Raw genomic sequence first — 56,630 nt, forward strand, 5'->3', positions numbered from 1 at the left:
GTTTGTTTTTGTCACATGCCACCACTTCCCATTGTCTGCACCCGAATTTCGTTATCGTCTTGGAAATCTGACAGTGTCATCTCGCTCCAGGCGTTAGAAGTTGTAGACACTTTAAACTGCTTGTTATTTTGGGCCGCAGTATGACTCATACCCCAGAACCCTATAGCAGACCTTTTCGCCGACCAATACACTGCTGTCTTGTTGTTCTTTTTGGATAACAGCAATGAACCGCGCCGTACCATTGATGGACCTTGGAATATCATCGATCCATGCTGGTCGCAAGTGGTCACGACTCATTGGCCATTTTACCTACCATGACAACCCCAGTTGACTCACTCAAGGCGTCCATGTGCGTGACTGTCCACGGTCCCACGTACGAAGTCGCGATGACGGTAACACGACTGCTGTGTCCAGTCTGACTGCTAGCTTGTAGTTCAATACTATTTCCGGTCAAGCTATTAACATGCGACAAAAGACAGTTTTATTCAGGTAGATTAATGTCAAAGCCCCAAAGTACTGGCCGACCTATTGTATTATCTGCTAGTGTAGCCCACGAACCCTGTACTTCATCCAAAGACACTTTCATAAAGTCATTATACCGGTGAAAATAAAGCCTTTTCCTGCTCCCGATACAGCATGTGCCATCATAAAAAAAATCGAAAAATGTTAATATTTGTGACGGGCTCCTTGGTTTTGCTTGGCTGGACGCCTGCTGCAACGATCGAAGACTGCATAGGTCGCGAACACCTGCTCCACTTTAAATTCGTACCAACAAGGGCGAGGGAATTCATACAATATTTTAAAGTATGACCAAATCTAGTACACTGAAAAACACGTGGAGAAAGCAATTTTTAGAAAACCTCTCACCATTTTCACGGAGACATCATGCGCCGCCATCGCACATATTAGAATTATGGATTCCATTTTCAAAGTTGACTTTGAGTAGGTTTAAACCATTTACAACAAAACTGCGATTATCTGTGGGAGATTTTGAGGTTTCTAGTCATTGCCGCCAAATGCTGACCTTAGGTTAAAGTTCCCTTCGTTCACACAATTGTTAGAGCGAACTTTGGGTAGTACGTCTAACGATCGGGCTCTCAGTTATGGCTTTCATGGTAGAGCCTACAGAATCCAAGTTGAGTTTGACTAGGTAAGTTCTAGAGGTACAATATTCTCCTTTATCCACACAGCTGGTTTATTGTCCGTCCGATTTTATAGCAGCTCTTTTTACCCAGGACCACAGTGACCTACATTGGGGTTTGCCACACCCGGCTTGACTGCTCGCGTAAACCAATCTATGCTGAAGAGCCGAGAAGCACTGTACGGCTGTTTCATCCTTATTGGGAATCATCAGCAATGCGCATCTCGAGACTCTCCGGAGTTTCCTGAGATGCGCACTGGTGATGATTCCCAATAAGGATGATACAGTTGTACAGAGCTTCTCGGCTTTTCAGCGTAGATTAGTTTCACTCACAGGACAAAATACTGATATTGTTTACAAACAAGGGGTCCAGCTGAACCAACAACTGCGTCGCCAAGCCCAGGCAAAACACTTAGACCTGTTTAACTGGTCGACGAGTACAGAAACAACTGATTCAAGTGACTTATAATAAGAGGGGAGAAAAGTCAGCAAATACGGCTCCCAAACTAAAGTAGCGGGTGTGATATATACGAGAGTAGGGACGGTCGGTTGATAACCACTACAAGAATGAAGCCCGCATTGTAGACCAAAGCAAATAATACGTTCCATGAAATATTTCTGTTAAACATGTGGAGGAGATACCAAAGTGTTTTCACATACGTGGCGACACTTCCTCCTCTTATGCGTGAATTGACGGTACGGTTGATGCAAGACAAACACAACATTTTAGTTGAAATGTTCATTCGTACAAACCTGAGTGTAGCCAGCATTCTTAGGGAACTACATTTATGGTATTCTTCCCGGAGCGAAAGCCTCAATAAGTGTATGATGTGTCCTAGCGACCGGCGGACATTACTAAAGGCCAGTAGAGGGATTTGACTCTCTGTATACGTTTGCGCTATTTCCAAAGCTTCAGCCAACAGGTTTTGGAAGCAGCCGGTTACAAACTGTTCTTGCACGCTGACTGAATTTGTTTTCCGAACATCAAATTTTAGAATAAATAATACCATCATTGAATAACGAGCTTTGAAATCAGTGTGATAAAATATGGCTAGGTTACAATGGATTATGAAATTATCTTTTGTAAATTTGGGAAGAACAAAATACAAAGTTGGAGTTGCCATATCAGCACTTATACAACATTAGCCAAAGGATGACGGAAGCTCTAGACAGCCTTCCACTGGTTCTAACTTATTTAAGGTCCATTAATCGGACCCAACCGTCAAAATTACATCAGTTTTCCGAACTTGCGCACCAGACTGAACGTATGAAAAGAGAAACGTAGAAACCGTTTCGCTGCCGCGTAGTTAATGATGGCGTTGGCAGGCTCAAAGTATAAGCTAAGTACTTTAGCATAAAATCTACACATGATATAGGGTTTGTTTAAATCTGAAGTGGTTGTAAACTGTATGAATAAAGCGTGGACCAAGTGTGTATGAACCATGTGTGAAGCATGTATGAACCAAATATCCCGTTAAAAGTTGAAAATAGTCACCAAAATGCTACACTATCATTTATTGAAACGCAACATCTTTTAGACCGATACACAGGGGAAAAATACAACAATGCAAAGTGTAAGAAAGAATGACTTTACTTACTTGGATGCAACCTCAAGTATGCAGAAGTACCTGCACTTTACATTTCAAAAGCATCAGTCTATTTTTTATAGAAGTTTTGGGGTATCAGATGCATTTTTTGCTTTTGAGTGCTTCTGTGAGCACAACTTCTTTGTCGTTTTATCTGCTAGAAAACAGCGTTGAACACAACTCATGTGCCACCATTTCTACGCAACATTTGCTTGTTTTGTTAAGCCGCAGCGAAGACAACATTGGCAGGGACCACTGACAGCACTGGGCAATCCCAGAAAGTTCCTGCTCTAAAAGGAGGAACTCCTTCCAAAGACAAGCGCCTCCGTAAATAATCAATTTCGTCGGTGCTAAGAAAAGTTTGCTAAAAGTTTCCAACGAGAAACCATCGCAAAACGGTTGATATCTTCGCATTCTGATTATTTTCCTGTATTCAACAGTTGTCATTAAGACGACTGTTTGGCTGTTCTGTGAAAATAACTTGGTAAATTGTCAAATTTTGTCAAAATATTTGGATCCTAAATAATTTCACCTGAGATTGCCAACTTGTTCACTAAGTTAGGAGACAATAAGTGAGTTGTCTCTCATCTGTCTTACAACAAGTAGATCCATTTGAGGTTATAGCCTACGAATTCGATTACTGCACGCAATATGAGATGCTTCACTTAGACTGCTTCAGTTGGGAGTAATATGTCGTTTGTTTTTAATAGATTTGATAATGGAAGGCATAAAAACATGTCTGAGTCCCAACCACTTCGTTTTTGACTCAGTGGTCTACACTCAAGAACAAGGTCTAGCAATCGGATCTCCAATATCCTCGATTTTGGCAAATATATTTATGGGAGAAGTTGAACAGAGAGCTTTAGCCGGATTTCCACACCAGTCTAAGATATTCTGGCGTTATGTAGATGACACTTTCGTCGTGATGAAACGGGGCAAAGTTAGTGAGTTTTACAGCTATCTGAATGAACTGAGTTCACACATATAAATTTAGTATGGAGGTACAGTCAGCCTCGGGTAGACTGGTATTGTTAGATTCCATGACACATAAAGTCGGGGAAACTAAAGACCACAGTGTACGAGAAACCAACTGACACTGGGACAGTTCTGGACCACTCGTCTGCCCTTCCGAAGTCGGTATTCCCCAGTATTGCTTCATCAATGTTTAGGCGTGTAACGGCCCTGCGCACAGAAGTAGCTGATCGGAGAGTGGCTCAAACTGAGACAAAGAACAAACTTCGGGATATTGGATATCCAGCTAGCTTGATTAGGCGTCAGTTGCGAAGGGTGTTGGTACCGGTAACAAAACCCAACAGGGAATCGATTGAGACCGCTGTTATTCCATATAAACCAGGGTCATCGGCCAAAAGAGAAGTAGCTTTCCAGAGGGGGAACACTCTGTGCTGTGCACTGGTGCAATCGAAGGATCGCCCCCCCCCGGCAAACAGAACTAGGGACTGTGTCGACAAAATATTGTGATGGCTGCGCTAAGGTCTATATAGGACAGACGGCCAGGGAACTTCCCGTCAGAACAGGAGTATAGTGGAAAAATAAACAGGCGGCCGAAAAACGCAGATGAATATCAAGCGTAACTGAAAGACTCGGCGATTGCGAAACACACACTGGACACGGGACAAAAAATGGATTTGGAAAATGTTGAGGTTTGAAGGCCAGGACTACGGTTCACGACACACAGCTCGATAGCCGAGGCGGCAGAAATCGCCGAGCATCCCACTGCTAACAGAATAGAAGGCGTGGAACTGGCAAGCGTGTGGAGAACGATCTTGGGTCAATCGAACTAACACGTGTTGGCGTGCGATTATCAGAACGAGGAGTATTCATCATCTGGATTCCAGTTAACCTTACCCATCTTCTCTCCCCTCAACTAAATTGTCGCAAGCCCACGAAGACCAAGGGGAACATACCAGTAGGACCTGCGGTAAATCATCAGTTGAAGCACTCTGGAGTGGAAAATCAAGGAACACGAGCCGACCGGACCTAATTTGAAACTCCTCTAACCCATCAATTCGGTATTTTGACAACCACACCAACCGATAGCAATTGTGACTAGACTAGGTTTCGCTGATAGCTTGTTGCATCTTCGCCAGCAGGTGTTAGTTGAATTCACTGTTTTTGATAACTCAGCATGCATGTCGAGATTCATCCGGGTTGGGTTTACGTTGCTATTCACTATCTCTGATCTGACCGAATCCTGCAGCACATGGTTACCAAGCCAAACAGAAAATTGCAATTAACCTGAGCAGCACGGTACACTTAGAGATGGAGGGAGACAATGCAGCACCTCCGTACGGCGTTGCGGCCTCTCTAATCTTCCTTGTGTGTTTTTTAATTGCTTTCTAAATCTTACGATTCCTTATCAGCTGAACGGTGGACTCTAAAACTAACCAAAGTAACGGAATAGCTGGTGCAATTCAGATTCAAACTTCGTCATACACAACTGGTTCCGTACATTCATAAATTGGTTATTGCTGACTGACAATTTATAAAGAATTGACATTGGAAGAATGCCTATTTATATACATATATTAGCATAATTGACGGTTGACAAAGGCAATGTTAGATACATTTATAGATGATGTGGTCCAAACAGAATGTTATCTAGAAACATGCATAAAAATACGGAAAACACCTAGAATGGAAGGCGTAAAAGGTGTTACTTGTACAGAAACATTGGCGATAACTTATGGTGGCGATATCGTAATTCTCTTGTATGGTCTGCATTGAGGCTATCAAAGCAACGAAGCGGTGGAGGTTTTTGGTATCAGATAACTATCGGTCATTTCTAAATAATGCTGTGAGTAGAGGGAAGAGGGGAAGAGAGAGAGAGAAGGAATTTGAACTAATGGGAACAAACCTATCCAGAATCAGAGAAATTAGCAATTGTTGTGTAAATCAAACTTAGGGAGAACCGACTCACTTCGAATCTTGAATGCGAGTACGTCAATTTCGGGGTTTTGCGGGTTTCTCAAGGTGCATCGTAAAGTGGGGTTCAATCATCATTCCCATGATTTCACTGACTGGTCTCGATGTAGGTTATGTGGTTCAAGCTACACGACCATTTACCAGTAGCAAGGGTGAGTAAAAAAAATCCATGAAAAGGCAGGAAATTGTTTTACATAGCAAGATCGAGTTGGTAGCTCTATTGCAGCAGGTCAGTCGCTACATTAGGCAGGTGTGGGGCAAGTTCAGGTCGTTTCACGAAAGTCTTGCTGGGTGAGTTTTGCGCCGTGCAAAGCATCGAATCGTCGTACGAAAAGGACCCTTGCTTGACTTTGTGACACCTGACGGTTCCTCATCCATCCGTTGACTCTTTTAGAGCCGCTGAATTTTTAAGAACTTTTTGTTCCTCAATATTAGGTATACATTTTGTATTGTCTGTGAGTTTACTACGAGAATTTCCCGTTACACATAAGGGCATCAGTCCAACGCGAAAAGCTCACTTTTATCCTGCACGACAGTGTTCGTTGGAAAAGGGCACTGTCTTTTGCCGGCAGATATTTACGTGCTGGCACTTCTTAAGCGTCGTTAACAAACCAGGGGCATTGGGATAAATTGATAAAACGCAAGACTTGATGAAGATCGCATGCTATCGATGTGTGCAACGAAGCGTTTGATTTGAACCTAGTAAACCATTCGGCGTTATTTGTGTTGCGCCGTATCATATGAGCACCCATCATGACTGAACAATGCTCGGGGGTCGAAATAAACGAAAATTAGGCGAGCTACATCCTGAAAATGCCAACGTAAAATCTACCCCAGTTCCGATGTATTCAGACTAAAGAAATCTCCTGTTGGTCTCAGAAGCAAATGAAAACTACCATAAAACTGTGCAGTTTAAAATAAGAGCCTGGGGCGTTCTGAAGTTCATTCGGTAACTGATGTGATGTGAGCACTGAGCCATTTGGTATTGCTAGAACCTACTTTAAATAAGACGATGTTTTCGTAGATATGAGTTAACGAGGATGGTGATTCGGACACGATTACGTTGTTTCTCAGCAACACCCGTTTTATCAGATAATTTGGCGTGTATCGGAAGCGGAAAACTGTTGACGGGTCAGATGTGAGCTAACCAAGTAGGCGAGCAAAAGACGACACCAGTGACATTGATCGGAACTGACACGTTTACCCAGAATATCTGGTTACGCAATCGAGGCGAAGAGTTCGTAGTTCATTACCCGCAGTAGCCTGCCAAAACACATTACTATTGTTTTAGTGAAAGGAGAGTTAATGTGTTTTTCCACCAAGTCTTGTTCTTCCAGCCAAGATAGATGTGCAGGATAGGTCAGCTTAGTTGCTGTTCACATTCAAGGAATAACCTTGCCTTAAGGACAGTTTGTGCAGTCTCCAAGAGTGACATCAACTGAGTATGATCCTTATGAGTAGCCGGTTGATCGTCCGTATCTGGTTAAGAGTATCAAACAATACTTAGTTCTTCGACGATTCCTCACATCATTGTGTACAGAAAGAAGTAGCTAGGTGTAGGTAAAATCTGAATGAGCCGCTCTCTGTAATTTGATAACCATTAAGACAAAAATCAGTATCACTGAATATGTTTCCGGCGAATTATAATGGACTCACATTGAGCGGTTTGTCAGCGTAAGGACAGTCATTAGTGGATTTGTGGAATTCAGACTGGAGACTGGGCACACACTGAAGGGAAGCGTGCACAGAGCCGGTTACATGACTGCACTCCTCACTAGAGCAAACACCCACTCGCAGGTGTCTTTCCGGTGATTCGGCACTCGCCTGGCCCGAATCGGCCGAAGTTTCCTCGTTTAAGCCGTTTATAGGATAGTCAGTGAACCAACCATTGTTCATTTGTTTTATTCTTTCCAGCTGGAGTGAAATCGCAGAGAATTCTGGTCGGTCGTCTGGATTTTCGGTCCAACACCATTTCATAATCTCATAGATTTCTTTATTCGCCAGTTTCGGACAATCATTGCGGTGCCCCTGGCTCAACATGTTTGGGAGGCGTTCGGGATCTATTGATGGATACGGCACCGCACCGAGTGAGAATATTTCCCACAGAAGAACGCCAAAGGACCAGCTGTGTAATGGTTTAAAGAAAGCATGAAAAAGTGGATTAAAGTTGAATGGAGAAGAAAATTCAGCAGATGACTGAAACTTTCATGAGAAATCATCACTAGAGAACGCATTCAGCAAGCGTAAGCAAGCATGACTGAAGGACAAACGTTGCTAAGTTCTCTCCAAATGCGAGTTAAGAACACTACTGGCCACGAGCTAGAGGTCAAATGCTTAGGTGTTGATTGAAACTGCTAACCGGGAGGTCGCGGTTTCTAAGGTCCCTGGAATTTCGTGTGATTCGCACTACACATGACTCATAATAAGGATGAAAGAACTGTACGGTGCTTCTCGGCCTTTCAACACAGACTGGCCTCATTTCAATGATTAAATCTCACTCAAAAGGGAGTGCGGACGGTGAAAACGATCCTTTTATCCACTGGTATGAGAGATATGAACTAAGTTACGTAAATCAAATAAAAATGTCACATTTCGGGAATCTAAAAAAGGTTTCGTCAAAATCCCAGTTTTCTAGGTGCACAATGATTCCGGTTTCTTATAAACACTTTTCTGATGAATTTATTAATGGAACCCTATAAAGTGATTTTCGATTTAATGCAGTAATCAATTAAACTTACACGTCACTTTTTGTGGTGTATGTCCTGTCAAACAGCGATTCGGGTGACATCCATTTTATTGGCAGGCGACCCTGAAGTTGGGAAAAAGTAGCAGTCGTTTACAGGGCAGCAAATATATCGCGTGGTTTCCTGTACCTCAAATCTCACATAAATACATTTTAAAAGCTGGAAATTGCATGACTTAAAATACTCTCGTTTGCACACAAAGTTGGTTTTGACGGGAGGCTCAACTGAATCCATCTGAATTACATTTATGATGGCCCGCTTAAACTGAATGTGCTCCTGAACACAAAGTTGACGGAAACGCGGGGTCTGAGCCAACCTGATGGACCCCAAGAAGGGCAAGCAGTTTTCAGCAACCTTATGAGCAGTGTGTTACGTTGGACTTACCTACCCTTGGTACCGGTACTCGGTGACCCTGATGCTTGAAGTGAAGATCTAAGACAATTACACAAGTCACATGTGAGCCGTCTACTTGGAAAAAATTCTGATTTACTGCTCCAATATCTGTATAAATGTCGGTTGATTCCCTGAAATGCGACTGACTTCTTACAGTGAAAGTCAAGCTTATTGTTCATTTGCTTTTAAATTCGTTCACTAAGTTTCACTTCCTGATACACCATGTCGTAAAAGGGATCCCACTTTTTCCCCTTAGAGAAGTCAACTGGGTTCATTTTCAACAAGGTTTTATTCGGTCAGTGCGGAGCATTTATTTCTACTCCAACCATCTGGGTTTCGGATGGGCAATTTTTTGTCCTGTCATGTTTACAAGACCTAAGTTTTACAGCAAAAAAGATGGGTTTCCATCCCAATTGTCGGGTTACATCCCGATGACGAATCCGACTTCTCAGGCTATAAGTTGTTAGCAAACTCATTTTCATTCTGTTCACTAGTGTTTCGATTGCGTTGCATGTTTTGTGTAGAAGAAGCCATCTTCTACACGTTTAACTTTATCTCCTCAGCAAGAAGAGTTAAAATTGCGGGATGTAATGTGTGGTTTACCTCATGCGTTGTTTTGTTATAGTTTCTGATGGGTGGACAAGCTCTGCGATACCTCCCTCATTCGGCGGAACACAGGAGGAGGGTTCAGATTCTCTTTGAATGGAGTTCCATCTTCTGGATTTTGGTTAGTTTGTCGCGCATAACCTGGGACTTAAGGTATTTCACACAAACCCTCAGTTGATGTGTAGGCAATGATGGACACGGGTAATGAATGGTATTACTGGCCCTTACGGTAAGTTTACACAGTCTGTTGAGTCGACTAAATCGTCATGTCCACGTTCACCGGTCGGTGCTGACGTAAGAATCAAGCTGTATCAGTACGTTGGTCAATACCTATTCCGCTACAAATTCAAGCGTGTCCTTGTGTTTATCAAGCAATAGCGTGGAAGCATACGTTCACCTGAAGAACTGATATACACAGGTGGTTGTGCGAAACAAGGGGGAACTATTCTAGGTGTAGCGAATATACACTCGTATGAAAATTAATTTAGTTTTTCGAGAGACTCACCTGAAACCCAGGTGAAAATGTTGACGGGGCACCTGTCATGCACTTGTGTCTCCGGCTGGTTCCAAACTAGCTCACACGAATTACGGAGCAAATGCGTGCTACCTAACATGGTTGACAAAGCATCTGGCACAGTAAGCCCTATATACAAGCCAACAAGCTCTAATTTACCCCACTGTTGGCCCCGGCGGTTTCATGCACGCCAAAGAATACCGGAAATGCTTTCGAAAATAAGCTATTTTAGCTGGCTCCTGTGGAGGTACTGATAACAACTTCTGCCTTGTCCGCCGGACCTCGGTCCAGAAGATTTTCTTAATTCTCTACCTACAGAAATTTTTATCCTGATACCTACTTTTGAACAACTGTGCCTCAAAGTGCTTCCATAGGGTAACTACACGCACATCCACCAGGATGTGCGACATGGCTGTGCAACATTACAGAATCAACCATGTTTGCCGGTCACACTTCTTTCTATGTGATGAAACTCAAAGGTAATGACAAAAATTTGGTGTATTTTCTAGAAAAAACTTGGTTTTTCGTTGCATCAACTCACAATTAAGATGTCTTCAACAGCGGCATGTGTGAAATTTACACACAGGCATTTTGTGCCTAACTGTATTCAGCGAACCGGAAGCCAAGGAAAGAAGAACGACCACTTTCTAGTTTTTCCAATGTGGTAATAATATTCTCTCTAATCTCTTCAATGGGATGGGTAGATAGTTGCCGGTTTTCCTCAGTGGGAAGCATTGTTTGCGATAATGGATTTATTAAACAGCACCGCTGGGAAGTAAATTCATGCCAAGAGTAAAACTAGACAAGGCACACTATTCACAAGGTTGCTGGAAAGCTCCGAGTGCTGACCACAGGGTCGGACCCTTCAGGTAGGCACCGTCCTGGAGTTTCCTTCAAGCTAACGTTCTACTTGAATCGTATATCACAAACGAGGGTTTCAAGTGGGATTCAGTTCATCCTCCTTAGTTCGCAGATCATTTACCTCCTCACCGAACGTGTCGTTGTGTTTAAAACTTCAGTCAGAGTTTACTCCTCTCGTTCCTCTTGGCTGTCTCTGCTGTCATACAGCAAATAGAAAATGCTTGGTTTTCCAATTAGGCACACGAGTCCGTAAACCAGGCAAAGCTGAGTGAGACACCTGCTCAATATACCAAAATGCTTTTTTTTAATCAAATTTTACTGAATTTCGCTCACGCAAACGCGCTAGTACGGAACATCTGAAAGCGTACCGTTAAAATTGTCAGTCGATAAATTGGTTTAAAAACCAGCAAGTACAACAGAACTATTTGTAAACTTCAAGTGGGCACATCTTTTTGAAGACATCTCGATGGAGTCAAAACTGACAGGTATTATCAAGATTAGTGTTTCTGGTCATTTCGATAAACAATGAACTACTTAGCATAAATTTATCTGTTGAAGACATGTCTGTTTTCGTTAATTCATCCGACTAGATTCACCAAATCTATCCGACTTTCATTAAGACGGGCTGATGAACAATACGGTCAAAACGGGTAACCGATAAATGAACATACGCTGGTTGTCTTCCGATAATAATCCGAGACCGTACGCGTTAGGCCAAAATCGGCAATTTTGACCACAAATTGTTCTCCCACCAAAACATTTCTTGCAGCCAAGTCACGGTGGACTACCTGAAAATCCCAAAGGCACAAGATTAGCCCAATTTGCTGCCTAAAAATTCCCTAGATTTAATGGGCTTCCTGCGATCTGGTTAGAGTCTGGATTGAGATTACAAAAGACAGTAGTTGACAACTGTTGAGACATCAGTTAGCAGCCGTTTACATGGACTGCACACCCAGCCATAAAGGCACTTAAAGAACGCAGGACTCCCAAAGTTCGATTCCTTTTATTTATTGAAACATTTGCTTTGGGTAACTTTCTCGGAAAAGCAGCATTGGATGATAGCAGACCTTGCTTCTGCTCTAGTTAAACTGCTTGATCTCAGAAGTTTGGTGCCAAATGTCCGTGATTATATGTCAATTTTAACATGACGACATCTAAGATAGCTGGTATTCATCCTACGATGCGACCGCATAACTAATTAAACGAGTTAATGCAACTAGCAGAGCTATTGATCAACGTGGGTAAACCAGAAATCACTTGCTGATACACCCTCAAAACAGTCTACGCAAAGTATGTGTGTACACCTTGACATACCCTTATATAAAAACCTCATGACAGCAGCTTCTCAGGTCATGGTCATAAAGAACAATCAGGTGGAATGACTTTGCCTGCTCTGACATGTTCACTACGAAGCCAGCGTCAGCAGAGCGCATCTTGTTTATTGGCAGGGGAAAGGAACCTTGGCGAGACCGTTCATGATAGTCAGGAATTCCACCATGTGGCCTTTTACCCTTGGTAAATCAGTTTCGGGTTTGATGTGTTCTAAACTTCAGTCGGAAAAATGTGCAAATTGTTTTTTCCGTACACAAATGCATATGAATAAGCCGTGCTTGAAATTTGACTGACTTAAATCGGGCCAAACAGATGGAGCCGTATTAAGATCAAAAAAAGGACTAAAGCCTGCCAATTAACGGGACGTTCCACAGGCCCGATCACTCAGCAATTTACTCTAAACCATTACAATTGGCTGGAGAGCCATTCAGCTAGTGTCAAGTTGAGGGATTCAGGAGGTCTTACAGTGACAACCCGTGGTTGAAGTATTGATGGTTAACAACCGACTTGGATTGAAAAGATAGATTAGCGGTATACGATTAAACGGTCACCTGGAGGGTGAATGGAGGGACCATCCGGGGGACCAGAAGAGAAGAAAAACTCTAGGTTGATAACAATGAATAAGGTTGGATTTCCTCCGCCACGGAGCCATAATGTTACGCTGTCAGTTAGGATGAGTCTATTGGAAACAAACACCGATAAACAACGGCGAACGCATCCAAAAATATCCCATTAGATTGAGTAGTCTTCACTGCCTCTATTGAGTCATGCATTATTAGCTCTAAGTGCCTGTCTCTGAGGAGATACGAGGTGTCTTGGTTCTGCCACACCCAAAGGAATTTCATGAGAAAAAGTCCGTTTACTTATTGTCTGCCTCTCGGATTCGTGGCCCACACAGGTCTTCCTCTTTCGCCTAATTCGAATAAGACCCTTCTTGTGTACGTTAGTAGGAGTGACAATAATCCCACCCTATTTTTCCAAATATATCCAATATATTCGAAGTTATGCTAAGATTACATAGTTAAAACATACGGCTGATAAATCTGCGAAATTCTTGTTTGGTTCGAACCAAACCTCTGCATCTCGACCGCTTCTGTCTAGACTTGGGCAACCGGGAAGTATCTCAGCCCTCTCGCTTCCTTCGAGTGGCATAGCAGCTAAGCACCGAATAGGTGTTACAGCTGAACCATAACTATATTTTATCATTGTCTTGGGAAACGGTTTCCGTTTATACCTTCAACACTTTACGTCAGCTATTCTAGGCTCAGTTAAAGCTCCCGTATTTCTGAATTAAGAAATTAAGGAGCCATGAGGAAACCTTGGTGATGTCATATAAGATTATTAGGCAACCTTATTTCGGCTGTGTGAACCACAGGTTAGTCGAATGTCCTTAGCATTTTGCAACACGCCACCACTGTATTCCCGTAATCGGCTTTTTGAATAGCAGGGACATCACAATGGCTCTTAATATTTCAAGTCTGTTGGTGTAAAAATGTGTCAGGAAACTGAACTCCAATGAATTTCACGTTCTGTCATTCGCCGTGGCTACATTGCGCTGTTCAACCCATCTAATCTTGCTAAAGGTGGTATTAGTTCCTAGCTAGGATACCCTGTTCATCTTCCTGAATTGTGGGCAGCGGATGAGTGTGCAACCCTTGCAGTCCTCCTAAACGGACTAACAGTTTTAGTCTTTATGTCACTTTTATTCCGCACGTATCAGATCCCTTCCGCCAATTTTAGACAGCACATTCATGCTGTGACACTCCTCCTTTGGGGCACATTAAGAAGGTATTGCAAGACTTTAGACAGAATGTCTCTAGATGAGTTCAGTTTTGTGACTAACCTTCATTTGGGTCACCATTAGTCCCTGCTCAAACGTGCACAGTGCGAAATTGCGTACGATCTTCAAATCAAACGGATGATCCTCATTCGCGCGGATAGTTCAGAAACATACATACCTGGTATATAACCTTTATACTGTCCCGGTGCAATGATATCTACCTGGTGGCCATAAGCGTCAAATTTTAAGCTCAGAATCAAGGTCATAAAGCGACAAGGTCATGGCGACACTATTGGCATTGCACAACAACGATGTTCATTGACGAAATATACTTATTTGCAAGGTAATTTGGTGTTGATATCAGATTCACTTGAATCCCAGGTTAATCTCTTTTCCTCCCTACTTCTCAGCTGAATGTGCGAATGGGTTTGCCGTTCGTGGGACTTACCATATGGAATATCTTCCAAATGAGTGCATTTGCCCAATAGCGCACATTCTGACGCCCAGGCGGAACGTAAGGTTAACGAAAAAACTCGAGGAATATAAAGTAATCGAATGTAAACCACACGGCAACACTTATTTACGGCTAGTTAATGACACAAAGCATTACTTACAGATCTCAAGCTCAAATATTCCATTCCACGCGCAACCTGTAATCCATAATCCAAAAGGTTGCGTCTGTTTAGTGTTGGGTATGGTAACTTCATCAAGCGGTTTAATTCTGAAGTAGACTTTGGAGGACGGCGGGCACGAAGGAAGTCGCGAAGGTTTCCGTGGGGTGCATATTCGACGACAACTTGAAAAGGCCCTTGAAAACGATGAAATTCACAATGGCACATGGTCTCAGATTGGAATGAATAGAACTTACATCACTCTCAACTTGATTATACATATATACATACACTCAGTTCTAGATGAAAATGCTGTAAGAGTTGAGGTTTTAAGCCCGTTATAGAACTCGTTCACTTCTTGAGGTCATTTCTGTCCTTGAGTGCCATCAAAGGACATTTTACTTCGAGTCAAGATTAAGCCAATTATCACCAAAAAACAAAAAGCACCTCGCACCTGTTCTGACAATTATATCAAGTAAACAGCAGCACACGTTACTTTAAAACTCAAGGGGTCAGAACCCATGGCTTTTGTGGTAACATTGGAAACCCTTCTATTCATCTTGAAGTAACGGCTCACCAGTCTGAGATACTCCTGTTTTTCAGTCCAGAAACCCCCTCAATAACCATAGACTTTGGGTAACTTTCTCATATGGGAGCACCTCCTACAATGCATCTGTTTTCTGCTTTGAAATTTGTCGTTCGTCAATACCAACTTGTTTGTTTCAACTGCCTGACTGAAAATTTAATGCTATTAAATGCTTCTTGAGTTCCGAATAATCACGTTGTTAATTAGTCCAAAATGGCTTTTGTGAATGAGCCTTTTCTGAGTGGTTTCATCAGTTCGAATAACAGGGTGCTACTACAAGATTTGAGGGACTTGAGCCTGCAATCAATCTGGTAATTTACTGGCTGCAGGTATTCTGCGGCATGCGTTATTACAAAGGCTTGTTAAATGCCAGCGTGGGTAGTAAGGAAGATATCTTGATCCAAGCTACCGTGGTCGAAAGACGCTTTTCGCGAATTCAAAGAGTCTATGATGGCCAAGAGGTATTCACGGCGTTTTGTTTTAGGGGGACATCATTTATTTTCTCTGCAAAAGTGAAGTTCAGCACCCGATTTCGAAAACTGTCGCATACATAAGAGATCACGTGTCTGGTGCAGAAGGTGTGTCAACAGTGCCTCTCCCCCGTAGGCCAAAAATCTTCGCAACATTCGAGATCATTTGAAAGTATTTCACGCTTGCGCGTCTGGAGCTTTTCACACCGGCTATGGTTCGAAGGAACAAGGGAGTCTGAAAATCGCTTGGCGAACAGCAACGAAAAATGAGCAGTAAGACTAACGACTGTCATGAGATCCTGTCTCCTTGTGTGGAGTCTGATTGCCTTTGGCTAGGGAAACGGAAAAAACACTAGCGGGATTATCCAGGATACTGTCGTTATGGAAAACTTAGTCAACCAGAAGATAACCAATAACAAAAAAATATAGTATAGACGCCTGCAACGGAACTGTGGAAAAAGCATGAGGAGTGAAAAACAAAGAAGAAAACTAAGAGAAAAATTAGAAAAATTGCTGCGATCAAACACAATTGATTGTGTAAGGGAACAGCTTTCACAGGAAGTAACCCATATTAGCGGCTTTAGTGCTTTCAAGCGAAAAACTGATACGAAATTTTCTATGATTTGCATATTAGAGGAGCGGAGACTGATGAGCCAATATCTGTGCTTGAAAATCGAGATGCTTGGATTTTTCCGTGATACTGATGTTTCCAGTCGCCATCGCTGTTTTGCTCTGATTGCTACAGTTGCGTACAAGTAGCTGTCTGTTAGCCAGCGACTATCTTTCGTTAACCATCCTCGTTTCCCCAATATTAATGTTCTTGTTCAATATAGTGGTTACGCAGACTAAACATACGGTACGGGGTTAAAACAAGGAGATTAAGAGTAATCTCATTAAGTACCAAAGCTTGCTTGAGTACAGTAACCACAGCAAGACACAATTGCAAGCACACGTTTACACCTTCACTGTGTCCAACTCAATGTTGCTATACACAGAGGAACTTTGTAGTTTACTTCGGTTTTGATATTTAGCCCTTAGCGCAATCAGCTCGACCGAAATTCTCCGTCTGAAGAAACCTCATAGAACCTCAAAATGCTCTTTTACAGGGGGTCCGTTTTCGAGTCAAATTCATTCATGTTTCTTCCGATTGAAGGCAGACTGGTAACTTACCAGTCTAGTGAAGGTAGCAACAAGTGGGACTGGTTAAAAATACGGCGATTCTTTCATGCGAAAATGTTAGCATCTCTCTACGAATCTCCGTTCAGGTGTACGTGACGTTCGCGAACATTAGAGTTACTCGTATCCTCACTAATACGACCTCCCTGATACTCCAGAGGCCTTCAAGATCGCAAAGGAAAGGAAATGCTGAAATCTATTTTATTTCTGAAACGTACAGGAGCTCAGTAGTTCATCTCACTTGTCTACAGCAAACATTACTTGGAGGCAAAGACCACACGTCTAGCTTTTGAGCAGGAGCACCTACTCACACTTGCTCTCGGTAATAGAACACACAGAACTCAAATGTGGCGTGCCAGTATATGTTAATCAACAACTGCAAAAGAGTAATCAAAGGAGACTTTGGGGGTGTTTATGTGGCACTTCCGCAGTTATCCAAGAATGAGAGGGCGGTCAACGAACAGCCAAGGGTGCAGAGCGATAGAATTAGGGTGCAGAAAACAATTAAATAATTAATTATAGTTATAATAATAAATCCATGTGTTCCTCGGATGTGTGGCTTTTTCTTTCTTTCTATGTAAGTAAAAGAATTCCAACGATGAGCTTGCTTAAAATTGAAAATGAATGCTGCCCATTTTTGGCAACGATAGGAAAATTACTATGAACTAGATGGTAAAACTAAGGAGAACTCCGCAGATCCCGGTATAGGTAGGTTCTTCAACTGAAATGGTTCTTTTGTTTTAACACAGCCGCCGGTTTTCTTGGGTCATCTGGCTATGCTGAAGGGGTATACTGGATAGTCTCAACCTTTCACGCTAACCACAATGGGTCTTGAAAACCAAATGCATCCTAGGTTTGAAAACCTGACCTCTTAAGTGAACCGACCTTTGATCAGTGGACCGGAGAATCCACATTCCTACTAAGCCTCGAATATGGTGATACGGAAAACTTGGTATCTAACACTACTGAAGAATCCGTACTTAGCGAGTGCTTGAAAAACCCATCCCCTACTGAAAGATGCCATTAGCAGGTACCTCAATGCCTATACGATACACTCCATGGGTACCTTTGATAATAAAGTCATTCCGAATCGTCTAGAATCCCGTAGTGTTTTGTGAACTGTTGGATGAATCAACCGGAGACCTCTACAGTTTTTGCGGGATGATTTAGACATGTCTTGAGTGATATGTTTATCCAGATAGTTGAACAGCTGAATATGGCGTAAATGTAAATGCCAGAATAAGCGGATATCGCGTCTTCAACGCATTTAAGACCCATCTAGCCTCTATGGTTCGGACGATGGGTGGTTCTACTAGCCCGGACACGGGGACGTGTGACTGACGGGATTTATCGTTGTGTTCCCGGATGCGAAACTAGTTCATAGAGGTCAGTCTAATTAACCAGGGCATCCTAACATGTGATCAACTCATTCTTTGGAAAACATCTGTCATTATCAGCATACACAGATACGCTTGAACGTCCCATGATGAGTCAGGAGACATGATGTACTAAATTCTATCACGGAAGTTTCACTGTGTCCGCAGGCTTGAACGAAAAAACCGCGTACACAAATCCAACCGTGCAAGTTCCCGTCATGTGTCATTCTAAGACACGAGTCGGCCGGCCATATGCTGGCCGCCACTATCATGTGGGGTGAACTTGTTCTACCTGTCATGATAGTTTATCACAAATATCCAGGTGCCTGTGGTGCGTCTGTGCATGCAAGTGAATTGGGTGCCGACTGACTCTCCACTGGCAGGAAGCACACATGCTCCACAATCCTCTGACGGGCGTTCCATGGACCGGAAGCGGTACCCAAAATTCAGCCACTACAACGGTCTGTAAAGTATAACTGCCTAGTCTCATTAGCTGTGCTAGTAAATACCTCATTTTCAAATGCAGTGTATTAGTAACCTGTCGAGACGTGAAACATTTTGAAACGCTAAATTTGGAGATACAAGAATGGGCTACACTGATTTGAACTTTGTAGTAAGGTTGCAGGGCTAAGAGAAAAGAACAAAGAAAGCGTTCAGCTGTAGCACCCTGCCTGTGCCTAGCTGCCATGCCACCCGAAGGAAGCACGAGGGCTGGGATACTGTCAGGTTGCCCAAGCCTAGACAGGGTAAATCGAGTGGCGGAGGTCGGATTCGAACAACGGACCTTCCGGTCAGTAAATTCGCGCTCTAACAACTTGGGCCGTCTCGCAGGGCTAAGAAAAGGATATTAAATGATCGCTAAGGAGTAATGTATACTGGACACAAACTAATGCCATTCTTCGGTATGTTGCACTGATGTTAAACGTCCAGACAAATATTTTTTCATTATGATCCACACGCCTTGTAAAATCTGATCTTGCAGGCAATGATATAAAAGAGTGGTCACGCGCCATACAAGTCAGCTCTGTTTGACGGATCGGACAGTCTGCTTTACCTTATTGGTGGATTGATGGCAAACAGGAAAGAGAATGAAATAAATATCGTTTCTTATGAACTGACAACGGTTTATGGCTGCCTCGTAAGACAAACAGTACCAACGTTAGTGGATACAATCAAAACCATGTGCAAGACTAAGCTGACCGTACTGGACCCTGTTTTGCCCTACCAGAATAGTACAAAAGGAGACAAAAGTTCAAGGGTCTATAGTTGTTCAACCCGAGAACAACAATTAAACCGCCCTGAGTAGAGCAGTGAATGACATTATTTAGATAATGGGTTACATCTCCTCAATGCCTTTTTTTGGCCGAGAAAAAGCTAAGCTAACTAGCATCATTTGAATACTCCTCGATGTGCTAATAACGTAACAAATAATATATAATAAATATTATTTACCCCACTTATTCAGGTCCGTGTCGGAAAGGTGTCATTTAATCGATATCTGTTAAACTGAACAGAGAATGACGAACTCAAGATGAACAAGTCATTGGTTAATCTACCCACTTCAACAAAGTACGCTCATTTGCACCTAAATTTAATTTTAAATGAACTGTAGTGAGAGTCACATTGGTGAAAATTGAATTTCAGTGTATATGAGAATCCGGATTACTAGGGGTTTCAAAGAAGTGCACCAAGCGTCACAAACACGAGGGGGGTGAGTTGGGAAAATAGGCGTCCATATATTCCCTTTATGAATTGATTTGTTAATTTCATCAAAGAAATTGTCGGGAAACTTCTCAAGTGCACTGTGCTTCAGAAGAACTGTACGCGAATGCAGCATTGTTAATAATGAAGATAAGCATCTATTTTTGATCTAAGAAATGACAGGAGGACCACTGTCTCCAAATGAAACGGCCAATGTTCATTGACAGATTCAACGTAGGATTTTTTCAAATTTGGAAAGAACCAACAAATTATTGCCGTTTCTTCCGCATGCTGGACTCTTGATCACAATCAGATTTCACCCGTACCAGCTGTGCTGTAACAGTCATTGTGATCCCCTATACCTGCTCTGAATTTTACCCAGTTACGTCTTCCTTTATAATTTCACGGAAAAACACAAGGAAGAATTTATAGAAGGCTGACTTCAAACATATACTTGATGTAGCAGGTCTGGAATAAGTGCCCGCTCATTAGAAGGACTGTTACACTCGCGCTAAGCAATAAAATACACGAGAGTTGGGTGAAATGATCTTTCATTCTAAATCGCTGTCTTAATACCAAATCACCAACCACAACATAGCACGAAAATCACTCCGTAAATCGAAAGAGAGTTGATAACAACACATTTTCTGCTAAAAGTGTTTGAATGAAAAGTACAAAGGTAGGCGTGTCCTGAAAAAACAAGAAGCAGTGAGAGCTAGGCTAAAAGAAAATCGATTTTACAAACGATTTAATTTCAGCATTTCGGTATTCGGACATCTGACACCCGATTGTGCAAGGAGAGGTGAATGAGATTTCCAGAGCTTTAGTCACCACCAGTAAATCGGAATTTCTTCTCAAGAGTTGAACCATGCACAAGTGCTTAGGATATACTTTCACTGATCGGTTGACACTGAGAACTAACTACAAAATGGACTGGTCGTGTGGAGTGGAATGCAGGTTTACCAGCTAATCCTTTGAGTCTGGAAAGTGACACGAGTTGGCATTCAAGGAATATGAACCGCAAACTGGACGGAGTTGGTAGACATATTTACAAAAACAGTGATCAGTAGGGTAATTCGCGTGCCGCCGACTAACCACAGATATTTCAATATGTAAGAAATCCCCACAGTGTCATTTGGCTATGATTGGAAAATTTTTCTCCGAAGTGCCATGGAATTTGGGTAAGGATTTTAGACGCTGCTGTACCGGGTGAGGATTAACGAAATCTTAATTTTCTATAGAGGAGAATGTCGGTAGCTCAGGTAGCGTAGATGGTCGTTGGCTTGTTCGCTGAGCTGGGCAATTTGGTTGCAAACGTTTCATCATATGAAACGTTTTGCCCACAACATGTTGACATTGACCTTGACATTACAGAAGCAATCGCCCTTTGAGCATATCCATAAATGTAGCTATAATCCCTGTAAAGTTCCTTTGCCTCGAATTACCTGAAGAGCTTCAACTGTTCCAATCAGTTAGCTAAAATGGCTGAGTATTCAGCATTCAGTATCGCTTTCAAAATAACTCGCTAACGGGTAACCTCTTAGCTCACTGAGTCCAGCTAGGTAGAAACCTACGACATCAGCGTTATTTTCCACTTATCATGGCGAATTCCCATCACCGCTAATTTTAGGCCAACCGTTATGAGCTAGGACGCAATTGTTCCCATCACCGCTAATTTTAGGCCAACCGTTGTTATGAGCTAGGGACGCAATTGTCGAAGCAGTTGCCTGACAGCCTATAGGTGATGTTTGATGCACACAGTGATTGGAAAAGTTGGTTAAGTCAAACATGAACGCTGGCTGAATCCAAGTTTTCATGTCAGAGAGCCATCCATTATAGCCTCCATCGTCTGAGTGCGTGGGACTTTAAAAAACGAGTGAACCGACAATAGAATAATCCTGTACGCACAATCCGACCACCTAATTTAGAGTTTGGCATCGTCAGAAAATGGGTAGTGTGCTTTCTACGAGTAAGGGTTTCTAGTGGTGGATGGCAACTTGTATCGTTTCCAGAGGCTTGTACTTATGAGCGAATCCTACTATTGGTGCAACCATCGCCATAACAGCACTGTTTTGCAATGATTGCTTCCAAAAACCATAATACTGTTGTTAAAAAACGGAGAATCAACTGGAAACTTGATACAGCTACCTAGAAGGAGTCTGAATCAACCTTCTTTAACGTCTGATGTTATGAGCCTGGCCAATTTACTCAGAAGGAAATATGATATTGCTGACTTACAGGATTGCGTGCAGGCACCGTAGAACCGAATCAAATGTGGATGTGAGCCAAGCAGTTTCATCATTTCCATCTCTCGAACAAGATCAATCAACTCTTGTTCAACGAAATCACCTTTTACAATAACGGATAAAAAAATAAATCAATTAGTTCAAGTGTGCCAGTGTGAGGAAAAAATGGTACAACGTATGAGCGGATGAGAAATTTAGAGAAAGTTCAAACAAATGAGTGTAATTAGTCTACCGTCAGGTGATCTGCTGAAAAAGAGCTAGGCACGATTATGCTTGGGATAAAAGGATAACATAAACTCCGGCAAGGAAGTCAGCCACACTCACAACCAAGTAGTGACCTCTGATTGCTGGACCAGGAGAAGGGTGGATATAACTGGTGATAAGCTAGTTTTCATATAAATTGAGCACTATAGAAATGGGTTTCCACTTGAGGAAGTACCTAATTAAGTAAGAAACAACAAAAATAGTGGAGCACATATCTGTAGCAAGAAGGTATCTTTCAATCGTTCTTAGAGGAAATAAAATCTCAATGAATGATATTCGTGAGCATAACAAAACCAATGAGTAAAGCGACTAGGTACGATTCAATGGAGATTCCTATCCACATGACCTCGTGGTGCTGGGATGTGGTGCATTAATCACCTGGCAAACTGCAGAAGGCTAAATCTGAACCCTGTCATCCAACAACCAGAACGGCTATACTGTTAGACGAGAGTGTCCTTTGAGCAAACAAGGTTTTGTCGGGACCACATCTACATCAACTCCTCCATTTATAGGTTAAACTAATAACGTCGATAATTAGTAGCAGATAATTACAAAGGTGCAATGAAATAAAATGACAACACAAGTAATAAATTAATTATTCAGGTTTATTCTTACGAAAAGCACTCACTTCGCAGCCTCTTGACTGCCACTTCCCAAAGATTATGGTTTGCCTTCAATTTTTCCGGACGAATCAGACTTGTTGGAAAACGTTCCACGGTGGAATTCCTCAACCTGGACAGATCAAGCCGTCCGTAGTAGACCACACCAAACGCACCTTGACCCAGTTTGTGTCCAACTCGAATGCAATCTCTGGGTAACTCCCACGACTCGTCCACCGGAAGTTCATACAATATTTTCGATGTCTCACATTCTACTAAAACACCATTATTTTTAGCGTCGACTTGTACTGTCCCTGAATGTACAGGCCATGAAAAATGCCTGAAAAGATTGGAGCTGAAAGCTGTTTTGGTTTTTGGAGCAGGGGATCGGCCTACGTAGAGTGTCAGTTGGTCAGTTGCGTTACCATGTGTTGTTTGAGAAGATGTCATTCTGTTTTCTGTATCCCTCAGTTTATTGAAGTTGAGGCAGGCCAGTATTGAGCGCGCACCGTTAGAAACTCGCGGGTGCGTATGGCTTCCATGACACGGAGTTTGGTGGGTTGAAGTGCTGTCTATTTGACTATCATATCCTTCATCGATTTTTACGTCTAACAGGGACGTAATCTCCCGCTGTAGAGTGGACTCACTGGACGTCCCAGTGTACAAATGATTTGGATGTCGGTAAACATGGACCTTTTTCTTTAGTACCGGGGAACGTTTGGTTGCCAATCGCTCTTTCATTGCGGGCTCTTGTCCCGGGGGCTTATTAGATATACACGGTGCACTCCACCGACAGTCGAGTCTTTGCAGTCCTTGACTTCCACATAAGGCAAATAAGCTCACCAGCAAGCTAACGGCACATAGTACTGCAAAGATTATCAGACTTCCGGGAAAGCTGAGTACACTTGTGATTAACCTCCCCTCGGTTGACGCTGAAAAATGAATCAAATACGAAAGGTTCATTTTGCAAAAGTTTGCTCCCATAACCACACTGAGAAGTCAAGAAAGAATGAAAATAATTACGATGACAACAGCCCGGTTGAAACTGCGGAAAGACCGTCGAGTACATCAGCTTAGAATTTCTGCTTCCACTTCTGATAATTAAATGCCTGTTTCTGATGACTGAAATAGGATTCTCAAACTTACAGTACAAAACGTTGCCTTCACCAAACAGGGAGATGGTCTCACTGTTCTTAGCCTTCCGATAAGAATTCAGTTGGACGCTATAGGAAAATTCTGTATCCATTTATCTCGCTTGTCAAACGTTTACTGTTAGTAGCACACCATGACTGTTGACATCTCTAGTACACGCTTCACATAAAACATCTATATGAGGTATTTCTTCATTTACATGTTAACTAATAATGGTGGATGTCATGTTAAGTTCGGTTCTGATGCTTGGACAAACATCCGACGCAGTAGTATCTGTGTTAACATGAATGGTTCACTGCCTCGCAACCACAAAAGTTGTTTAATTCGACTTAAGGATTTGACCTGAGAAGACGAGAAATTAGTGGGTGCGGCAGGAACTAGATGTTACACTGTCACAAGCATTTTGAGGTGCACAGAAAAACCCTTCAGGCGCACAGCCAGATATCACCATACAGGCGTCTGGTTCCGAATTATAGCCCAAATGCCCTCAGTTAACTTATAGCGATGTTTTGGGCTTATGTACTCTTTACCACAGAGTTTTCCTTGGTGCCGTTTTCCTCGTGAGGTAACTGAACGTTTACTCCCACTTTATCTGAACATTTATGTAAAAACAAACGCGGTCCGTAGAGCGGCAACCAAATTATATATTCTAGCTTATTAAAAATACCAGTTACTATTTTCACACAAAAATAGACATACCGGATGTGTTTAGGCATCGCCGAGTTTTAAGGTACATAGTTTGCCACAAAGTTTCTGGTTGGTCGTAAACTTTGCCCATACACACATACCAGCCAGCGTGTTCTTCATTAACTTCAAAGAAGGTGTGGTCTATGGAGGGGCGCAAAGATTCCTGTTGAAAAAAGAATTACCATTCTCAGTCAGAAGATAGACGTTAAAGAGCGCTTTAAGAAATTACTTTCTCTCTAAAAAAGGAGTAAATAAACGAATCGGCTTAGGTCTCGCTGGAATCAATAGATCAGTTCGTAGATTAATAACCAGCGTATTACATCTGGTTATCATTCTACATGTGCTGCGTATGCCGAACCATCGTTTGCCGAAGAGAGTGCTGTGTTCCATACCCAATTCAGAGTGGCGTAAACGGAGAGGTGGCCAACCCTTGACTTGGCAGAGGAGTATGAAGGAGATCACGAAGCGCTTGGGTGCTGTCGGTGCTAGTCACATTCCAGGATGGGGACTGCGTGATCCTCACTGTGCGTAGTTGGAGACACTACAAGATATGGCGGATAAACCGATGTCGCGCTCTTACTGTCAGTTTCTATCCAGATTACCTGAGTGAATGTCTGGAGGTGTAGGCACCTCGGAATGGTTGTGGTTAGCTAGCACTAAGTCCCTTCCTCGTCCATCTTCACTAGTTTCTCTACAATGAGGCTTTCAAATAAACCATGGATGTATAGCAGTGAAGCATCGATGTTGAACACTAATGTCATACTGTCGATGATGCTGATGACCGGTTTTCTACACTACCACCTAGCTGCTCTGCAGTATAAGCAAACAATTCACTCGGTTGCGCTTGCATGCAAACTCTATCAGAAGCCAATATAAGACAGGGGTAGCAAAACATAACCACAGAATATATTTCACATTATCCATTTCTAGCACAGATTCATCTTCATTCCTTAATAGTACCTATCAGTCCAATTCCTGCTGATGATATTACATAAAATTCGCTGAGGTGAGGACACACTGAGGTGACCCAAGGATTCAATGTGGAGGAGCAACAACAGCGAAAAATGCACCAGCTGAGTTGTGTAGCCAAGTGAAGGGTAGGAAAACAAAAGGATAGACAAAAACGTAGCTCCACCAAATCATCACGGAGATGTGCACTGGACCAATATCTTATGCTAATTGAGACTGCCATGCTATCCTGTTGTAAGATCTCCACTCCGGTCAAGGTAGTGGATAGATGTATGCACTGTCTTCGCTCAGTTTTTATATATGCGTTTTAACACGCCGATATTCAAAATGTGATTGGGCGCGTACTCACGTTTATGATCCTTTTGATAGTTAGTTTCTCGATGTGTTCACTTGTTGCTGAAGGGAAATCCTCACTCTCTTGTACGCACAAGAGATGTACACTACCATTCAAAACCGTCGGTTTTAAAGAACAATGCAGAGTAAAATTGGTGCCCATGCACACCGTAGCGTTCTTGTTGAACAGTAGGTTGTGGGAAGAGTCGCGTAAATTGTGTTCATCCAGTAGAATCATGTCAGGTCGAATAGGGGAGAGATGAGCCATGATCACTTCACTTTTCTCTTTGGGTCGTTCGTCATGGAAGGAGCTCAAGTCATCTAGCACCCGTTGTCTGTCAGTAAGGTCGACCGTTCCAAATGACCTGAAAAAATATCACTGCTGTATTAGTACCTAAAATTGTAATCCAGTGAGTGATACCAAGGATGACCTATGTAGTCAAGCCTGTTGATTATTTGACATAACTACATAACTGAAACAACTTTTCAGAGTGAAGAAACAGCGGCTCGGATGTTGAATAAAAGTGTGCAATGAAGTTCGCAATACCTGATAAGTGGAAAATCATCCATACTCTGCAGTAAATAGCCTTGATGCTTGATGATTTAACACCTTCTTTACCTGAGTACAATGGCTTGGAGGGAATCTACGTGATCTTCTGCATGGCATTTAGTCTATAGCGTGTACTCGACGGTTTGTCCATCTCTGTCCTGCGTAAGTAAGTCCTACATGACTGTTACTTTTGAATTGAGTCAGGGTCTCTCGCAGGTCGAACGCAACCCGACAAAACAATGCAACTTCTTGTATATCTGATATTGTCTCTGCTCTTGGTCAGTTAACAAGTAACAAAGCAGTGCGGATCAAAGATTTTCATTTATGTTGAGCCACTTCACGATACACCGTTACACAATATTATCACCTTCAAGGCGACACAAAACTTAAAGACGCCAACGGGCGGCTTGGAAACCAGCACTTTTCAGGCAACTTTTGTGAGTTAGGTTTTAAGGGGTCTACCCATAACTGGCCGATTTAGAAGTGACAATTCCAGACAGAAGTTGTTTGCTTAAAAGCCATACCCACCCTCTTTATTCTTTGTACCTCAGTTTTGGTTAGGAGATTATTCCCCCGATCCACGGTACAGTTTCATAACAGTAGTACAAACCTGATAATGGCCAGGCAATTCTTTGAAAAGTGTGATGGGAATAAAATCTCTCATTGCTTCAGGAAAACAAATAAGATGAAACGCCTCCTCACTGAATTTACAGATGAAGTCAGCTCGTTCGTCGAGAGATGGTAATCGTACATTTTAAATTGGGAGAAACAAAAGGTAGTAAGCAAACGAAAACGTCTACCCGAGAGGTGCGCTTCCCATGGGAAAAAAGACAAACAAACGGTCTTTTAACGCCATGTACCCCATTGAACGCAAGGGTTGTTAGCTTTTTTCTTTTTCTTCGTTTAGAGCTTGGGAGCTGACCTTGACTCACGTTCTACAAAGTTTTGAGAAGGGACTTGGTAATTCTATCTCCCAAGATGGGCTCATAAAAATATTCAAAAAAGTACCCTCTTAAGTGCAGTTGGGCAATAAAATTCACCCTGTGAGTAGATTGTTGCCTTCAAATTTTGTCAGTACTTACCTCTGCAGGTTCTCATTCTGGGTGAGCAATTCCAAGGGGTCAGGTAGCGCGAAAAGCTGTATGTTCCGTTGAATGGCTAGCTTTGTGCCGTTCACCTGACCGTTTAGCTCCCTTGAACTTTCTGGGCCAACCCAACAAGTATAGACCCCCGTATCTGCGTGCATCAAATCGAATATTACAAGCGACGCCTCGTAGCAGATACCGTCTGTGGGCCAAATTCCACAAGGGATTCTATTGAGGGTCATGTTGTACTGTAAATAACATTAAGAAGTTCTGAAATGAGGTATGAAGACTTATCTTTTCCAAATAAATTTTGAAAGGCGGATATATATATATATATATATATATATATATGTAATCACGGCAACAGCGGTAAATTTTCACAAATAAACTTCTTGCTCACCCTGGAGGAAAGTTTTGTGTTCGGGATATAGGGAAACAGCTCGATTCGGTTAGCTTCACTGACCATTTGTCCGGGATTTAGAACAGAGAAGAACCACTTGCTGTGGGGTCGCAGCCACATGCTTTTAACGTAGAATGAGAACTTCAGGTTGACGGTTTCTCCATAATGAAAATATTTTGTTTGTGATTCTGCTTGCGAATCCAGTGTAGGCAGCCAGAGAAGTTTATCTTCACATATGATGCTCATTTAAATGAACAGTAAGGACTTACCTTGCTCCACTTCTCTGAGATCCTGAAACTCCAACTTCCCTCGAAAAGGCCCTGTATTTCAAAACGGATATCAAATGGGGTCAAAACAGCATACTTTAAATATCTGGCCCAAAAATGCATATAGATGCTTGGTTTATTGTTGTAATAGACATCTACAAAAAACACGCAAAGTTGCTGGTATGTTAGTTATGGTATTGATTCGGTGCAGAATTCACTGTAGTGATATATCGTAGCTAGAAATGCTCCACTGATTAAGCTGATCTTTCTGAAGATGGATTTAAATAAAAAAAGAAATCCGAACATTTTCCGACGTTATTGGCACCATTTGCTGTCTTTACTACCGACTGCACAGAAATCTCTCTGCCGTACCTCTCTGTGGCCAACATTCTCACCAGTTGAATGTTCTGCATTGTACCGCCCTCCATGTCATAGGTACGCTCTTTCTTAGCAGCAGTATCAAAAAACTGTTTTCCTCATCTTACATGTAAATAGTCTATTTAAGGTATCACTCTTGTAAAATATACAGGGTTAAAAGTAGATATTATATTATTATATTTTATTATTCGAAGACGACCGAGGTTAGACCGAGGTTACGACACCCTGAAAAGCACTAAAGTGACCAATCTGACTGGCCGTGCATGAAGGCTCCTCAGAGGGTCAGTAGATGTAACACGCGATTTCTGAATAAGGAACGTCAAGATTGGCACACAAAAACGGCTGCACGGAAGAGAAAACAAAGCCTTCAGAAGAAAAAACTTCCTGATTTCTAAAATAGTATTCAAGGATTACGGCCCAGATATTAAAGCAACCCATAGAAAATAGGAGTCGTAACTCACCCTACAGGAGTTTACCTATTGGAAATAGCAGTGAAAAATAGTGCTCTCAAACCACTATCCATCTAATGAAAATGAAATTACCTTATTTCAGCCTGACCGACGGTAAAAAATAGTGCTTAGCGTGAAAATGAGTAGTACAACTGAGGACGTCTTGAAATACAATGTCTATAAACAAAATATTGTCTGGAACAACAGACGCATTAGGTGCACGAAGGGATGAAAGGCCAAACAAATGCTTATTTTAGCATTGCATATCGGTCGTTACTCAAATCAGACAGTGTGTATCGTTTGCTTCTCCATAATAACTTTTTTTTAAGCATAAACATACAAATTTATGTAAGCGATTGTTACAATCTTCAAAACAAAAGGACCTTTCTTATCTTCTATTGCTCAATTTGTACGAGAGACTCTCTAAAATGACGCTTTGCTGAACAGACGTTTGAGTCGTAACTGCGTGTTCTGCTAAAAGTTGGTCTAATTTTTAAGTAGTTGCCACACCTATTTCTTTAGAATGAACCTATAGAAAAGAAGCACTGTGAACATATTTAGAGGCTACCGTACTTGCAGGTGCTTTTGTCCTACACATGACTCCAAAGTTTGTTTGTGTTTCTCTATTTGTTAGCTACAGAAAAGTCCGTAGGGAGAAGAAATGTACAAAGTAGTTAATGCAAAGTAATTTAACCGTGTAACTAAAATCAAGCCAATTTAGTTTCCAATCGCCTACAAATACTTCATAGCCTCTGAAACAGGTGCGTTTTGGCCGGTCACTGATCTCAAGAACGCACCTAAGATAGGTAAACTGAGAACACGTTTAAGAAGATACAGAAGGCCAAAGCGAACCTGGAAGATAATGTGTTTGTGTATGACTCACCCATATTAATTCTTGCCTCCATTTGGAAGCTCCTCGCAACTACAGTAATTACATCATGGTGCCTATTGAAAAGGACTAATGTGTCAGACCATCTCATTAGCATCACGCAAATTTACTTTGTCCACGTGAATCGTCGAAGTATTCTGTAAAAAATTGTCTAGATGATCCGTAATGTATCACTATGTCAATTCGTAAACGTCCAACTAAATGCAGCGGCAACATTTCAAACAATCTCAATTCGGGTGCGAAGACCACCTCTTTGTAACCAGCACCGTCAATCAAAGAGGATGCAGAAGACCTCTTTGCAAGAATGATATTACCCGTGTATAATGTGTGTTTCCTCTACTTTGTGTGTGTGGTAAACTAGTATGGTTATGCTTGATAAACTCCTTGGAAATAATGATATACAAGACTGGTCAACTTATCAAAAAGGGAGAAAGCCCAGGCTAGTTCAGTCTATAAAACACTGCGTTGTAATGTCGAACTGCTAGCTCAATGGTGGTTCCGCACATTGGACGGCTGGTATCAGGTGATATTTGGCTACGCGAATGGATTTTATTTCAAGCCTTTGGTGGGTGATTTTCGAGCAGGTAGAAAGATTTTCGTTAAAAACAAAACCAAGCAAGCGGAAATGAACGCAAATAAACTGCGGAAATACTTTACTATAAAAACATATCTCAGCTACTTAGAGTTCTGGAAGCCTAACACGAAACATTTAGTCACAGTGAAAGTTTTCAACCATAACTAGCCGCGGCGACGGAAGGAGACAGATGTGTTGTACTTTTTCCTCAAGCTCGAAGAAAACAAAACTAACGACTCCATTGATAGGTTAAGAAGCAAAATTAGTGAACAAAATTTTCGTGGTTTGATCCCAACCCTAAAATTCCGACTTTTTCTGTGTAGGCTTGGGCAAACTGGCAGAAAGTCGGTCTTGTGTTTCTTCCGGCTGACATCGCAGCTAGGCACCAAATACATGTTACACCTGAATGACTATTATTATTATTATTTTAAGGGCCATAACGTTTTACTGCTCCGCAAAGCAAAGCTAAAAATTACAGGAGGGTGCAAAAACTTTGATGGCATGAGGCAAAAATCTGGTGAACAAATACAAATTGTAAGTTCACTGCATTTATGCCAGTTATACTCACCTGATTTTCTCATGGAGAATATTCGTGAGATTGCGCCAACGGAGTTTTTAATCACACACTGATACTGTACCTTTAACTGTGATTTTTTGACTACGGTAACTTGAAGAATTTGACCCACAGTCTTGTTTATCCTGAAAAAGATCAAAAGGTTGTAGATTACCATAAATTATTATTACCATAAATTGGAGACAAAAGCATTTAACTGTAGACTGAAATGAAAATCATCATTCACTGTGCAGGTGTACCTACCCTTCAGTATATTTATTTTATCCATAAAGTCATTACAAATCGTCTTCATATTTTTAGTGATATGCATTCGATGAACTTCTGATAAGCCACGTCCACTAAAACGCCCGATTATACATTTCTTATAAGCCTTCAGAACTGTCAACATTCTACCAGTTTGAGTGCAGTGTATACTATGAATGTACTTATCAGAGGCCCGATCGTTCTTGGAGAACTGGATCTAAAAGAAAACCAAATTTTTTATATTTTAGATACATCCAAAACATAAAAGCAATCATGAAAATTTAAGGACTGGCCTAAAGATTTCCACTACCGCGATTTGAACGTACGGTGAAATATCCATATCTTCAATTTTGTACCAGCTTACGTCCCCTTGGTCAATTCCGCATGTGAACGGAGTGAAAAAATTGCATCCCAGCGAAATAGTATCAGGTATTTTGAACGAATAGTCCGAAAGCCCGACGAACGGTGAGAATTGTGGCAGGCACTGTGGCAAATAGTGTGAACCTTCTGCAGCCTCAAGGTCGTGAACAACTAATCAACGGAAACCAACAACAAAGTTAGGGAGGCAATATACAAACAGATGTCGGTCATGTAGGTGGAACCAGAGTAGATGTAAAAATGCAACAGATTGCGTTCACTGATATGCAAAGGTTCACCACAACATGCTAGTTTACGTTGCCATCAAACGAACTACTCTCTAATGAAGCTACAAAATGCAGTTATTAAGCTGCATTATCAGTTCATGTTTTGAGCATATTTCAAAGCCAAATAAGTTGCTATGAGGTAGATGAGTCGAGATAACCTAATACTGGTTGATATAGTGGAGGAACTTATAATAAAATGCAAACAAAATACAGGATAAACTTTAGGCTTTGAAGTACACATCCCAGTTAGTTCAAATTATTTAGAACGGAAAAGAAAGCAGATTATTTCTACTAGACTAAACTATATCAGAATGGGGCACATTAGACCAAAAATATTGTGTGATAAATCCAGCGAATAAACATCTAAAATGAAGGATGAAACTTAATCAGGAAGGCTGAAGATTATTTATTACGCCTGAAATTTACCCAGAGATAATATAAAAGTCCGTAAGGAAATGGACTAAGATGTACCAGAAACATCCAGTCTCGAGGTTGAAATGAACGAAATGTACGTTTGCAGATTCAATAATAAGTCAAAAATGCCTAAGAAAGTTTGCCATATCTGGATATCAAAGCCTTTTCATCTTGCTACAAAAATTTTTTAAATGTGGACCGTCGCAACAAAGGAAGGGGGCGTGTTTAGATAAAATTGGGACAAACTTAGCCGTCTGTTGGGTGTGGTATTTCGATTTTCGTCAGTCTGGCGGGTGTGTAACTTTGAATCGCGTCTCCCACGGCATACAAAAAAGGCCTTACCCAGTGGCACCAGCACAGGATCTGCTAAAAATTGCGCGAAAAATTGTGGGTATTCTGTTCTAAAGCTAGTATCCAGATGCTTCTGTCGAACAAAGACATTAAAGGACAACATTTTGAGTGTGTTTAGAGACTCTTCATCGTTGCATACTCGTCAGAAATGCTAGGCGAATCAAACTAATCCACATCACTTAACGTAGTGCTGGCAATTTGCGCTTCCTTCCTCATTTACACCATAATTTAAGCAGCACTTAGAAAATGATGACAGTGCCAACTGGTTGGAACCACAAAAAAGCCAGCAATCGGGGTCAAAAACACCGGTGAATTTGACGGAAAGCTGTAATGTTGAAAGTTAACTTGTTTGAAAAAAATCATCTAGCTCGAATAAATTGTGACAGTTCGTTGGTGAACAGGTATACTACATTAGACGACCAGGTAGTTCTCTAATCTACAGTGCAAAAGTGTTTCTAGATTAAAAATACACTCTTGGTTGTTTTATACATATATATATTTATTTATTTATTTACTTGAGCAACTGGATGAGAGGCATATTCAACCAATATCTTTGACTATATTACAAAGGAAAAATCGGTCACTCTTCAATAAAATTTGGACTTCGCAGATGTCACCAAGTTTATTCCCGTCAGTCTTGACTAACAGCAACAATCTTCTTCCACGATTCAAAACAGTGGGATGTTTTATTAAGCTTGAAGGACAATTTTGGTTTCAAAGCAAAAGACGGGAGGGATTTTCACTGAGATTTTCTATTATGAGGTCTCTTGAAGAAAGGAAAACTTTCAGAACAATAGACACAGAAACGAACGTCTAGGCATAGAACGAAGGCTATTTAAAAAGAAGATCTGATAAGCTGATATGATTGAAGTGTGTGATCTTCAGCTTTCAATCGGAATCTTTTGGATGTGAACTTCCCCGAGGTTTGCCCGAACCAGCTCTACCGAATAATAAGTTTTTCGTTGGGATTTTAAACTATATGAGCGACTAAAAAGTGCTGTTTTTTGCTCCGTTTGTTTCACCCGGTGACTCAAACACAAGTTCGTTTAAGGCCAAACTTTGTGGATTGAACTATGTGGACGAAGGCCTAAAGCACTATTTCCTGACCAAGCGTGGATAAGATAGGGGACTCGTTAGCCAGCAGTGAGCGGAAAATAAGGAGTTTACCTTAAAACCTGAACTTGGTTCACGCATCTCTCAAGAAACTTGTAAACCAATTTTTGATAAGTATGCTTTGTTTTGACTATCAAGGATATAGTGCTAATAACTGCAGACTATAAACTCCAATGAGAAGTTTTGCCAAGGTTTCTCTCAAGCAAGGCTTGGTCTTGTGGCTTTAAAATATTCGTTCAGCCAAGTTTGCACGACAAAAATTACGGCCGAATTTTGTATTTCAGTATGGATGTTGTACTTTCTGAACGATCAAAAGTTTGAAATCCTGGTGCTGTATCACGACCGAAAGACCACTATTTGTCGAAGTGTCCAGATTACCCGAACTCTTTCAAGAATTAGATTGGCTAAATGGGCTGCTTAGAAGAACTTACCTTAACGTAATGCATCGCTCCTCCAGGAAAGAAAAGTAAAAAGGTTTATGCTCAAGAATCCACTAACATAATGCTGCTCTTCTTGTACGCATCGTATTCGGCGTGACAAAAAGCTCAATTTATTGAACTTGCGATAAAAATTCGTATGAATGGTGAACCTACAACATGATTGATATTTTGTTGCCACTGCAAACGCCATTTTTCTGTAATCAACTGTATATGAGGCAACACGTCTACTGCCCTTGATGCATTTGTGATTTCATTTGTCTTCTTTGTCCTTTCTCCTGTTTTTTCGATAGCATTTACAGACCCATCTGCAATCTTTATTGCCATATTGAAGCTGACGCTGTTTTCTACACTGTAAGGAATGTCATTTGTGAATAAGTTACAGACAACGCATTTTATTGTGTTGCGGCAGCCCTACGCAACTGAGACGAGAGTCCGACGGATTTGAAGTGCTTCTCAGTTCTTGAGACACTTGAACATTAAATTGTTTAACCGTTCGGTGTAAAAAATGGCCTAACCCTCAACCAGGTAGCACAGAAATCACATTACACGAAATAATTCTCTAATCCTAGGAAGGTGGGTGCCACGCAGTGGTAATTCCTCTGAATACGTACGTACTATAGGTAAGTACCTATGGTACATATAATATATTGATATGCAATGAACGTTGTATGATGTGTGAGGATATAATATAATAATGATACCAGTTTACGGGGCCAACTTTACCTCCTTATCTATATCGCGTCAAACTCGATTCATGGCACTAATGTCATACCACTGTCACATATTTATGTTTCCCACTTCTAAAAACCAAACAGCTTCTGTCCTTGTTTTCCGAACTAAAATGTCAGATAGACAATACGTAAAGTAAATACTGCCGCATTAATTACCCTCTAAGTTTTGCTAGGATTAAGTTTCCTGTAAGCTGCTGTCGTTGAACAAACTAGGTTTGTGAGCCTCAACCAACTAAATGACGCATATTATTGGTTTTGCTTGGTTACGAAGGGTGAAGCATATTATACGTTGCATACAGGGGAAATTAGACATTTTCATTCCATAAACGTCCACACAACGTTGGTTCTAGACTGCCTTTCACAAAGATTATATTATTTATTTAGTTTGAAGCATATTTATTTAAGAAATGCTACTGACAAGATAGCCATTTGAGGTTCAATTGAGTCCATCCTTAACAGAATTTTTTTCAGCTGCATTTACTTTGCCCGTAACTTTAAGGATGGGATTCAGGTGCAAAAAAGCTCCCAGAGAAGAGCCCAAATGGTCGCGAATTGTCAAAATGACCGAGCAGAATTAAGAGTATTTTATTCCATCAAACCGTAGGAGCACCTTAGCAAACATATGATCGGACATTTGGCTTGCAAAACCTTAGCCTTGATCCAACATTCAACTTCATATTCAAAATTAGTTTAAACAGTTTTTGCTTTTTAAGGGAGAATTCAAGATGCTTATGCTCTAAAGATGTACACCCTCGTGAAAATACAAGCAATTACTGTTTGAATCACGACCAAGATTTGGATCAGTTGAATGGTTGCAGTTATGCTGTCCATACGTATGCACATACGCTCATTTATACGTATAAATATGCTTGTATTTGAAAATGAAGTCTGGTGTACCGCTTATTAGAACATACATTTTAAACCAAGTTTTCACCGTTTGTTTGAGTAAGGCTCGTTCACAACGCGTCCAAAACCGCTTGCGGTTAACTGCCTTATCAAAAGTTAACTCAGCCCACATTTCAGGTCATCCAAATAGAAATGCCTCATGGAGTGAGATTTGGTTGCGAGTTCGTGTTCAGGTGTCCCAAGACCAGCGAAGTACGGCCTTTGTCGGTTCACCTTTGTGGGTTACTCAGGAATAGGAGTGATAATGTATGTTATGTAAGCTGACATCCACATGTTTGACGATGCTTCATCAGACGCTGAGGTTTTCTCAATTAAATGCCTTGTTAGAAATCTGGATAGCCAAATATTTCTGATGTGCCCTGGACCTATGTGGTTCCTTTCAACTCAGTTGGTTTGCAAAGCGTGGTTAAAAGGGAAATGTGGATAAAAAATAATACCATGAATGTTAAGGGGGAGATCGGTTGACAGAGCCTTATTGGCACATCCCTAGAAGCCGAAGTTCAAGCATTGGTCATCATAGCTAGGACCTTCAATTAACCTATTCGACGCTTCGCACGGGTTTTTGGAATATTTTGAATAAAAACGATCCATACAAATTGCAGGATTCAGGCACCAGGCCACAAATAATGACTGGTCTAGTAAATGTGACGAAGGTCATGGTGCAGACTAATGTTTACAAGAGTGTCTTAAGACCCAGAGAGCCGAAGCTTGTGATACCTCTCGTTAAGCACGCACTGAATGTTTAAACGTCAAGCGTATTAATCATCCTATTTTGAGACACTGCCTCAAAGTAATATGAAATTTTTCACGGAGACGGACGACTGATGACACTTGTCGTGGCTATCTGGCAGGACAGTATCCAGCACAGAAAAAAGAGCAGTTGAACCGGTGCAACTGGGATAATTTGTTGACGCACATAGCAAACAGTAGGATAATCAGTACAGTTCCAAGTGGTACCTTGCTTGTGACAACGGAATAGCGGAACAGATTTCCAGCTGTGCCCAGGTAAAAGTTTAATTGCTTGATAAAAGCAAGCTCATTAGGCATTTTGTCAGCTACTCTATGTGCGGTCCAGACAAATAGCCTTACATAGCTTGCAGAAAATTTCACCTAAAGTGGGCATGCCTAATTCTTCCAAACTGCAAGGAGCGAAAGTATTTAAACCCACGTAGGAAAACTGTGTTACTGTTTATGATCCAGTACTGATCCGTAAAAATTCTATGTAGAAGTTTGCCTAAAACAGATGTGGGGCTTACCAAACAATAATCAGTATCATCATGATTCATTGTCATTTTCACATATTTGGTGGCAACCGCGCTTAAATAAACTGACGATTCTTACATATAGAATCAAGATGAACATTGGAGACGAAAAATACCACGGTATAAGCGGAATATTCTGGTTAGTCCAAATGCATTTTACAGTGCTCGTGAACAAATATAGTTGTTCTACAAAACTCAGACCGATGGTTAGCCACATATAGCAAAATGCATCCACCGCTGACCGTTACCATAGGGCGGCCTCACTCAACTGTGCAGCTTTCACGGCACTATGATCGTGGAACCTAGATAAGCTAAACAGTACGCTTCCGTGCCGCACTATCAAACCTCGGTCAGTAATAATAATCGCATATGCTCTCTTCGTGGACACGGAGTTGGGACACAAAATATCCCCCCCAAGCAAATGTCTCAATTATTATTGTACTCAAGTCAGTTAGTATCGAACGCTGTTATTGTATGTTGTTGGGAAAATACTTACCGAAGTTCGTAGAAATTAGTGAGACTAAATAAAATGCAATGCGCAAAAGCATATTCAGTTGATAGCGCATGACGATAGTTGCCCGGTAGATAACGAATCACTCATGTGCGGGAAAACACCTTACAATTTCATTTTGCTGCTAAGTGGCCTTGAGTTACGCACTTCAATTAAACAGCGAACGTTAGGACCAGTGATCACATCATCCATCAGCCAAGTGAGCATGCGGAAGGCATCGAAATCGTCGTGCGTTTCGGCCCAATTATTTGGTTGGCCTCAATAAATTATGGCAATAAGTTATCCGCAACTTAGTTTGGCCTATCACTCCTATTTTCACCTTAAATGCATCCACTTGGTGGAATGCAGAGGTTTGATTTGTATGTGCCATCATGCGTTGGCCGTTAACGGACTCCAAAACATCGTGCCTCTGACGTGCATAGATTCGTCAGGGAAAACTATTTACTGTCTCTGATCCTGAATCCTGTGCAGCTGAAAAGATTTGCCCCCTGAAATCTATCCGCTAGTATTAAGGTTGCCACTCGGTTTTGCAAGCAGTGCAAATATCAGATAACTCTGCCAAAACAACATCGCAAAGTCCGCGTTACCCCAATTGGTTGAGGACATCATCATGGGATTTATGCTCACTCAAGAGGAATCAAGATGGATAACAATTATTTCCTGTTCGATAATCCCTGCAAACCATTTTTTCTGAATGTAAGTCAAGGCTGTGTTCTTCTGGGAGGATCTGTACACTTTTCTTCGGGTAACGTCAGTTTTTTCCCTAGCAATAAGCATGATCTTGCATAATGGGACTGCGAATTTTTGTTTAAAATGACGTTTAAACATCCGCTGAACTACGTTTTTTCCAGAAACCCAACTCCAGGTTATCGTCCAATTGACAACCAAACCCCATGTATCAAACCCCGCATCATTTTTGGAACCGGATTCACTTGGCTCCAGCAACCCGCTTATTTGCCACCGTGCAGTTACCAGCTACGCGATTTCTTGGATTTCCAAATGCAAACCCAAAATCCCAATGGCTATGTAGGCTCTGAGGCTCTTGGAACTTATTGCCGCGCATATCCAGCCCCAGACTATTTCAGACTGTGCTTCGGCTAACTAGACCAGCACATTTACGACAAATTGCGCCCCTCTGTTTGTGGGCCTGAGAACAATGGTCCGAAAAAAGGTGCGTCCGCAACTCAACCCTAATAAGCTTTTGTGGGGAGGTGGGCTCCCTCCTACAATACAAGTGAACACCAGCTCACCTATGCCTGTGACTGCTGTAGCTTTTCGACTTCTAACTTCACGTAGGCTAGTAAGCGAAATATTTTCCCACCCATTTACCAGATTGCTCGCTGCCTTCAAGTGTGGCTCTTACCCGAGATTACCTGCCAATTGGCCATACCCATCACATGTATATAGCGTTTTTCTGCCCCGAATCTCAAATTTATGCACCAGCGAACTTGCGTGTCATTGTTTCTTAAACCCGTACATTGCCATAACTCTTCCACATATTCCCGTGTCGCTCACTTATAATATTCTACCTGCCCGCGCTAACTTCAAGTGTGGCTCTTACCCGAGATTACCTGCCAATTGGCCATACCCATCACATGTATATAGCGTTTTTCTGCCCCGAATCTCAAATTTATGCACCAGCGAACTTGCGTGTCATTGTTTCTTAAACCCGTACATTGCCATAACTCTTCCACATATTCCCGTGTCGCTCACTTATAATATTCTACCTGTCCGCGCTAACGCTGGAACACACTTCCCCGCCCATAGGTCATGTCCCCTCTTCCCAGTCTAGTATTCAAGGTTTTAATTCTCACAATCGAAATGTCACTCATAAGCATCCGCACCATGTCGGTATGAGAAGGTTGCCGAGGTGGGGAGCTTTTAGCGGTGCGTCACATCAGCCGATATTAGCCACCCACCGTCGATTTCCCTTCCCGCGATCCATGACTCAATTGGTTTTGATTCCACAAAGCCCTCCGGTCTGACCCCATAATAGAACGCAAAGTTTAGGTCCCTTATCAGGCACGGCAAATCTTCGGGTTCATGAGGTCACATACGTTTTAAAGCGCCTTTGCGCGCCGTAGGTTTTACAGCTTCGTATTGTTCCTATTCAGTGCACTCGCTCCTCTCCTACCCTCCATTTTTTCCGTGTATCCGACTTTTCTTAGCAGCATGTCGCGAGTCGGACGCCTCAGTTGTTGACCAACGAGCTCCGAGAGCTCCCAATTTAGCTTTGATCTTGTCATTCAAAATACCGTAGTCAGTATCCGATGGCACGACATTGTTGCAGGCCAGTAAGGAATTGTTGGTTCCAGCTACCCTCACATCCTCAACTGAATTGCACGAATGCGTGCCTTGTTTCCGGTCAGGGCAGGATACGCTCCCCGCCAGGCTGGAATGAACGCCATTCGTTGTACTAAGGGCTTCCATGTCAACGAACACTTACAAGCTGAACACAAGCTGAAGGCATTTCATTTTTCAGTTGCACTGCTTTCGCTTGCGGATGCAGTATTAATTAGGAGCGGAATACCTGTTGTGGGAACGAGAAGGTTTAACACAAAAACTTTAGTGGACTTATTCCAATACACTTTTTCCATCCACATTCAGAAAGACTGGTAGAACAGTAGTGGTTCAGGCGGTAATAGGTAAGAACAGGCAAAGAAACAAAGCAGTCTGATCTATTGACGGGCGTAAAAATTGAGCTGATGGGTCTGGCACAAGTTTTCTTAGTAAAGGCCCGAGCCAACTTGTGTTGAACATCCACGCTTAAGCGGTCTTGGACGGTGCCAAACCAGCACCATCTTCAATTGCTTGGGAAGATGCAGTGCTATTGTAGATAGAAAACAAGACGATATAAAAATGAATAGTGTTCAGAACTTGATACTTAGCTTTGAAAACGGATGTATTTGAGAGGGGGAATTTCCTGCTTCCGTAGGGTACCATCTGACGTGCCTGTATGCCCAACAACGGTCGAGTTACGCAGAGCTCACCGGGAAGATGAAGCACCCATCAGAAGTGGATAGTGAAATGCACCTCCCTGTGGAAATCACAAATAGTTGAGTGACACCGGACGCGAAGGCACTTCGTAAGTTTCATCCAACTGTCCCATAATTTTGTGTCCTCCTTGAAATTTTCAAATGTCAGCGTCGCCGGAATACTCAGCAGCGAAGATAACGAGAGCGACTGCAGGGATTTTCTGTTATTTCCCATCAACGGTGCGAAATCACACTTCCATCGACAGAAAACAAAGGACGCAGGAATAACTTTGACTGCAGGGGGTAAAGACTAAAGATATCTGTCCCCGGATACAGTGACTTCAAAGCTAACGCGAGCTCAGCCGAATCAGGATGGGTGAGCAAGTTTTGATTGCGTGTTTGTTTGCCGTAATTACAAAGATTTGGTCTACGTAATGGTTATTATAGAAGCAGCTTGTTGTCGAAGAGTATTCAACTAGAAGCCATCGATAACCAGTGAAAGAAAGAAGACCTTCTCTGCTGATTTATTTACTGGAACATACCAACTGAACAGTTACAGTCTATTGAGCAGGGAAACAGAATTCTCATATGTATCTTGTTTATAAAAACTGTGTATCCGTTTTCTTCTCGAACAGGTCCTCCTGTTTTTTCCCGAATACTCATTGACAATCACTCAAACGTAAACGAATACTACAAAGCAATTCCACAAATTCCGTAATAAATTCCACTTTTCAATAGACGCGAAGCGGACTTATGAGAAAACCCCATAATTCGTGCATACTTCATCGGTAATATGCATCATTCCACACACCCCTTTAAAGGTCGCTGGCATGCTTCCGATTCTACTTTTTCTAAATTAAATCGGCTCCAGGAGCCGGTATATTCGGCCGCTCTCAGTTTGTATCATGCCACTTTCGAAGCTGAACCATATTCACTCTATTCGGTCCCCGACCATCTTGAATTGTAAAGACGTCCACCCGATTGTTGGTAACGACAAATGGCCCTCACCATCGACTTCCCGGGTTTCGCGGCCCTAGGCCAATCCTTTCAGAATCCTGATGATTCTTTCGCTTGACATTCGCACCTATGGGGAATGGTCAAGCGTTTCCATTTGCTGTTTTTTGCCTAGTCCTTTCCTGAAAGCCGGTCACGTTTTCTCGAGCTTACCTCCTTTCTTCATTTAGCCCCTCCGGAAACATACATGTAACCGTCCACAACTCAATTTCCTGATAAACTGGAAGGCGCGAATGTGGACCGTACATCAGCATAAAAGGGGCCTTGCCTGTGGTTGAATGTATAGAAGCACGATGAGCTTGCAACACCATTGGCAAGTTCATTTCCCAGTCATCTCCTGTGGCCGCTAGCCACCCCTTGATCGTCCGGTTAGTACGTTCGGTTAGGCCATTTGTTTCAGGGTGGTATGGCGCCGTAGTTAGCCGTCTGATACCCAGCTTCTGCAAGGTATTCCTACACTCTTTGATCTCGAAGCAAGAGTCCTGATCGGTTAGGATCATTTGTGGCACCCCATGGTTGGCCACGATGTGGTGCATTATCACTCCACTGGTCGTAGTCGCCCGTTGATTGGGCATGGCTGCCGCCTCGACCCACTGATGCAAATGTTCTGTCATCATCACGATTTACTGATTTCAATGGTTGTCAACATAAATAGGCCCATGACGCCGACGGACCATAACACGCCGATTTTTGAGGCAGGAATGGGTTCCATGGGATAGGTTGCCCCTGTTGTGTCACCCTTTATCAGTTGTCACCGTTTCGGGACACCACATAATCCATCACCTCAGTTCTCATACCGGGCCAGTACGCCCTCTGCCGAAGTAGGTCGTATGTCTTGGTGCACCCTGTATGTGCCATCTCATGGCATTCAACGATGAGATTCCGTCTCAAGACGTGAGGTATCACGGGCAGCACAACGTCTGAATCGGTGGCGTTCCAGGAGATTGTGCCAGCTTCATTCAGCCTCAGCCGATCAAAATGACTCTGGAACGCTTCTAATTCCTCGTCTACCTCCACGTTCTTAATGTTCCTCCCATCCAACAAGGCGGCTGCAACCTTTTGTAACACAGGATCCTGCCGTTGGAGTTGCACCAACTTTCCGGAATCCAGTTCGACGGCGAGGCCATTGGCTCCAACCGTGATTTTGGGGACCTCATCTTCAGCCTCTGGCCTTGGCAGCCAATCAGCCAAGTGGTTCTCCTTCCCGGGCACGTGCTGGATTGTGAAGTCGTACTCTTGCAACCGGAGCGCCCAGCGTGCGAGCTTCCTGCGAGGATCTTTGGTGGTTCTGATCCACCCCAGGGGTCTGTGATCGGTTTCGACGCGACTGGCATATTTGATAACTCCATTCCTCTGCTTCAGGACTGCGCCGATACCGCGATCACTGGCGTCCCTTGCAACAATGAACATATTTCCGACCCTGGGCAGTTTGAGGGTTAGTTGCTGATCCAACATCCGCGCTTTGACACGCTCAAAAGCTTCACGTGCTTCTGCGGTCCATTCGAATTCCAGATTTTGACAGAGCAAATAGTACAGTGGCGCAGCGATCTTGTTGAAATCCTCAACGAACCTGCTGTAGTATGCTGTTCGTCCAAGAAACTGCCGTAGCGACCGCTTTGAATTGGAAACAGCACAATCCTTGATCTTTTCCCATTTTTCGGGCAGTGGGCTGACTTCTCCCTGACCCACTTTATGCCCCAGTAGTGTCGCCGAACTCCGAGCGAGCTGTGACTTGGCTTCATTTATCCGCAGACCAGCCTCCCGGATCCGCTTCAGTACAGCTTTCAAGTGAACTGCGTGCTCTGGTTCTGAATTGCTGCACACAACGATATCGTCTCCGTACACGGCAACATTCTGGAGTCTCTTCGTTACACGAAGCATCAAGCGCCGGAATGTGAATGGTGCCCCGAAAAACCAAACGGCATTCGTCTAAATTGATATTGGGTATCCTCAACCGTGAATGCCGTTTTCTCCCGATCCTCCGCCTTGATAAATAGTTGCCAGTACCGAAACGCAATTCAAACAAAGCGAAATATCGGGAATGCTGGAGGGAATCGAAAACCTCCGCAACCGTAGGGACAACTACAACCCGATTTACGGCCAGTTCATTCAAGCGCCGGAAGTTCGCGCAAAAACTGTGTTCTACGTTTGCCTTTATTATGATCACAACTGAAGAATTGTACGCACAATTGGCTTCTTAGATTATGCCGTTTTTCAACATCTACTGAATCTGTTTGTGAACCTCCTCCCGCAGGTAGAGCAGTAGGGGACGGGGGCTGTGAAGTCTAATGCGTTCTGACGACAGGAAGATTTCGTGTTAGTCTACGGGCAGCAGCTAAACGGATCCTCATCGCCCGTGAACAGTTTGGAGTATTCCTAGACCGCGGGCCGTACTGACGGTATGTCACAAGACGGAAGCTTTTGGACTCGCAGCTCACTCACGGCAGTGCTTGGATAACCTTCAAACTTGACTGCGCCATAACGTGTCACCAGTTTTCCCTGCTTTACATCAACCACAGAATCTGTGCTCTTGGCAGCTTGTGTCACTGCGCTAATCGCAACCCATCCGGAAATAGAGGTACTCCAAATTTTCATTATGTACAGGTGTTGGGGTACGAGGGCATTGATTCTTCCGATGGCAAGCCCTGGCACACTTGTAGCACCGGCTGGTGCGAGCGCACCTCCGCGATTCCGTCGTGCCTCGGCCAATCCCCGTGACAGATGCACCAGGCCAGCAGCAGGCACACAGCACCTGGCCAGTTACTCTCGCCAACCGCAACTAAGCGCCAAGCGCCGGCTGCACTCCTTCGATTAACTGGTCAGACAGCAACTGGTGGTGCAACACTCGGTCCAGTCCCGGCAAAGCCCGATCCAACGACTGCTGCAGCTGTCGAAGAGCACGGTCGGGTCACATTAAGGTGCCATCCTGGTCGTTTTGTACCACTCAAAATCCTCCTGGCGGTCGGTTGACGCGTCGAACTCCACCGCAAGTGCTTCCCTCGCGGCGGCCCAGTCTGGCTGCATCCACGGCCGCCTTATTCAGGCATCTAAGTAGGTCTTCAGCGTACCAACCTACCCCGATGTGTATCCAGGCCAGCAGCCTCCGCAACTCCCTTAAAGTCCCCCATGAAGTTCCGAACATCACCCTCAAAGGGTTGTGGCCACGAGGTCTTCATCCTTATCCCGGTCATGTCACCAAATGAAAGGAAGAAAACCTTCGCTGCGGATTTATTTACTGGAACACACCAACTGAACAGTTACAGTCTATTGAGCAGGGAAACAGAATTCTCATATGTATCTTGTTTATAAAAACTGTGTATCCGTTTTCTTCTCGAACAGGTCCTCCTGTTTTTTCCCGAATACTCATTGACAATCACTCAAACGTAAACGAATACTACAAAGCAATTCCACAAATTCCGTAATAAATTCCACTTTTCAATAGACGCGAAGCGGACTTATGAGAAAACCCCATAATTCGTGCATACTTCATCGGTAATATGCATCATTCCACACACCCCTTTAAAGGTCGCTGGCATGCTTCCGACAACAAAAAGCCATCGATACCTCCGTACCGTATACTTTTAGTGTTAGCGAAAATATTGTCAGCTTTGCCAAATTTAATAAGAAAACTGATATATCCTTTTCTTGTTTATCTTGATGGTGTACATCAACCATTGACACGACATTCTTCGCGTACCGTACTGTGCTCTTGAAGTTATCCATGAGTAAATTCCTGAAGGTGCACTTCTATAGTTTTTTGCCACTGGCAACAATTTCGCGACTCCATTTTTTGAGACAAGCACATCAGCACACCTGAATCTCTAGACTTCTCTTGCTTTTAGAGTATCTCATGAACTCATTCGTTGATGGGGTAAGTAGCAGGCCCTTTCCATATAGAGCACCAAATTTCACACGGCTAAATTCGAAGGGTGCCATTTGTCTAACTTTTGGTTTTATAAGCCTGAGGTCCGTTGATGCATTGTCTACACTGCCAAAGTTATATGACAGGGTCATGGCAGGGTGCAAATGAGTTTATTCTTTATGACCTGGCGCGGTAGTTTTACGTGAAGGTTTCCAGGTAGTGCGATGGCGCACATGGCCAAATGGCTATTGACTCTAGCATCATCAGTGAGGGATCACCCTAAAAAACATTAAAGCTTATAGATTGCTGCTTCTAGTCTGACTTTTTATTTTATCGTGGTTATCCTTGATATTGCAAGGCTAATAGAAGTTTCTGGTCTACTTGAATCCAAGCAACGCAAAAGGGAAAAAATCTCCACATTTTCCGGTATTTCGTATTGTTTGATCTTTTTTGTGTTTTCTGCGATGGAGAGATTCCTTCCTCGTTAGAATGGCAAGTGAAGCAAGAATCTGTTTGACCTGTTCGATCATAACCTCTGTGCAGATTTTCAAATAGTATTTTCACGTCAATCAGGTGACCAGTCACATACGACTACTCCTAAACAATAGAAACATCAGCATACGGAAAATTAGGAACCAAATGGAATTGGTTGCTGTAGTTTGCTTTGTTAGTAAACTGGTGCCTCTTAAATGCGGCCAACAAAGACCTTAGTTATGTGAGACTTCTGAATGCAGATTAGCTTTCGGCAGTTTTATGTAACAAATAGCGAGCGATTAAAAAATGTCTTTAGAGATTTTACAATTTACGATTGGTATTTCGTCCCTCAAGTGCAGTCAATCTATACTGAAACTTGGAGGAGCACTGTCCAATTACCTCATCACCACGTAGAACTCAGAGAGCTTCAAGTTCGCGACCTTCCTGCTAACCGTTGAACACCCAGCCGTCTTGCTCTGAGTGACTGATTAGCTGGCGTGCACACACGGAGCACATTGCGTCACCCACCTTTTGTCAAGGAGACCACAACACGTGGTCACCCAGTGAGGGGTGAAAAAATCTAAAGGAGAAAATAATAGGTTCGAAATAATGATCAGATTCGCAATATCACTGATTTTTCAGGTATTGCTCAAAACATGTCCTTTTAACGTTGCAAATGTTTACGAACTTTACAAACTGAAATCACCCAACTTCACATGCGGGATCGAAATGTTTGTAACTGTATTGAATTATGTACCAGTGAAAAGGAAGAAGGCCTTCACTGTGGAGTTATTTATCAGAAAATGCCAACCAACCCGTTACAGACTATTGTACACGGAAGCAAAACTCTCATATGCATGTTGTTTACAAAAACTGAACATTCATCTTCACTTGAACGAGTCTTCCTGAACGTTCCTGGATATTCATTGACTGTTGCTCAAATTCAAGCAAATGCTACAAAGCGACTCCGCAAATTCCGTAATGGATCTCACTTTTCAAGAGACGCAAAGCGGATTTACCAGATAACGTACTACTCGCATATCCCCCATCAGTAGTGTGACCGCTACACCGGTAGTTTGTAGAGTGAGTATAAAGTGCAACAATGTATTTGAACACTGATCCTGAATGAAGAATACCAACATTCTAATTTAAGTAGCTTGGATATTTGTACTAAACTTTTGTATTTCAAACTGGGACAGACTTGCACTTCTCCATGCTGAGTAGAAAAGAGGATAGCATTTATTTGTGGTGAGGAAAACATAACATCAGCAAAGGGTTCTAAACGACCAGACTGTGCCTCGGAGTTGCATGGACGATATTTGTGTACCACGTTTTGTATTCCAAAAGGTGCTACTCACACCATGATGCGGAACCGCTGCGCTTGCAAGCGAGTAATTCATAGATCGTTATACCGTAGTCGCCACATAAGGACATACCAAATCTTGATGTGAAATGTCGATAAATTCGACCCACTCATCCGGAACACATACGTTTGATCAATATTTCGGCATCTTTGTCAATGAGGGCTAGAATAAGCACATGTTTTGACAGTGATTTTTCTGCGTTGACTTGAAATTCCAGCAGTGTGCAACCGGACATGGTAGGCGTAACTCAGATGGGAGCTAAATCATCTCCTCGTTACAGTGCAGTGCTGCACAATGTGTGAATTTATAAAGTTCAGCTATCAGAAGTAATCGTTATTAATTTAATACATGCTCAAAGTAATCAATCGCCACACCTTCTCTCCAGACTAATATAATCGATTTACTTTTAGTCGTGCGTGATTTTGGTTGATGAAACCATGGATTTTAACCGTGTGACCAACAGGCATACGTTTGTAAACGTGATAACTAATTTGATGTTTGAAACGAAGTAAAGGACGCAGCGTTTTAGATAATGACATTTTTCCGAAGGTTACGAACTGTCATCTAACACACGTAACAGGAGAATATGCATTAAAATCGTAGGTTCCTCAGTAGAACAAAACTCTAACTAGTCAGCGGGTGCTTGTTCCGAAGGCTCGGCCTGAAACTGTTAACTAAATGTTCATATGTGGAATCCAAAAACGTCAACCACAGGAGACCCAGCTAACACGAAGACGGGTGTACGGATAACGTTCTCAGGATCTGATTACACCAACACCTAATGGGATTTAACTCTTTTAGAAAAGTATTGATTATCTCGCCGTTGGATTTGAGCCTATTATTTTCTATATCACTGACCGGAAGCACTTGACGAAGAACATTTCCAGACTCAGGATCTTGGTTGCTGATTTGTTCGCCAAGCTCAGCAGTCGACTGCCAACTTTCCATCACCAATGTCGTTTTGACGACGTTTTTGGAGTAGGAAACCTGCGTTTTGTCAAACGTTAGTCGCGTTTCCGCTCAAGCCACTCGGTACACTTGTTGGTGAAAAATGAGGAAACCTAGAACTGGGAATGATACAGAATACATAAGCGCAACTAGTGGAACAGGTAAGTAATGATACGTCGGTTTCCTTGAGGTTGTTTCATAGTTTTTCAGATGTGTCTCACACAACCCATTAGTGTGGCACGCAAATTCATATAAGAAGCAGATTCGAATTTGTCGAAGAACTGCAGAGGCTGGCGTGCTTTGGAAAGTCGAATGTCCTTAACTGAATAGACGTGAGTTGTGGATGCCTCACTTTAAGTTTATCGGGGAGCTTTTCAATTGCTTGTCAGGTGAAACATTCTGTCCATTATTACCTCTTTGCTGACCCTGGATTTCATGGTGAAGCAGATTATATTCAGTCTGCCCGAAAAAGTGTCTGGATGTAGGTTTGTGTATGAAAGCTGTCAGCTTAAAATTTGGGTTCTTTTCCAGTGAAGCTTGGTTTGTGGTTCTTTGTTTGGCATTCCAGTGATCAGGTTGCTCTGAAATATCAGCCTCCTGTCATCTACTTTCCCAATGTTAATACGATCGATAAAAACTTCGTCAAATTAATGACTTGTTAGCATTGAAGATGGCCAATAGGCCACCAGATATGAATGATTAGATGGCTACTAATTCATCAATCACACGACAACAAAAGAGGGTGATACGTTGCACGCAGCAAAGGCAAACATCCCAGTCTGGATAAAAACAGCTACTAGACTGGGGTCCTCAATGAACCAAACTCCGGAGTGACAGACTATAACGCAACGCAGATCACGAACAGACCAATCATATAACAGTGAAACAAAGTCATCACAGGCAGTCGTGCTATGATAATCAGACAATCTATGAGTTGAGTAGATGCAAGCAGAATTAGGAAGGACACTCTTTGGTCTTTGCACTGTATACGTCTCCTCATGTAGCGACAAGAAGTTGCAATTTAAATGCTAGGCCACAGGGACGGATCACCGGCTTGATCAATTGCCAATAAGCGCAATGGAGCATGCCCAATTATGGATTCATTACTGTTCAGCATACACAATCCATAAATGAACATATATTGAATCACTTTTTCGTCCATTCAGTAGCTTAGGAAAATTTTGGTGGGTGCAAATCGTGTCGCCACATGTGTTCACTTACACTTTACTTCATACGATTTACAGGCACGAAAAGAACGATAAAGTCACCAGTTTCTTAAACAAGGAAGCTATTCAAAGTTCGGGGGTGCTCATCATAATGGGTCCATCTGCAGTGGACGCCCACTAAACGGAGCCGTTTCAGCCCAGCCTCATTCAGTTTTCAGAATAACTATGGCAATGATAATCGTTCAGTGGCTATTCAACTAACTCGATGTCATTTAACGTAATTTTAGTCAGTTCTACCTCAAGTATAAAAGTAAGCAGCAAATTCAGCTGAAAACTGGAGCCTGATATCTGGCCTTTTGAATGCTCTATAAACCTAAAAACATTTTATTGTGAACGTCACAATGATTTGCCGTCGTGTTCCGGAGAACCGTGTTTGAATCTTTGGCCGCTACGATTAGGCTATTCTGTGAAATTTTTCATTGATTTTCGTTTGACAGTTGCAATAAGTTGATGAGTATTTAAGCGGACTGTTGGCCGTCACGTGAACAAGTGGAGTGTGCGTGTATCTGGATAAATAAGTAACAAGGTTATCGTAGTGCACACTAAGGAAGGTCATCAACATGGGCTTTCAGATTGCACAAACCCACTCTTAGTGATAAAACTTCGCATACCGACACAGCGGTATGCGAGAGATTCTAAAACTGGACAACTTCAGTCTGCGCTCAATATAGTGAACGACACTGGTCTGTCTCCGCTATTTGTCCGCTGTGCGCTTTGAGCTGTGTGTGTAGGTGGGAGCTAGTCATATCTTCAAGATAAACTGAATTTTCTCGCGGGGCCGTAATGTAAGTAACAATAGTTGTTTGCGATTTCACGCTGTTTTTCGAGTGATTTTCAGTTTTGTTGACCAGAAGGTACGTTATACTTCTAGTGATATCTAACCCAAGTATGGATGCATAGACAGTTCTTTACATTCCCATTTTAACACCAACTGACGCCGAAACAAACGGCTATCGTCTGAGGTTTTGAGACATTTGGTGAGACGAAGTAATATTCTCATCGCAACGAAATTACAAGGTCAAACTCTTAAGCGGAACATAATAATTAATTGTCCTAGTGAACATAGCTCAGTTAATGGAAAATAAACCTATTACTACCTTTGGGGCTTCTAGAAACTTTTTCGTAAAAGTGACATAGCAGTCCAGTATAGTAAGCATACAAAGTTTTATCTACTAACTAGGTTGTTGATAGCGTTTTTACCGTTACACTGCAGCTGAACTTCTAGGACGGGAAATGAATTATTATGTACACGTGAACAACACTCAACCGATTTTGTGAGATCCAGCAACGTCCACTTACCCAAGGGGTCATGTGACGTGGCTGTGAATCAACGCCTCAATTGAAATTACCTCAAGCGTTTAGTGAAAGCCAGCCGACTGGGCACCGAGCCGTGAAATCCGAGCTTTACCTGAACAATGTTGATAACAATGTGCACTCAGTCTTTCATATTCCGGTACTAGTTAGACACATTTTCTCTAAGGTGGTCATGGGTTTCAAACGAAGGGTTCTAAAGTAACAACTTCCGATGACAGTGGATATCAAAAGGATATTGTGAACTGTGCACGAGAGGTGCCCAGTTTTTTGCCTACTTACACAAGATTATGCGCACATCACGAGAAGATCAGAAAGTTCAGTCTTGTCCGCATTATCATTGTTCCTGGTGGATGTATTTGATGTACACATTTCTAAACATTCAGCGACCAGTGGGCGAATTTTGTCAGCCAAACTTTCTCGATTAATATGGGAATATACGGAAAACTGAGAACAGAAGATCATGAAACTTTGAAGAAACATGCGGGGGTATAACTGAGATGTGTGCCTCAGTTGTTCAGAAAGCCGAGATTTTCACATAACCACTGTAGATGAAAAGGTACCGATTATTCGACAACTCTATATGATTAAGCTAGTATTCTCTTTAATACACTATTGTTGTCGCAAGCTGCATTCTTGCTCCGAAATAACCATCTAAAGAAATCCATTGAATTCAGTCTGTTGAAAGATGTGGAGTAAATTTAAAAAAATGTTCTGGAAAAATAATCAAGCGACATTCGCATATGCATCAAAATACTTGCAGAATTTACTTTTAAAAGTAATGTACGTGGTTTTTTGAACAGAGAAAAGTTACACTCGTACTTGTGAGAGGATTCAAGGGTATAGTTGTTTTCATCACTGAATGAAAATGATCATGCCTGATACCTTTGATATCATGAGTACATGGCGAACACTAGAGGGCAATTGGCGAACTCTATGACTCATCATCGTCATCATCATTATCATCATCATCATCGACAGCATGAAATCAGTGTTCAACACCGGTGCTTTACTGCCGTACAACCATGATTTATTTGAAAGCCTTATTGTAGAGCAGAGAATAAAGGTGGAGGGGGAAGGAACTTAGTGCTAGCTTATCACAATCATTTCGAGGTACCTACTCCTACTCTAAGACTTCAATTCAGGGATTTCACCTCCGGCCGTGAAACGCTGACGGAAAACAGCGCCACTTTTCAAGAGGTTGCACAGACAAGCTGACGGCTATTCCACAGCCCCATGACAACGTTCCTCATAGCAACAACTTTTCATCCCAGATTACCGGGCAAAAAATCAATCGGTGGGTATTTGCCGAATAGTATTTTTTTCCTGAGGTGATTAGCACTGAAATTATGACAGATTTACCAAGCTAACTGGCTGAGTGTGGTCATTTTGGATTGAAAACATGTTTGGCGACAAAGTGAACAAATAATATCGCAATCTATATGAGAACTTGTCAGAAAAATCCGAAATTATGACAGATTTACCAAGCTAACTGAGTGTGGTCACCTCGGATTGAAAATATGTTTGGCGACAAAGTGAACAAATAATGTCGCAATCTACATGAGAACTTGTCAGAAAAATCGGCCGAATAAAAGGGCCGCTGCAGTCTCCGTTGTTCGAGTAGGACCACAAGCAAAACACCGCTGGATGTTTAGTTTTGCCAGCTAAAAAGGCGGAGTCAGACGACAGTAATTATTTTACAACAAACTGGTCAATCCAGCCGGAAACTGCTTTCGTACGGAAAATTAGGCCGTTTGATGTAAGCTCATCAGTGACATCGTCCATGCAGATGACTTGGTCTGGGCTTTCTCTCTGTATATGGAACTTCAGAGGTCTTCTTCGTGCCTTCCGTCTTCAATCAATCTTCTCTGGAAGATTTGGATCCACATACTGACGGTGGGATGACCGTACACGTGAAAGAAAGTCGCGCTTGAGACCAAAGCACCTGCTAGCATATAATATAAACAGGATAACTAAAGACGCAATCTGATTGTAAGAGTTCTCATTTTTTGTTACGCAACATGAAGTGTACTTTGAAGCAGGTTATTTAGCCCGTGACTGGTATTTTCAATCAGCTGATATTTCTGATGCGTTCTGACACACTTTGTTTGATACGCTGAAATTATATACACCTGATGTCATGCAACTTAAAGCCGAACACCAGTCACATAGCGTGACACCACAGGGGACGTGCAGCCTAAGAATATTTTTGTATCGCTCCTTCTTTGATGTGCGACAACTATCAAATGCATTAATGTTATGCGATAACAAGTTTGAGGATGGGACAAAGCCATTAGAGCCAGTTTAACTGCATCGTTATTAATCATCAGAGACAGCAGTCTTAGTGTTGACACTGGTACATCACTGTCCTACGGCTTCCTGTATTATACTGGAAGCTTTAAAAAGAAAAAGAGAAAATAAGGGGTGAAACAGGGGACCCGATGCCAGCTTACAGGAAATATTCGGCGGCGCCTAAAACTTCAAATGCTCAGACAAACAGTCTGGATTGAAACTGACAGAATGAACGTCAGGGACATCGACAGCCACCATTTCTTCTAATGTCTGTAGCCAAGCGCGGGGCAGCTCATAGAGAAACATACACATCTAGGTGGACGATGTTCCCACACGTGTAGCACATAGCCAAGCTACCGCCATTAATGGGGCTGGGTGTTATTCGCAACTGAAGTAGGCAGGACACAACCAAACACCGTTGGCAAATTACCTCGTCACGAATTCGTTAACGCCATCCGACATCAGTAACGCTTCTGAGGCATCGGTGGTCGAAAACCTGAGGACGCCTCACATCATGTGTCCGCAGAGATCACGTCTTGCAATCATGCAACAACATAGGCCTTACTGTAGCCTGGTACACGCGAACCGTGAGAGAGAGTGATAAAACTTTCTAACCCTACAAGGGACGCAAATTAGCAAGTGTGATTCGGGCTTTTGAGATTCTTGCACTAACTTCATCTGACACATCTCTGTCAGAAGTAATACAACGACCGGGGTATTTAAAATTCTCCTTGGATTGCAAGGGGTATGTTCAAAGACTGCTCCTTCTGAAGCATGACTTTGCACTTCAAGGATGAAAGACACAGGCCAAAGGATGATGTGACGGTATTCAGTGTATTCAACAGGGCTTGTGCTTCGTCTTTATTCTTCAAGATGGGGACGAGTTTTTTCTGCGTACTCCAGACTGACAAGCATCTTACCGATACGAATCATGTACTGTTTTTGAAGAAGTTCCAGCGCTGGCTCTATTATTTCACCGTATATGAAGTTGGACAAGAAAGGCGAGAATAGACATTCTTGTGGGACTTCACTTTTTGTATGTCGGATTTTAAGGCCCAATCATACATTCCCACACGCCCATAAGTACGTAATTATAGAGACCGTATTACGCTCACAACATTCTGGGGTATACCCAGTTAAGAAGTTTTTGTTAACTTCGGTCAGTACCGGTCTTATTTCAAGTTCTCAAGTTCCAGGTAATAAATCCAAGCAGTAATGCCAGTATGCGCAAATGCTAACTCTGTGCTTTGATCACAATCGAACATTTGCCTACAAACAAGCAGTTTTTCATGAAACTAGGCAGGTTCACAAAAAATAATTGAATGCGGAAAATCTGCGAAGTATGTTGCGAGTCAATAAAAATCATCATCGACAGCATGACATCAGTATCCAAAAGCGATTCTTCGCTGCCGTACAAACATGATTTAATTGAAAGCCTCGTTGTGAAGAAAAGAATAGAGGTGGACGGGGAAGGGAACTAGTGCCAGTTTACCACATTCATTCTTAGGTGCCTACATCTCCAGACGTTCACCCAGACAATCTGAAGAGAAACTGATAACAAGAACGCCCCTGACATCGGTTAGAAGCCATATCTTGCAGCGCCTCCAACTAGGCGCACTTGGGATCACGCAGTCCCCTTCCTGAGAGGCAATTAGCACCGACACAATCCAAACGCTCCGTAAGCTTCTTCGTACCCTTTTCCAGGTTAGAAGTTGGCCACCACTCTGTTTTCTCCACGGAAAACAGCACTCTTTTCAGTAAACGACGATTAGAGATTTGTAACACATGTCCCAACCAACGCAAACTTTGGTGCTGTACACAGTCTTTGGGGGTAGTACCCGTTGCTCAACCAAAAACTCGCTTTCTAATTGCCTCGTTACGGATTCGTGACACCAGCCCACACGAGCTATGGTACTGCGACAACGATTGTCGAAAGCGTAAAGACGTTTTTGTTCCGCTGCCCGAGCAAGCCAACAACGCGACAGCCAATGTGGATGAGTTCATCGTTTGACGTAGCTTTCATGCTTGTACGTGGGCTGGGATACTGTCAGAGCACCCACACCGTGATGGGAGGACGATTAGGGTCATCATTCAAAGCCTTTGACTCAAAAGTCTATCCACAAGCGGCAATTTTTGGTGGGAAATGCATTGCCAATTGTTCCAACCCCCAACCTGGAGGACTAAGAGACTGTGTTTGTCAGTCCTCTAACCACCGTTCAACCTGGTATGAGAGACTGTGAATGTCACGGGGGCACCCCCAGTATAAATTAATGGATAGCTGAGGGACGCAAGCCGACACACAACGGTAAGGTCCAGTCTCTTTATGACGGCTTTGCGAGTCCAAATAAAATTGTTCAGAAGTAACAGTCCGGCTCCTAGCTACAAACTTCTCATATCTGTCTACGATGGTCACAATATGCCGTGCCAGTTTCACCATGTGCTATCATCTAACCTAATTCATTGTAAAGACTACAAAGGCTGCTTGAAGGCTCTTTGTTTTATGAGCTGAAGGCTGGAGGAGTCACGTTTGCTTACGGTAATACGTTGTCTACGTTACAAGATAATGTGCATTTCAAGTTCAAAGGTAGCGGGAACTTCGGAAGTGCTCCCGCAGATTCTTGTTATTCTGATCAAACATACTGCGAAGACAAATGCAACTGCAAGTTGTTCATTTAACCGCTAAAAAATCCACGCCTATCGTTATAACTTTGGCTGAAGCCCATAGGTTTTAACAAAATAGCGTGTCTTAGTGAAAAAATCAACAACCAACATTAATGGCAGTAGCTCGTTTGAGGAGATGCTTATAGATGTAAAGCTGATGAACCGCTAGGCGGGAATTTTCAAGTTCGAAATTTGGCCTGGCCAGCGAGTGTCTTGGGAAGTAATCCACCCCGAGGAATTCACTCCCACTTGTACCTCATCCAACGTTAGGTTACGGTACCTGGCTAGTAAATTAAAGTAGTTTCATTTTCGTGAGAAAAAAAACTGGGATGAATTGGATCAGTCAACCGAGGGCTACGGGAAATGATTAAAAATACATGAGCTGGTAGATGTGGACTTGGGGTGACAGGTGCTAAATCATAGAACTCAAAACCCATCAGCCATTTTTACGGCGAAGCCTAATCCGCGGTTCTTATCACGGAGTTGACAGCTCCGAAAAACAAATAAAAACAAAGTATATTTGAAAGACACAATGAGAAAGCATTAAGCTTTTTGAGTTGGAAAGGTGATTTGAATACATTGCAGTTGCATTCAAACTCCGTGTTGTAGAGGCTCACATTCTTACTCAGCAAATTTCGATAGGCTTTTAGCTA

General features: G+C 42.4%; 2 protein-coding genes across 2 annotated transcripts; both read right to left on the reverse strand.

The window, feature by feature from the left end:
* Nucleotides 1-5,259: 5,259 nt before the first annotated feature.
* On the reverse strand, nucleotides 5,260-37,971 carry T265_09735 (hypothetical protein; the record flags this gene model as incomplete). Its single annotated transcript, XM_009175900.1, has 15 exons — nucleotides 5,260-5,540; nucleotides 7,327-7,795; nucleotides 8,409-8,479; nucleotides 11,460-11,576; nucleotides 14,515-14,708; nucleotides 22,059-22,169; nucleotides 22,959-23,861; nucleotides 24,781-24,931; nucleotides 26,087-26,435; nucleotides 27,703-27,953; nucleotides 28,106-28,332; nucleotides 28,375-28,425; nucleotides 31,230-31,360; nucleotides 31,805-32,009; nucleotides 37,836-37,971. 15 exons carry the CDS (start codon nucleotides 37,903-37,905, stop codon nucleotides 5,478-5,480), a joined length of 3,363 nt encoding a protein of 1,120 aa, XP_009174164.1.
* A 6,462-nt stretch (nucleotides 37,972-44,433) lies between these two features.
* T265_09736 (hypothetical protein) lies at nucleotides 44,434-54,003 on the reverse strand (the record flags this gene model as incomplete). Its single annotated transcript, XM_009175901.1, has 5 exons — nucleotides 44,434-44,654; nucleotides 44,685-44,873; nucleotides 44,916-45,088; nucleotides 53,747-53,812; nucleotides 53,882-54,003. The coding sequence occupies 5 exons, from the start codon at nucleotides 54,001-54,003 to the stop codon at nucleotides 44,434-44,436; spliced, it is 771 nt and encodes a 256-aa protein (XP_009174165.1).
* Nucleotides 54,004-56,630: the final 2,627 nt, after the last annotated feature.

The sequence above is a fragment of the Opisthorchis viverrini genome, assembly GCF_000715545.1.
Source record: "Opisthorchis viverrini unplaced genomic scaffold opera_v5_307, whole genome shotgun sequence".
Taxonomy (NCBI): Eukaryota; Metazoa; Platyhelminthes; class Trematoda; order Opisthorchiida; family Opisthorchiidae; genus Opisthorchis; species Opisthorchis viverrini.